The sequence below is a fragment of the Aphelocoma coerulescens genome, unplaced genomic scaffold (genome assembly GCF_041296385.1).
Source record: "Aphelocoma coerulescens isolate FSJ_1873_10779 unplaced genomic scaffold, UR_Acoe_1.0 HiC_scaffold_80, whole genome shotgun sequence".
NCBI classification, from domain to species: Eukaryota; Metazoa; Chordata; class Aves; order Passeriformes; family Corvidae; genus Aphelocoma; species Aphelocoma coerulescens.
The window spans coordinates 584,344-654,625 of record NW_027184065.1 but is presented as its reverse complement, the minus strand read 5'-3'; the positions used below and the strand labels follow the sequence as shown (position 1 = coordinate 654,625).

At 50.7% G+C, this 70,282-nt stretch overlaps 2 protein-coding genes across 2 annotated transcripts; one reads left to right on the top strand and one right to left on the bottom strand.

The window, feature by feature from the left end:
* Window positions 1-30,583: 30,583 nt before the first annotated feature.
* On the bottom strand, window positions 30,584-32,295 carry LOC138102531 (serine/threonine-protein kinase pim-1-like). The gene is made up of 4 exons (XM_069000244.1): window positions 32,259-32,295; window positions 31,577-31,943; window positions 31,012-31,188; window positions 30,584-30,687 (listed from the first exon to the last, which is right to left on the bottom strand). Exons 2-4 carry the CDS (start codon window positions 31,920-31,922, stop codon window positions 30,584-30,586), a joined length of 627 nt encoding a protein of 208 aa, XP_068856345.1. The 5' UTR covers window positions 31,923-31,943; window positions 32,259-32,295.
* Window positions 32,296-42,944: 10,649 nt separating this feature from the next.
* LOC138102530 (serine/threonine-protein kinase pim-1-like) lies at window positions 42,945-44,656 on the top strand. Its single transcript, XM_069000243.1, has 4 exons — window positions 42,945-42,981; window positions 43,297-43,663; window positions 44,052-44,228; window positions 44,553-44,656. The coding sequence occupies exons 2-4, from the start codon at window positions 43,318-43,320 to the stop codon at window positions 44,654-44,656; spliced, it is 627 nt and encodes a 208-aa protein (XP_068856344.1). The 5' UTR covers window positions 42,945-42,981; window positions 43,297-43,317.
* The last annotated feature ends 25,626 nt before the right edge of the window (window positions 44,657-70,282 follow it).

The following is a 70,282-nucleotide window of genomic DNA, read 5'->3' as shown; positions in this document are numbered from 1 at the left end:
TCCTGTCCAAAGGCCTTCCTCTGACTCCACTCCTGCAGCTCCCACGGAGGCACTGGGAGCCTTGGACACTCTTGCCACAAGTAGCCCAAGCGTCGAGATCTTCCTCATCCTGCTCCTCCACTGCTGACATCAGGGAATTCCCTGGTGCTCCCAACATCTGCCTTTCCTGCTCGAGGATCGTGTCTGGCAGCTCTCTGAGCCTCTTCGCCTTTGGCAGCGCCACAGCATCCTGAGAGTCATATACTGGAAACTGGCAGCTACAGGACACTTGCTGCTCCTAGGATGCTTTTCTCTGGGAAAATCTTCTTGGACACGACATTGCTCCAGTTTTTACTTCTAGGCCTTTCGTGGCCATCTGCATCCGCAGCCACAAGCAGCTTCTGATGATCGACATGGCTCTGGGAGAGCAGGGACTCCTGTCTGTGGACAAAGAAAACAAAGACAACTTGTAAGAAGAAAACCTGGAGCTTCTAGATAGAAGACAAAGGACTATTCAATCAAGGCAGGGCCAAGGGAGGAAACTTTCTAAAATGGAACAAGCAGCAGAAGCACAGCAGTATTGCAGAAGAAATTCCCTTCCCAGCACTTGGCTTAAGGAAAAAACCTCATGTTTCTATGAGAGACTTGAGTTCATGTCTACTACTGGGAACCAGACATCTGAACATTTAGACTATTGGCTTTCCAGGCTCACGCTATTCAAACCGGAAAGTGAAACTACTCTAACAGTAAGGATGATTGCAAGAAATGTTTCTGTTTACACCACGACTGCCGACCATGCATCATTCTTACCTTGCACCTGTCCAAAGGCCTTCCTCCATCTGCGCTCCGGCAACTCTCACCCAGGCAAGGGCAGGGATGGAGGCTCTTGCCACAAGTAGCCCAAGCGTGGACATCTTCCTCATCCTGCTACTCCACTGCTGACGTCAGGGTATTCCCTGGAGCTGCAAACACCTGCCTTTGCGGCTCGAGGATCTTCTCTAGCACCATGCAAAACCCCTTCTCCTAAGGCAGAGCTGCAGCATCCTGCGAGCCACGGACTGGAACTGGCACCTCCAGCAAAGTTGCTCCTGGGAAACATCCCTCAGCCATTCCCTTACTGCAATGAGCTGGACTCCTACTCCTCTGCAATGCTCTTCCTGGACAGGTGCATCCTCAGCAATGAGACAGTTCTGCTGAGAGCCACAGCTCTGAGGAAGCAGCCAGTCCTGCCCAATGGTTGCCCTCTGTCACCAGTCCTGCAGCTCCCACGGAGGCACTGGGAGCCTTGGACACTCTTGCCACAAGTAGCCCAAGCGTGGACATCTTCCTCATCCTGCTCCTCCACTGCTGACGTCAGGGAATTCCCTGGTGCTCCCAACATCTGCCTTTCCTGCTGGAGGATCGTGTCTGGCAGATCTCTGAGCCTCTTTGCCTTTGGCAGCGCCACAGCATCCTAGGAGTCATATACTGGCAACTGGCACCTCCAGGACACTTGCTGCTCCTAGGATGCTTTCCTCTAGGAAAAACTTCTTGCACACGTCCTTGCTCCAGTTTTTACTCCTAGGCCTTTCGTGGCCATCTGCATTCTCAGCCACAAGAAGCTTCTGTTGATCGACATGGCTCTGGGAGAGCAGGGACCCCTGTCTGTGGACAAAGAAAACAAAGACAACTTGTAAGATTAAAACCTGGAGCTTCTAGTTAGAAGAGAAAGGACTATTCAATCAAGGCAGGGCCAAGGGAGGAAACTTTCTAAAATGGAACAAGCAGCAGAAGCACAGTAGTTTTGCAGAAGAAATTCCCCTCCCCGCACTTGGCTTAAGGAAAAAGCATGATGTTTCTATGAGAGACTTGAGTTCATGTCTACTATTGGATAGCAGACATCTGAACATTTAGACTACTGGCTTTCCAGGCTCACGCAATTCAAACCGGAATGTCAAACTATTTCAAAAGCTAGAGATGCTTCGAAGAAATGTTTCTGTATTCACCACAACTGGGGACCATGCATCATTCTTACCTTGCACCTGTCCAAAGGCCTTCCTCCGTCTCCAGTCCTGCCGCTCTCACGGAGGCACTGGGAGCCTTGGACACTCTTGCCACAAGTAGCCCAAGCGTGGACATCTTCCTCATCCTGCTCCTCCACTGCTGACGTCAGGGAATTCCCTGGAGCTCCAAACATCTGCCTTTCCAGCTGGAGGATCATGTCTGGCAGCTCTCTGAGCCTCTTCACCTCTGGTAGCGCCACAGCATCCTAGGAGTCATATACTGGCAACTGGCACCTCCAGGACACTTGCTGCTCCTAGGATGCTTTTCTCTGGGAAAATCTTCTTGCACACGACATTGCTGCCGATTTTACTTCTAGGCCTTTCGTGGCCATCTGCATCCTCAGCCACAAGCAGCTTCTGATGATCAACAGGGCTCTGGGAGAGCAGGGACTCCTGTCTGTGGACAAAGAAAACAAAGACAACTTGTAAGAAGAAAACCTGGAGCTTCTAGATAGAAGAGAAAGGACTATTCAATCAAGGCAGGGCCAAAGCAGGAAACTTTCTAAAATGGAACAAGCAGCAGAAGCAGAGCAGTTTTGCAGAAGAAATTCCCTTCCCAGCACTTGGCTTAAGGAAAAAGCCTCATGTTTCTATGAGAGACTTGAGTTCATGTCTACTATTGGGTACCAGACATCTGAACATTTAGACTATTGGCTTTCCAGGCTCACACTATTCAAACCGGAATGTCAAACTATTTCAAAAGCTAGAGATGCTTCGAAGAAATGTTTCTGTATTCACCACAACTGGGGACCATGCATCATTCTTACCTTGCACCTGTCCAAAGGCCTTCCTCCGTCTCCAGTCCTGCCGCTCTCACGGAGGCACTGGGAGCCTTGGACACTCTTGCCACAAGTAGCCCAAGCGTGGACATCTTCCTCATCCTGCTCCTCCACTGCTGACGTCAGGGAATTCCCTGGAGCTCCCAACATCTGCCTTTCCAGCTGGAGGATCATGTCTGGCAGCTCTCTGAGCCTCTTCACCTTTGGCAGCGCCACAGCATCCTAGGAGTCATATACTGGCAACTGGCACCTCCAGGACACTTGCTGCTCCTAGGATGCTTTTCTCTGGGAAAATCTTCTTGCACACAACCTTGCTGCAGATTTTACTTCTAGGCCTTTTGTGGCCATCTGCATCCGCAGCCACAAGCAGCTTCTGATGATCGACATGGCTCTGGGAGAGCAGGGACTCCTGTCTGTGGACAAAGAAAACAAAGACAACTTGTAAGAAGAAAACCTGGAGCTTCTAGTTAGAAGAGAAAGGACTATTCAATCAAGGCAGAGCCAAGGGAGGAAACTTTCTAAAATGGAACAAGCAGCAGAAGCACAGCAGTATTGCAGAAGAAATTCCCCTCCCAGCACTTGGCTTAAGGAAAACGCCTGATGTTTCTATGAGAGACTTGAGTTCATGTCTACTATTGGGTACCAGACATCTGAATATTTGGACTATTGGCTTTCCAGGCTCACGCTATTCAAACCGGAAAGTGAAACTACTCTAACAGTAGGGATGATTGCAAGAAATGTTTCTGCTCGCACCACGACTGCCGACCATGCATCATTCTTACCTTGCACCTGTCCAAAGGCCTTCCTCCGTCTGCGCTCCGGCAACTCTCACCCAGGCAAGGGCAAGGATGGAGGCCCTTGCCACAAGTAGCCCAAGCGTGGACATCTTCCTCATCCTGCTACTCCACTGCTGACGTCAGGGTATTCCCTGGAGCTGCAAACACCTGCCTTTGCTGCTCGAGGACCTTCTCTAGCACCATGCCAAACCCCTTCTCCTATGGCAGTGCTGCAGCATCCTGCGAGCCATGGACTGGAACTGGCACCTTCAGCATAGTTGCTCCTGGGAAACATCATTCAGCCATTCCCTTACTGCAATGAGCTGGACTCCTACTCCTCTGCAAGGCTCTTCCTGGACAGGTGCATCCTCAGCAATGAGACGGTTCTGCTGAGAGCCGCGGCTCTGAGGGAGCAGCCAGTCCTGCCCAAAGGCCTTCCTCCGTCACCAGTCCTGCAGCTCCCACGGAGGCACTGGGAGCCTTGGACACTCTTGCCACAAGTAGCCCAAGCGTGGACATCGTCCTCATCCTGCTCCTCCACTGCTGACGTCAGGGAATTCCCTGGAGCTCCTAAAATCTGCCTTTCCTGCTGGAGGATCGTGTCTGGCAGCTCTCTGAGACTCTTACACTTTGGAAGCGCAACAGCATCCTAGGAGTCATATACTGGCAACTGGCACCTCCAGGACACTTGCTGCTCCTAGGATGCTTTTCTCTGGGAAAATCTTCTTGCACAGAACCTTGCTGCAGATTTTACTTCTAGGCCGTTCGTGGCCATCTGCATCCGCGGCCACAAGCAGCTTCTGATGATCGACATGGCTCTGGGAGAGCAGGGACTCCTGTCTGTGGACAAAGAAAACAAAGACAACTTGAAAGAAGAAAACCTGGAGCTTCTAGTTAGAAGAGAAAGGACTATTCAATCAAGGCAGGGCCAAGGGAGGAAGCTTTCTAAAATGGAACAAGCAGCAGAAGCAGAGCAGTATTGCAGAAGAAATTCCCCTCCCAGCACTTGGCTTAAGGAAAACACCTGATGTTTCTGTGAGAGACATGAGCTCATGTCTACTATTGGGTAGCAGACATCTGAACATTTAGACTATTGGCTTTCCAGGCTCACGCTATTCAAACCGGAAACTGAAACTATTCTAAAAGCTAGAGATGCTTGGAAGAAATGTTTCCGCACACACTAGACTGGGGACCATGCATCATTCTTACCTTGCATCTGTCTAAAGGCCTTCCTGTGTCTCCAGTCCTGCAGCTCCCACGGAGGCACTGGGAGCCTTGGACACTCTTGCCACAAGTAGCCCAAGCGTGGACATCTTCCTCATCCTGCTCCTCCACTGCTGACGGCAGGGAATTCCCTGGAGCTCCTAAAATCTGCCTTTCCTGCTCGAGGATCGTGTCTGGCAGCTCTCTGAGCCTCTTACACTTTGGAAGCACAACAGCATCCTAGGAGTCATATACTGGCAACTGGCAGCTACAGGACACTTGCTGCTCCTAGGATGCTTTTCTCTGGGAAAATCTTCTTGCACACAACCTTGCTGCAGATTTTACTTCTAGGCCTTTCGTGGCCATCTGCATCCGCAGCCACAAGCAGCTTCTGATGATCGACATGGCTCTGGGAGAGCAGGGACTCCTGTCTGTGGACAAAGAAAACAAAGACAACTTGTAAGAAGAAAACCTGGAGCTTCTAGTTAGAAGAGAAAGGACTATTCAATCAAGGCAGGGCCAAGGGAGGAAACTTTCTAAAATGGAACAAGCAGCAGAAGCACAGTAGTTTTGCAGAAGAAATTCCCCTCCCAGCATTTGGCTTAAGGAAAAAGCCTGATGTTTCTATGAGAGACTTGAGTTCATGTCTACTATTGGGTACCAGACATCTGAACATTTAGACTATTGGCTTTCCAGGCTCACGCTATTCAAACCGGAAAGTGAAACTATTCTAACAGTAGGGATGATTGCAAGAAATGTTTCTGTTTACACCACGACTGCCGACCATCCATCATTCTTACCTTGCACCTGTCCAAAGGCCTTCCTCCGTCTGCGCTCTGGCAACTCTCACCCAAGCTCGGGCAGGGATGGAGGCTCTTGCCACAAGTAGCCCAAGCCTGGAGATATTCCTCATCCTGATCTTCCACTGCTGACATCTAGGAATTCCCTGGAGCTGCAAACACCTGCCTTTGCTGCTCGAGGATCTTCTCTAGCACCATGCCAAATGCCTTCTCCTATGGCAGCGCTGCAGCATCCTGCGAGCCACGGACTGGAACTGGCGCCTTCAGCAAAGTTGCTCCTGGGAAACATCCCTCAGCCATTCCCTTACTGCAATGAGCTGGACTCCTACTCCTCTGCAATGCTCTTCCTGGACAGGTGCATCCTCAGCAATGAGACGGTTCTGCTGAGAGCCACGGCTCTGAGGGAGCAGCCAGTCCTGCCCAAAGGCCTTTCCCTGTCTCCACTCCTGCAGCTCCCACGGAGGCACTGGGAGCCTTGGACACTCTTGCCACAAGTAGCCCAAGAGTGGAGATCTTCCTCATCCTGCTCCTCCACTGCTGACGGCAGGGAATTCCCTGGAGCTCCTAAAATCTGCCTTTCCTGCTCGAGGATCGTGTCTGGCAGCTCTCTGAGCCTCTTACACTTTGGAAGCGTAACAGCATCCTAGGAGTCATATTCTGGAAACTGGCAGCTACAGGACACTTGCTGCTCCTAGGATGCTTTTCTCTGGGAAAATCTTCTTGCACACAACCTTGCTGCAGATTTTACTTCTAGGCCTTTCATGGCCATCTACATCCGCGGCCACAAGCAGCTTCTGATGATTGACATGGCTCTGGGAGAGCAGGGACTCCTGCCTGTGGACAAAGAAAACAAAGACAACTTGTAAGAAGAAAACCTGGAGCTTCTAGTTAGAAGAGAAAGGATTATTCAATCAAGGCAGGGCCAAGGGAGGAAACTTTCTAAAATGGAACAAGCAGCAGAAGCAGAGCAGTATTGCAGAAGAAATTCCCCTCCCAGCACTTGGCTTAAGGAAAAAGCCTGATGTTTCTATGAGAGACTTGAGTTCATGTCTACTATTGGGTACCAGACATCTGAACATTTAGACTATTGGCTTTCCAGGCTCACGCTATTCAAACCGGAATGTGAAACTATTTCAAAAGCTAGAGATGCTTCGAAGAGATGTTTCTGTTTACACCACGACTGGGGACCATGCATCATTCTTACCTTGCATCTGTCCAAAGGCCTTCCTCCGTCTGCGCTCCGGCAACTCTCACCCACGCTCGGGCAGGGATGGAGGCTCTTGCCACAAGTAGCCCAAGCGTGGACGTCTTCCTCATCCTGCTCCTCCACTGCTGACGACCTGGAATTCCCTGGAGCTGCAACCATCTGCCTTTGCTGCTCAAGGACCTTCTCTAGCACCATGCCAAAGGCCTTCTCCTATGGCAGCGCTGCAGCATCCTGCAAGTCACGGACTGGAACTGGCACCTCCAGCAAAGTTGCTCCTGGGAAACATCCCTCAGCCATTCCCTTACTGCAATGAGCTGGACTCCTATTCCTCTGCAAGGCTCTTCCTGGACAGGTGCATCCTCAGCAATGAGACGGTTCTTCTGAGAGCTGCGGCTCTGAGGGAGCAGCGAGTCCTGTCCAAAGGGCTTCCTGCATCTCTAGTCCTGCACCTCTCACAGAGGCACCAGATATGGTCAAGTCTCCTTCCAGGAGTATCTGACGTGTGGAATTCTTCTTCATCCTTCTTCTCCATTGCTGATGGCTCTAAGTGCCCGGCAGATGGGAACAGCTTCCTTTGCTGCTGGAGCAATTTTTCCAGCACCACACCAAAAGTCTTCTCCTATGGTACTGCCACATCCTTCTTGGAACCTTGGTTGGGGGACTGGTGGCTCCAGGACAATCTCTGCTCTGCCTCTGGCTTGTGGGATTGCCTTACTGGAGGCCTTCTCTTTTCTATATCCTGCTTAAACAAGAAAGGCTTCATAACTTGACTGCTCTATGCCAGCTATGAATACATCATATCTTTTGTAACTCTTTTATAGTGGACACAGAGTTTGTTTAAGCTTATTCTCACAACTTTTATCATGACTATGCCTCACAACTCTTACAACTCTTACTAGTTCATAACCTGGCTTACACATCGTCTCTGTCCAGATTAGTATTTTAATATATACAAAACAATTCTCAATATCGTCTAGCTACAAGATGTAACCACACATCTTTGTCCTTTTTTATTTTTGCAGAAACATTGGCAATTGTTTCTCTCTTTAATATTTTTCCCTTCGGAACTCATCTGTTTCCTGTTTTCACTTCCTCTACTCAGAAGACCTCTCCTTTGGTTTATTCTTGTACTTATTCTCCAATCTTTCCAGGCTACTTTATAGAGATGTAGCTGGTGCAACATATACTTATTAGATAGTTTTTGTTGTTTTGATTTATAATACAGGAAGATGATAAAACACGTATTTTACATTACCTCGGATGGCAAAAATTTTTTGCATTTTTAATGGAAAATATATTTTTAAAGTTTGGATAGCATAATTTAAAATAAATAGTTTCATTACCTGTCCAGTAGCCATAACATAGATCTGTATCCATCATCTAAAAGTAAAGCCAGTTTTTGATTTGATACACACATTGAGACTTTATCTTGTAGGAAATAAAGCAGAAAAAAGATGCTATTACAGTTTTATCTTCAACTGCACATCACTTCTAACCTTGAGTGAAGGCTCTGCATTATTGAATAGAACCAATTGAGGCAGTGCAGCTCTCGGTTAACACATGATCAGAACCTCAGACTGCTAAGGAAGAGCAGCAAATAGTTTGGCTGCCACCACGAGGCAACAGCACATTCTCCTGTTGACATTCTCACGGTCAGAGTGAAACTGGAACCGAGCAATCCCATTCCTTTGCAACCACCCTTATGCTGCAGAGATGGAGCCCTGAGCTCAGAAATGCCATTTGTGACAGAGCTTTCCCAGGTGGGAAGGCATCCTCCCTTCCCAGAGGTATTGCAAGTTCCCCTCTCCCCACTCCATTCCATCCATAAATGGAATGCTGACAATCCATAAAGGTTAGACACCACAGCACTGGCATGGATTCTTTTCCTTAGGCAGATCTAAGGCAGTCTGGGAGTTGCTCAGCCTCTTGTGCCCTCCTCAAGGGAGCATTTGTAACTTTTCTTCCTACAATCATCCAACCAAACAACTTGGTTACTGCTCCAAGTAATTACCATAAGCTTTGGCTGTGGTTTCCCATTCGATTTTAGTTAACCCAATATTTTGTAAATATTGACACTTCTATATTTGAAATTCCCAACATATTACAGAGATTTCATAGGTGATCTTCAAACTTGAGAGGTGATATTGACCACAGAGTAGCAATAAATAGGAAATATCAGAACAAAAGTTAATCCAATACACACCCCCAACAATCCTCCAATTTTTTATTATTTTTTTTTTATTCTGGAAGAAACAAATTTAACAGCACTGCCATGCATGCAATAAAGGGACCGAGGCATGAAGATGAGCAAGCTCTTGGTCCCTCACATTCCAGTTTTCAAGGGTGACATTAGTGGGACACTGCTTGGAGCACTGCAATGATATCAAAGTAATCCATTAAACTTGCTGCTAACTGGAAATTTCTTTTGAGATGCATAGATAATATACAGCTCATTACTTACACATACAGGCAAAAGAAAAAAGCAAGTTTCACCACATTCTCATAAACCTCTGGAAATAAAGTCCTATAAACTTAACTGCCTTTCTCAATTTGACAAATTGATACTGCTATAACATTACCTGTACTGCACCTTGTCAATTGGATGCTTTTGCCCAGACTCTTTGCTCTATATATGTCATTTACACCACAGAAAACAAGACAGAATCCTATCCGAGCAAAAATTCAGTGGGAATCGAGAATTACTTACTCGGCAACACCTTACTCGGCACATCTCTCTGTGCAACATGCACTACAGCTTTCTTTTGGTCTGATCAAACACTTCTTATGGTAAAGATCATCATCCTATAATCTGGACTACGGACTGACTTCCTGGCCCGACGTGCCTCATCGCCGCCAACCTGATCCATTCTCTGCACATTGACTGAGCCTGACCGTACCCTCTGCAACCACCACCTCCCTGGGCAACCTGTTCCAACGCCTGACCACCCCAACAGCAAAAAAAAAAAATCTAATATGTAATCCGAATCCCCACTGTCCCATTTGAAGGCCACTCCCTCTAGTAGCCCGTAGGCTTCTTTCAGAAGCGATGTGAGGGGAAGGCGGCTCGCCGCTCCCCTTTACCCACACGGCTGGCTCCCTTCCAGGCCCGATCCCACACACGGTAAGGAAGGAACGCACCCACCCAGACGCCTGGGGCCAATCCTTCACCGGGGCTCTGTCAGTCCCCCGCCGGGGGCCGGTCACTCCCTCACCGGGGGATCACTCCCCCACCAGAACCAGAACAAGAACCAGAACCCGCTCCCGCACCCACCCCGCCGCCGCCGCTCCCGTTCTGTCGCACCAACGGCCCCTCAGCGGCCCCGGCCCCTGCGGGCCCCGCCCCCGCCCCGCGGCCCCGGCCAATCCCCGCCGAGCCCCGCCCGTCCCGCGGCTCCCCATTGGTGGCGCGCGCTGCGCCCGCGGCCCGCGCGGCGCGAGCGGCGCAGGCTCCGCCCCCTGTCCCGCTGCGCGCGGGGAGCGTTCGGTCGTGCCCTGGGGAGCGGCGGCCGCGGGGCCCGCGCGGAGCGGCCGTTTCTCCGTGGCTGCGCCGCCAGCACGGCCGGCAACGCGGGCGCGCAGAAGGCGCTTCGGCCACCGGGCAGGAGGGATCACTACATAAACCCAAACGTTCTGGAAGAGTGGGAATTGGTGTCCAAGGACATCGTTTGCACCTGCGCTTGGCTCACAACATCCCCCTGCAGCGCTACGGGCTGGTTTCTTTAGGCGGCCACAGAGCCCTTAAAGGGAACTGGGCCGCCTTGACTTGTAAGCAAAGCGGCCACAGAGTCCCTAAATCAGACTGGGTTGCCTGGAGTTGTTACTAAACTCCCCACATTGCGCTGACCGTTCTGTGCAATTTCCAATGGCCCCGCAGAAAAAGACCTGGGGGTGCTGGCCAAGAGCTGCTGAACACGAGCCCAGGTGTGCCCACGTGGCCAAGAAGGACATTGGCATCCTGGCCTGGGTCAGCAACAGTGCGGCCAGCAGGACCAGGGCAATGACTGTCCGTCCCCCTGTTTTGGGCACCGCTGAGGCCCCACCTCGAATCGTGGGGTCAGTTTTGGGTCCCTCACTGCAAGAAAAATTTTGAGGTGCTGGAGCGTGTCCAGAGAAGGGAATTGAGCTGGGGCAGGCTCTGGAGCACAAGTCTGAGGAGAAGCGGCTGAGGCAGATGGGGGGGCTCAGCCTGGAGAAAAGGAGGCTCGGGGAGGACTTTCCCTCTCTCTCCAACTCCCTGGAAGGACACCGGCTTGGGTGGGGATTCCTAACCATAAGGTATCTATCCCATGATCTTTTGCACCAAGAAGATTGTCGCTGTAACTTTAGGATTTGGCAGCCGGGAAACCTTGGGGAGGATGGAGGGCTTTGCTTTAGGGCACGTGTTTTTAAAGGCTGCCCAGGCAGTCGCACATCGTGCAAAAGGTGTACGCTCTGCCCGAGACTTACGGGAATCCTGGAATTTAGTGACTGGGGTGTAAAACTGCCTGCTTCCCTTCCGGATCACGGCAGTCGCTTGCGTGGTTGCTGAGGGAGCTTTTGTGCATTCGGCTTCGGGACTTTGCTACGCTGCAATTCGGCAATGTGATCGAATGTGCCTGCTTTCCCTGCCTCCCTGCCGCTCGGGAATGCACAGACGGTGCACGGTGTTCCGCCTGGAGCCGGGCTGTGCCCGCCGTCCCCTGAGTGCCCGGGGAATCGCTCCCTCGGCTCCGTTGTGTCCGAGCCGCCGCTGCCCCCGCCCCGCTGAGGGTCCGAGCGTGCAGCGGAGCGCCCCCTGCCGGCCGCGCGTGCCCCTGGCCCCGCCCCCCGCCGGCCGCAGCGGCCTTAGCCCCGCCCCCCGCCGGCCGCGCGGGATCCCGGCCCCGCCCCGCGCCCGCCGCAGCCGCCAGCGGCCCCTGCCGGGCGTGGCCGGAACTACAGCAAAGGGCAACCACGACCCTCGGCGGGGGAACCTCCCTGGGTTTGTGCTGGGCTTTGTTCCGGGCATGTTCTGTACTAAAGAACTGCTACTCCTTTCCTATATTTTTTAAGCCCCATAATTTTCGAAGTTATAATGATTTGGAGAGAGCAGTCTTCTTGCCATTCCAGGAAGGTTCCCACTTCCTTAGCAGACATTTAACTTTTAAAACAGGACACTTTGTTAAAAAAAAACAAACCCGGGAACATTTCATGATTTCATGTACTACATGATTTCACATCTAAAGAAACCGGGCTGTCTGCCCTTTTCTTCTCAGGCAGTGCGTTCCTCTGTCTTCAAGTACAAAAGCAACAAAGCGATTATAGGTAACAGTGGCAGAATACGCTGTGTTACTGTCACAGGGACTCCCGGCTTACTTCACCAGCTCCTATCTGTTGTTTGTTGCTGCCCAGTGAAGAAGAGTCACATTTTCTTTGTCTGGTTGGCAAACATCATATCCTGCTTCTACCAGTTCTTTGCATCGCTCTGCCATTCCATACCTTAAATGAGACAACACCGATTTACTTACCGTTTGTTAAATATCCTCCAGTTTGGAGACAGTCGCATCCTAAAGAAAAAATACATCTCAATAAGCATCACCCAGCAGTTCCTACTTGAGCAGATTCCACATTGCATTCAATGGAAACCTTGTAAAAAGAGTGGGGCTGTGCCTTGAGGAGTAGAAACTTCTACTTAACAAATCTGTCTGAAATGCTTTTGGTTTATTTACAATAGTAGCTGTAAGTGATGTTTCTTCTTCCACTACAGGGAGAAAATGAAACTGAAGATGTTTCCTCTGTAAAAATGGAAGCTTTGTAACAATGGACCTCCCGCTCCCGGAGGAAACGTGCCACGGCCCTTGGAGAATTGGCAGTCACTGCTCACAGGCCATCGGAAAAGGGATAATTGTCACCCCCAGCTCACCCTCCAGACCAGGGCTGACACATAGGACTCTCGCCATCCCCTCACGGTGGGATCCTGGCTGGAAGCATCACAGCTCGGGTCAGGACTTTGGGTAGAGACTTGGAGAGCCACTCAGGGCACAAGAGGGTTGGCAGCCCTCAGAAAAGAAAAGAAAAATGAAAGAGCAGGCGCATTTATGAAAAAACCCTTTTTTTTACCGACCCCTGTTTCAGTAGGTCAGGGCAGTAGACAGAAGGTAGCACAGATTTGTAGCTGGCACCCGGGCCTATTCCTGTAACTAGACTCGTTACTGCACTTTCCATCTCCATCAGTTGTTTTTACGGTAGAGGAAGATATTTGGGAGGGGCACAATGGGCCCAACACCATGGGAGCAAGTCCAGGATGTCAACAGCTTTCAGTTGTGAATGAGCAGGAAAGCTAAGAGACAAAGTCAGGCTTTTTTCTCATCCTGAAGGGGGAGAAGGGAAAATTCAGAGCTGACAAAAATATACCGTATTGGGGTGCACAAGTGCAGGGAGAACCCTCCCTTGCTGGACAGGAGGTGCTATGAGCATTCAAGGATTCTTTGTTGACATAGCAAAGTCTCCAGAAGGCAGCTGGGGAGAAATACCACTCCTTCCACCCAGTGTTCTAAAGCTCTGGGCTACATGGTACAACAAAGTTATCAAGAGTTGCTCTGTTACATAACACAACTCCCGAATGTGAGACGGGGTTAGAGGCTGGTAACACCAGGGGGGTTCCCTTGGAGTCCCTAGGGATCACTTTCTCTGCCGCTCCTTCCTCGGCAGCGGGGGTCCCCTCCCGCTCTTTCCCTGCCCCAGCTTGGGAGGCTGAGCCTGCTGGAGCGTGTCCATCTGTCCTAGAGTCTCTTTTGGCATCTGCGTACCCCTGCACAGCTCCTTTAGATGCTGCTGTCCCCTAAATCCAGGCAGACCGGGCTGCATTTGCCTGCTGCCAGTGTGAGGGGAAGAAAGAGCAAGAGTTCATTAGGGCTTGACCTGAAATGATGTTTTGGCATTTCTGCTTCTTCTCACAGCTTTGGCAGGTGAGCAGCATCTCTGTCCCTGCCGCCTGCTGGCCCTTGGAATGCACACATGAGCCCAGGTATCACTTCTGGCCAGTTGTTCAGCTGCTTTGTTCTCCGGAGAGAGACCGAGAGTTGAATTTTTCCTTCCCTGGAATTTCGGATTTTCTCCCTTTTCTACTGGACTGCTTGATTGCTTTAACATCAGAGCACATCGGGAGGACTTTCCACCGGGCACAGAGGGCCTGGCCCTGGGCCAAGCCGCAGCTCCGAGGAGACCAAAGGCAGGACTCTAACACTTTCCCAGGTTTTTCCTCCACAGCAAAAGATTTTATTATTTAGCATTATTTTCCTTTCCCGTGTGTTTGTTAAATAAATAGTTTTATCTCCTTCACTTTCCTTCGAGGAAAATTTATTTTTTCCCGACCCTGGTGGGGGAGAGGTGATTGTGCCTTCTCTCAGAGGATATATTTCTAAATTTGGCCAAACCGGAACACCCAGCACACTGCCATGCACAGGCTTCGCTGGCTGCAGCTCCCAAGGAGAAGTGTTGCTTAATGACCTTGTGTTCTGCCCAGCTGGACATGAGAACAGCAGTACTTGGAAAGCAGCCTGTGGTGAAAAGCACCCCTGCTTCCACCCCAGCATGACCCTGGGCCTTTTTCTAAAAGGAACAGGAATGGTATAATTTATTGGCCTGGTTTTTGGTGCTTGAGGTGGAACAAATTTCCCGAGGGCCTCTTCTCCTTTTTCCTGCAAGAGGTGGAGTTGTGCTGGGTTGTGAGCACCCTGCAGCATTGGTTTGGGGAGCAGCTTGCCGAGAGTCAGGGTCTGGTTCTGTTAATGAGGGCACTTGCCAGTGGGGAAGTGGCTCACAGCGAGGGTGGTTGAGGGCAAGATCTTATGAAGGGAAAACAGCCCTTAATGTGGCAGGTCAGCTCTAGTTTTTCTCCTTCCCTCTGCTTCCCATTTTGAGCTTTACTGTTCTCAGGCTTAACCCAGAAGTTGTTCTTGCTGCAGCCAAATTCCATCCTGCTATGCTGCTGTGGACATCAGTTTAATGACAAGAGGGATGCAGCTCCCTCTCCCAGGCAGAGCCGTCTGGTCAGTGCCTGGGCAGCAGTTTTGTCAAGCAAGTGCAAATGGGGACAGTCAGTGTAGAGAGCCGTGGGGTGAAGGACCAAGGGAGCTGTAGGAGGTGGGAGAGGGTGATCACCCACTCTGTAGGGACAGGTGGTGGCTTGTGCCCTCCAAGGCTGGGGCAAGCCAGCTGACTTCTCAGGCCAGGGCAACAGCGCCATGGGAGAGAAGGGAGTTCTTTTTACTGAGACACTGTAGTCTTGTGTTCTTTGAGCCTTGGTGAGCACTGGTCCTTGTTGGCAAGGCTCCCCCAGAGCTCATGGATCACTGGGACTGTTACAGGAGTCCTTTCAAGCCTTCTTGGGTAAAGGAGGGGCTGAGGCAGCTGTGGGACAAGTGCTCTGCCTGGGGCACTTGGCAGCCTCTGGGTGCTGCCTTTCAGGGTTTGCCCTTCCTTGACAAGACATGTTTGAGTGGGAAGACTTTGAAGGCAATTTATCACTGTAGGGCTGTTAAATGTTGATTTGACAGAGACAAATGTGTTACGCTCCATTTCACAACCTTCAGGGGTAAACGTTCTCCATTCTCAGTATCTCTGATTCCCTTGGGGTCATCTCTTTCCCCAGATGCATCGTTCCTAAGCTGACAGCGTGCCCCTACATCCTGTGCTACGATGAGTGCCATCTGAAGGAGCCATACGAGAGGAAGTTCCTCATTGTGAATAACAGCCACATTCCTGGCTGCTACGGGCTTATTGCCCAGGTTTGGCATCGCATCCACCTCCTCCTCTCCAATATTATTGAGGAGATTATTGGGGGAAAAAAAGGGTTTGGTTTGCTGGTTTCTATTCAGTCTTAAAGATCTGCTGAGAACAAGATCCTACCTGAATGTAAACTTTAGGGTGCAGTTTAACCTCCTGAGGAAGCAGTTCATGTTCTAGTCTTCGGGATGTGGGAGATCTTAGAGGGTTGTGAAAAGCTGCTGCATTCACAGACACCAACGCCTGTGCTGGCAGCCTCCTTGCAGGACCCCCTGAGAATGCTAAACCTACAATTCTTGCATCTTGTTTGTGCCTTTCACCTTTTTCCTGGGGATTTTTAGAAGTGTGTGTGAGTTGCCATTGTGGTGGATGTTAAGGACTTTAAAGTTTCTTCAGAGGTCCCTCTGAAGTTGCATTTGATTCTGTCCCTTCTAGAAACGCAAGGAAGATACTCCTGTGTTCTACTCCAGCTCCGAGCCCTGTGGGATTGTCCAGCCTTTCAGCATAGCAGAGATTCCAGTTACAATCGAAGCCCAAAAATTGGGCAAGTATGACACCAGTGTCCTTATTGGCGTGTTCGGGGATGAAGGAAACTTGCTGGTGAGTGCAAGGGGAGACGTGTGCCTTTGTGCAACTCATCCTGGCAGGGTGCAAAGCGTACAGGGATTCTTCCAGAGAAAACAGGCACAGGCTGGTATGGAGAAGGACAGAAGGGATTGGTGGCATACACAGCTCATGCCTTATAGGTGGTAATCTCAGTGTCTGACACAGCATATAGTTCATCTAAGCTGGAATCAAGGATAATTTTAGTTAATTAATCTTTAAAATGCCATTAACTTTGGAAACATCTGTTTAAAAATGTCATGTCATCTCTCTGAGCACAAAAGAGAATGTCAGAAGATTTCTGGAAACCTTGAGCTTTCTGTAAAAGAAAGGAAAGCTGGCATTTGGAAAGTAGTTGCAAGGATCCAAACATATTAAGACATACGGAAATGATGATGCCAAATCCCCTGGATGGCACCATCACACTGGGCCAGTATTACAGCTGGTGGTGGGGTCCGTGGCTCTGACCCAGGAAGAGGTGACTGGTCCGGAGAGATGGTCCCGAAAGGGATCGCCGTCCCGAGGCCCAGTGTCTTCCCTCAGCTGCTGGCAGGAGGGCCCTTGCAGGGGCTGTCAGCTCTTTAGTGATTGTCAGCTCGTGACTTCAGCTCAGCTCTGCAGGGCAGCCTCCAGGCCAAACCAAACCAGAGAGAGACGAGAAGGCCCGTGTGGCTGGTTCCGCACAGAGGTAGCTTTATTGTTGGTTCCCTCTGGCGAAGGGGAAAGCCAGGGACGAGCTCTCTCCCCCACAGAGCCAGGGGGCTTCCTTTTATAGGGATACAGGGGATCAGCAGGGGACCAATGGGTTACAGAGGGTCTGGGACAGACCAATGGGTTACAGAAAGATCTGCATAGTGTCTCCCAAAGGATTGTGGGTCCACTTTTCCTCGCCATGACCAAGAAGTGGCTGCCTTTTCAGGGAGTCCTGCTGGGCAATTGCAAAATCTCTTGTCTCAGCAGAGATCCCTCCAGGGCAAGGGCTGGGCATATCCCACAGGCCAGTGTGGCACTGCATGTAAGTCAGTCAACAGGAGGGCCAGGCAGTGCAGGCTGTGGCAGGGAGCCTGAAGTTTGACAAAACAGTTGCTTTTAACTATCACGCTCCTTACCTTAAAGAGGAGGGTTTCTCCCCACTAGAATAACCAGTTGTTTAACTGTCAGCCTGGTCTTAATTACAGATTTCTTGAAAAGCTTTTACCTTTGGGCCAATAATTTGTAGTTTGAAGCTTTCTCTTACCTTAATCCTTTTTAATTTGGAGGTGAATGTATAGGGATTCCTTGTGGAACAGGGGCGTATGATAGCCCAGGAGAGTTGGGGCAACCCAGGACTGCTGCAGAAGCACCCCTGAAGGGGCCTCAGGCTGCAGATAGGCCAGAAAGACACCTGGCAGCAGGCAGCCTTGAACAGCCTTGGGAAAAGTTACATGCTGGTCGGCTCCCCTGCTGCTTAGAGGCTGTCCTGTGGAAATAGTGCGTGAAGCTTTGTAGATATAAGTGAGTGTAAGTAAACAATAAAGGAAGCACGATGCTCAAATAGTATTGGTGTTCGTATCGTGACTTTGGCCGGCTCCCCTGCGCTCGGAACCACCCCCCCCCCCCCCCCGCTAAAGGTGAATGTGTCTTTTTTTTTTCCCCCAAAAGCCCAGTATTTCAGCTGGAGAGTGGTAGTTGTCCCTAAAGAAATAACTTGAGCAGGATTGAGCTGTTTAAGCTTTTTAGCTTTCCCTGTTGTGGTTTGGTTTGGTTTTTTTTTCAAATCTTTCTTGCCTACTTTCTGGAACAGAGACAGGTGTTACGGAGCACTGGAACGCGGGCGGATATCTACCCAAGTCCAAGACTGATAGAATTTGTCATGATCCCAGCGCTACGTTGTAGTACACAAACCTTTCACCTCGTCAATGAGGGTTTTGTTGCTGCAGACTTCAGGATGGCGGTCGTACCCCCCCTACAGGGTCCCCAAGTGCAGGATCTCAAAGATTGAGTAATAGTTTTGGGCGCAGATTAATGCAAAATACAGTAACAGGATGAATCACCCCAGAACAAACATTTTGGAGGAAAACACCAGGTCCTGTCAGCATCTCCTGGAAAATGCTACATTGCCGTTATAAACATATTTTTCTTTGCAATGATGACATCAGAAGGGCAGATTATCAGACACTGTTTCTGGTCCACATTAATGTGATTGATGGAGGCAGACAAAGAGGTTTAATTAAATTAGAGAATTTATTAATTACAGCAAGCAAGGCATAAGCAAAATCAGCGCTGGGCGACAGGGGAGTCCCCGCTCCACCGAATTGCCGCAGGGGTTTGCAAATTTCAGTCCTTCTTTTATGCAGGATCGTTTCCTGTTAACTCTTCTTTAAGGGAGTACTCTGCGCATGTGTGAACTTGTTGCTAGGGGGTCGTTTTCTGCCTTCTGGTGGTCGATGGCTGAAGGCTAGTAGTCTTCTTCAGGTGCCCTCTGGGTGACTTTTTCCATATTTGGTCAGTTAGTATCCCCTGCTTTTCTTCTTGGAGCTTAAACAATAGTACACTTACAGCACTTACAACCTTTACATATAGATTTGTTAAGACATTTCCTGTTATGTACATTGTGGCCTGTGTCAGCTCTTTTCAATGAACAAAATACCCTCATTTATTACAATCCCCCCTTTTTCTCTTGTTCATTTTTGTTCATTGAATCTTTTTAGCTCCTGTTTAGCTAATTCTAACATTTCTTTTTCATGATTTTCTGATATCTGCTGGTATTTAGCCCTAAGGAGCATTAAATGTGCTACTTCTAAGCGCCCTTTTACTATGGAGATTAACTTATTAAGTATACACGGCCTAAATGTGAGTCCTAGGACTAACAGAATTAGAGGCCCTGCGATGGTAGATAACAAAGTGGTTAACCAGGGTGAATGGTTAAACCAGGATTCATACCAGCTCTGTTGTGCCTCTCTTTCTCTTTTCCGTTGTTCTAGCCGTTTTCTTAGTTTAGTCATGGTGTCTATCACTACCCCAGTGTGGTCTGCGTAGACACAGCATTCTTCTTTGAGTGCTACACACAGTCCTCCCTGCTGAAGGAATAATAAGTCTAAACCCCTCCTATTTTGTAGGACTACTTCTGATAGAGATCTTACTGATTTTACTAGGCCATCAATTGCTTGTTCTATTCGGCTTAGATCTTCATCTACTGAGACCCTTAGTGCTCTTAACTCTTTTTGCTGGGTGACTAAGGATGCTATTCCAGTTCCTGCCCCAACTCCTCCTATAGTGAGAAGGGTTGCTATGGTTAATGCAGTAAAAGGTTCTCTTTTTACTAGGTGATGATCTGCTGTGGTGTGTTGTTGGTACATGTATTCACTAGGATGATACGTGATTCGAGGTATGATGGACACTTGAATACAATAATCGTGGGTGTAATTAAATAGTTTGAGCGAAAGGCAGGGTGTGATTCCTATATTGTTACACACCCATTTAGTATTTGCGGCTGGGAGCAACCAATCTGCAGGTTTTTCATCTTCTTTAGGTGATATCTTTACCTCACACAAATGTTCTTTATGTTTTGGAATGTTTCCTATACATCTTCCTTTCCCAGTTACTTGAGACAAAGTCAGTCCTTGAATTGATTCTTTTCTCTGTTTCCAAAGACATTGTGCTGGGTTTGTGCCGTTAATTCTTCTAGCCTTTGCAGTCACACCTATTCCTTCATAAAAAGGCGGCCTGATGTTGTAACATAACCAGCATTCCTTAGTTAGCTCTGGATTGGTCTTATTTATTACACCATAACTAGCTTGCATGATCTTTCATAGAGCACTATATTCTAAATTTGTTTTAACATCAGTTGGATTCTCGCTCTGGGGAGTGATTGTTATACTACCAACCTGCTGAGTTTTGTTTATATTGCTTATTTCCTCTAGTTCCCCTAGACCCTGGTTTGGTCTAACTAGTTCTGGATCAGGGGGTGCGTGTTCTTTCTTAATCATTATTAGGTTTCCTCTATCTTTCCCGGGTTCCCAGTGTCTGATTCCCCAGATTTTCCCCAGTAACCAATCCGGATTAGTGGGTTGCATTATATTTATATATATAAAGGAACAGGTCCCCATATATGTCGTCTCTCTAGAAGGTCCTCTTCGTGGCTTAGTGCACCCTACGGGCCCGAACCCAGCTTTCAGAAATTTGTCTGGTCCCCCTCCCGGGATCCAGTCGGAGGCTATTGTCTCGCACCCCCAATATCCACAGAAATATTCTCCTGGATAATTACAGTATGATTTCCCTCGATTAGCGGTTGGACACATATAAAATCCTGTTAGGTTTAGTTCTTTTCCACAGTGTTCAATAGCTGTTAGATCACATAATCCCGCTCGAAAACTTGGTGCCCCTACAGTGGTATTTGTTTGTAGTATCTTATTATCACTTAACCTAACTAATGACCATTTAAAGGGTTCGTGTGGAAAGTGTGTCTCTTCTAAAGTCTCAACCCCGTTCAATTTAATTAAGCAAAGCATGATTAGTAGAAAAATATTACGCTGGGCTAAATGATGGAGTCGATTTGTGGTAATAGTTATTTGGTTACTATAGTTTGGTGGTGTCTTTCCCCCTTTCACATGTCGCGGGTCACACTGAGGCTTTCTAGTCCCACTCCTGAGGCAGTTCCGCAAGCATTGCTCTAGTATCCCAATACAGGGGTTCTTTCCTCCACAGCTTTTTACTCTTCTGCCTCGCTCGTCGACCCGGTTGCTTCGGGCCACGAGGGGTACCATCTTCTCGGCAGCAGGAGTATTTTTCAGGAGGTCCTTGGGATCGAGCCTGTCGGGTTTCTTGCCTCTTAATGTAGGAGTTCCAATTACGGTTCTTAACTTCTGGAGCGTTACACTGGACTCCCCTCAGGCGTTTGCGACAAATGCTGTCACAGATGTCAGCTACAAAGGGGGCCGGTAAGTTAAAGTTGTAACAATAATAATGGGGATTAATTCCCTTAAATACTATTTCCCACCATTCACTTGACCCCTTTTTTAGAATTCCTCGTGATACTGCATGTGCTAGAGCCCAATTAGTAAATTGACCTTGAAGCTTCTGGCAGGGGATGCAAACTCCTCTGGGGGGAGTTCCCCTTTCACAATGACTCCACTACTTTTCCCTGCATACTATACATATATAACAAACAAAAGGATAACATCTACAATTAGAATTCCCACACCTTATTCTAACATCATTTTTAAAAATTAGTCCTTCATCTGTATACAGAGGATTGGGTAAATACTCGATTTTGTATTTGCTCATTTACAGTCTTTTCTTTGAATTTTCAATTTTAAGTCTCCAGGAGGACTGGTTACTTGCCACTGGGGGGATGGCTTTTTTACAGGTCCTTTAATTCTGCTTGCATGCGTCTATCCTCTTTCAGCTGTTCTTATTGCTGTTTCTGTAGTAAGTAGAACAAGATAAGGTCCCTCCCATTGTGGGGTTAATGAGGTTTCTTTCTATGATTTGATTAATACCCAATCTCCTGGTTGAATTCGATGTAGTTTAAGTTCTAGCGGGGGCCTTTGAGTTATCATGCCCTTTTTCCATAATTCTTCTCTATATCTCATTAAGGTAATAATGTAATGATTCATGTTTTGGTCTCTTAGATTTGGGTGATCTTGAGGTTCCCCCATATTATAAGGCATTCCATACAGCATCTCAAAAGGGGAGATTTCTATGTCAGATCTTGGTTGAGTCCGTATGTTTAACAAAGCTAATGGTAGACATTTCACCCACGACAGCTTGGTTTCAAGCATAAGCTTTGTCAATTGCTTCTTTATTTCTCTATTCATTCTTTCTACTCGTCCTGAACTTTGGGGATGCCAGGGGGTATGATATTCCCACTTTATTCCCATAATTCCCATTACTTCTTTGATGATTTTAGATACAAAGTGGGGTCCTCGGTCGGAGTCAATAGTCTCAATTATTCCATATCTAGGGATAATATTTTCTAATAGAACTTTGACCACTGTCTGTGCTGTTGCCCTTGCTGTGGGAAATGCTTTGACAAAATGCGTTAGATGGTCTACTATAACTAATAAGTATTTACTTCTTCTTACTTTGGGCAATTCGGTGAAATCTAGTTGTATGTTAGCAAAGGGCCTGTGTGCTAGTGGTCTCCCTCCCAATGGGCGTTCTCTTAAATAAGCCTTATTCACTTTAAGGCAAGTTATGCAGCCTTTAACAATTTGTTTTGCCAAATTATATATTCTAATACACATATACTTAGCGGCAAACTGGTCTGCTAGTGCTTGTGTTCCCCAATGAGTTTGGCTATGTATCCTTTGTAAAATTTCCACTGCTATTGATTTAGGTAGTACTACTCTTCCATCTGGGAGTTTCCATTCTCCTTCTGAATTTTCTTTTAGCCCCATTTGTGATAGTTTCTCTTTTTCTTGTTCTGTAAAACTATAAATGCACCTAGTTTTATTGGGGAATTTCTCCTTTGGTTGGTTCTTATCCTGAACTTGTCGTATAACCAAAAGTGCTGCCCTTTTTGCTTCTTGGTCTGCTGCGTTATTACCTCTACTTCTAAAATCTATTCCTTTCTGGTGACCTCTGAGATGTACTACAGCAATTCTTCTAGGCTCCCGTAAGGCCTGGAGTAGCTGTCTTATTAGCTCCTGATGGACTAAGTCTTTCCCTTGAGAGTTTATTAACCCTCGTTCTTCCCATATTTTCCCAAATGTATGTACCACTCCATATGCATATTTGGAGTCTGTATATATTGTCCCTGTTTTATTTTTCAGCAATCTCAGAGCTCGTAAGACTGCATACAATTCACAAGCTTGAGCTGACCAGGATCTACTTAGAGGTCCTGACTCTAAGACTTCTGACCCTTCCTCTTTAATGATTGCATAGCCAGATACTCTCTTTCCCTCTATTACCCGAGATGATCCGTCTACAAACAGCTTCTCCCCTTCTTCTAATTCTTCTTCTTCTAAGTCCGGTCGGATTTTGGTTTGTTCTTCTATAGTTAACATGCAATCATGGGCTAATTTATTCTCATTTGGTTCTCCGTATAAGAACTGGGCCGGATTTTGTAGTGTAGTGACCTCTAGTGTTAGCTTTGGGGAATCTAATAAGATCCCTTCATACTTTAAAAGTCTCGAATCTGTTATCCATTTTTCAGCTTTTTGTTGCAATATTCCCCTAATGTTATGTGGAGATAATACCTTGAGTTTCCCATTAAAAGTTATTTTACGTGCTTCTTCTACTAAGAGAGCACAGGCTACCACTGCCTGTAGGCATGTAGGCCATCCCTTGCTTACTGGATCTAATAGCTTTGACAAATATCCTACCGGTTTCTTTCTCCCAGCCCAATCTTGAGTTAATACTCCATATGCTGTCTCATTTTCAATGTTTACAAATAGATAAAATGGTCTTTTTAAATCAGGTAAACTTAGTACTGGAGCATTAATTAAATCTTGTTGCAGTTGTTTTAAATTCCTCTCATCCTCTCTGCTCCATTTCAATAACCCATCATGACTGAGCTTGTTATACAGAAATTTGACCTTGGTACTATAATTATCAATCCATTGTCTACAGTAGCCTACTAATCCTAGCAATTGCCTTACTTGTCTCTTGCTCCTTGGTGGTGGGAGTGAGAGGATTCCTTTCACTCTTTCGGGGTCTATTTTCTTCTCTCCTTTACTCAAATAATGGCCTAAATATTTTACTTCTTCTTTTACAAACTGTAATTTTGCCTTTGATACTTTTAGTCCCTTCAAGCTTAGAAAGTTTAACAGTTTAATGCTCTCCTCCCGAACTTCTTCTTCTTTTCTTCCTGCAATCAGGAGGTCATCCACATACTGAATCAAAGTAATGTTTTCTCTTGTTTGATATTCTTGGAGGATTTGTTCTAATGCTTGTCTAAATAAATTTGGTGATTCTGTGAACCCTTGTGGCAGCACGGTCCACCGCAACTGTTGTCGCCTATGAGTATCTGGGTCCTCCCATTCAAAGGCAAAATAATCTCTACTATTTTCGTCTAAGGGGCAGGCCCAAAATGCATCTTTTAGATCAATTACACTATACCAGTGATTTTCTGGCCCTAGTCTACTTAATAGGGTGTATGGGTTAGCAACCACCGGGAACCGGGCCACTGTCCTCTTATTAATTTCTCTTAAATCATGCACTAATCGATAGGATCCATCTGGTTTCTTTACTGGTAAAATGGGTGTATTAAAAGGGGACATACAGGGCTCTAGGAGTCCCTTGCTTATTAGTCTGTCTATTTCAGGCTTTAGTCCTCGTTTCCCTTCTGGGGATATGGGATACTGCTTGATCCTTATTGGAATTTCTGGATCTTTTATGGTTACGGAGAAGGGCGGAATGTTCAGTTGGCCCACACTGTCAGGTGTGTACTATACCTCGGGGTTAATCTTCTCTTCATCCTCTACTCTAAGGGGGCATAGTTTGATTTTCAATTCTTTATTAATTACCTCTAGGTTTATCCCCAATTCTACTATGAGATCTCTACCCATGAGGTTATACTCTGCTTCTGGTGCCAACAAAAGGCTTCCTATTCCTAATTTTGATTCGGTTTCTATTAGGACATCTTTAATAACAGGGACTTCAAAAGGTTCACCCTTGGCACCCACTACAAGGGCGGTGTCTCGGGAGACTTTACACCCAGATGGTAAAACTTGGATAGTTGATCTTTCTGCTCCCGTATCTACCAGGAATTCAAATTCCTGGCATTGGGGACCGACTTTTATTTTTATCAAGGGCTCTGGATGTTTCTTGGTCCCCAGTAAGTAGAGCCCCTGACCCCTCTAATCTTCTTTAAACATCTTTTCATCTCTTATCCTCTTTCTGCAATCCCTTCTGATGTGTCTCTTCTCCCCACAATAAAAACATACGACTGCTTCCCTCCTTTCTACCCTCTGATTTCCCTCTGTGTTCCTAGGGGCCTTTCTGGGCATCTGCCCCATTCGGCGGGGAGAGTCTTGTTTTCTGCTTTCCCTTACTGCTGCCACCATCATTCTGACTTGTCTCTTGTGATTCTCTTCATCCCTCCTGACATATACTTTCTGTGCTTCCCTCAACAATTCATCTAATCCTCTCTCCTGCCAATTTTCTAGTTTTTCTAGCTTCCTCCTGATGTCATCCTATGATTTGGCTACAAATTGAGTTTTCAGAAGTGCCTGACCCAACTGTGTATCTGGGTCCAGGCCTGAATACAGCTGTAGATTCTTTCTTACTCTTTCTAGCCAATTTGTTGGAGTTTCCTCCTTTCTCTGCCTCTCATTAAAGGCCTTATTTATGTTTTGTCTTCTTGGTACTGCCTCTCGGACCCCTTGTATAACTATTGTCCTTAAGTCCTGCATATGAGTTCTGTGTGCTGGATCCTGATGATCCCAATTAGGGTTTTGTAAAGGCCATTTGATATCTGCCTGTGGGCCCTGAGCATGTTGGGCATCCCAAATTCGCATTCCCGCTCGCCTAATCATGTTCTTTTCTTCTGCAGTAAAAAGAATATTTAGAATTGACTGCAGCTCATCCCAGGTGTATATATTAGGGCCTAAAAATTGATCTAGCTTCTCTGCAACTCCCAGGGGGTCTTCTAATAGGTTCCCCATTTTCTTCTTAAAGTCCCGCACATCTCCAGAGCTAAGGGGAACTGAAATAAAGCCAATTCCTGGTTGGGGTCCCCCCATAGGCATTTCTCTTAATGGATAAAGGTTATGACGTCTAGCTCTGCTCCTTGTCATTGGTCCCTCCCGTTCAGGTTCAGGATTCCCTTCTTCTTCCTCTAGGGGCTGCTCAGGGAGTGGGAGTGGGGGTGCCTGTGGGGCCTGCGGAGGTATATAGGGGGGTGGAATCATCGGAACTTCCTCTTTCTTTTTATCTTTTCTTCTTACCCCTGAGTCTTCAGATTTTTCCTTTAAAGTAAACAGGAGTGCCCCAGGGGTCTCTATCCATATTTTTGCATATTCACTCTCTTCTTGACTAAAAGGAGTTTTGGTTTCTACCCATAAATTCAAATCCTGTCTCACCCAGTCCTCGTAGGACCCAAATATAGGCCAAAATACGTTTCGTGATATCTGCTTTCCTCCCCAGACCTCTATGCAATAATAAATCATCTTGGCCTTATCTTTATTCTGTGTACTCGAATAATGCCTCTAATTATTCAATAAAAGCCCTAACGGACTATCCTCAGGTACTGGGGGAAACCTTATGGAACTAGAGGGCTTGCTTTTCCCCTGTCCCATCCTCTGGAGTGCCTTCAGGCGTTCTGTGTGTGGAATCACTCGCTTCCCCTGGTTCGTGGCCCACGCCCTCGCGGGCAATGGGAGCCGCACTACTGAGGGTCCACACTCGCTTGGGGAGTCCGGCTGCCGGCCCCCCTCTCACACACCACACTCGCCACACTCCAGGATACCCGACCCCGACCGAACGGATCCCTTTTCCGCAAATACTCACGCTTCCAGCGTCTTCGTCCGGACCTCTGTGCACAAAGTTTATGGGGTCGACCGGTTCCCTTTGCTTAATGCCTTGAGTTTAGGTTCGTCGGTGGGAGCGAGGTAAAGACTGAAGATACCGAGGCCACCAGAGGTGGGGCGCCTCCCCGATATCTCTGTCTTACCGTACCATTCCCATCCGAGTCACGGCACCAAATTGTGATTGATGGAGGCAGACAAAGAGGTTTAATTAAATTAGAGAATTTATTAATTACAGCAAGCAAGGCATAAGCAAAATCAGCGCTGGGCGACAGGGGAGTCCCCGCTCCACCGAATTGCCGCAGGGGTTTGCAAATTTCAGTCCTTCTTTTATGCAGGATCGTTTCCTGTTAACTCTTCTTTAAGGGAGTACTCTGCGCATGTGTGAACTTGTTGCTAGGGGGTCGTTTTCTGCCTTCTGGTGGTCGATGGCTGAAGGCTAGTAGTCTTCTTCAGGTGCCCTCTGGGTGACCTTTTCCATATTTGGTCAGTTAGTATCCCCTGCTTTTCTTCTTGGAGCTTAAACAATAGTACACTTACAGCACTTACAACCTTTACATATAGATTTGTTAAGACATTTCCTGTTATGTACATTGTGGCCTGTGTCAGCTCTTTTCAATGAACAAAATACCCTCATTTATTACATTAAGACCTGGAAATGAAGACAGTCTCCAAGCTATTAACACCTCAAATTGTTCATTGGGAGCAATCTGATGACCAGGGAAATATAGCTACTCCCATACTGTTTTCCATCTTGTCTTCTCTTCTAGCCTCATTCCCTGCTTTTGTTGGTTCAAATTCACAAACGGGGGCTACCGTTTCCATTGGCTCTACTGGACCATGGAATGTTACAGACCACCTGAGGAGGAGGGCCAGAGCCTCACATCTGTCAGTAGCTCCAAGGACGAAGAGGATTCCCAGAGCCCCTGTTTCAGCTGCAGCCACGGTCAATGGAGCTGCAGCCAGACGAGTCAGCTCACATGGTGGTGCAAGGCTTCTCCAGCGTTCGGCAGGTGAGGTCCCCACCAAGGGCTGAGCCTGGGGAACCATCAGATCCCCTCCCCTGGGCTTGTTCCACAGTCCCTTGACATTTGCCTGAGGGAATGAGCAGGGGCCTTCAAGAAACTGGCTTAAGGCCACACGTTTCCATGGCAGCACCAGTTGCTTTCCTTGCTGGCCACCATCAGGCCAGCTACGGCTTTATCGTGATTTCACATCTACCAAAACCCAGTGCTGATCCCAAAATAGGGGTGGAAGGAAATACTGCTCTTTTGGGCAAACAGTGTTGCATGCTGAGTCAGCAAGGAAAGACAGAGAAATAAGTTACACTTAGACTAGGAGCCCAAGAAGAAAGTGAATTAAACAAGTGCCAAGTGGTTTATCTGGGGTATGCACAGAGTAAGACAAAAGCTGTGTGAGAAGGGAGGGAGGGTCTCCCAAGTGCCTTTTGTGGCTGTTGGGGTGCAGTGTTAGAGACAATTGAGTGCAGAATAAATAAGCTGGAAGAAAAGGGGGCAGTGACCATAACTCTGGGGCAGGAATAGGGCCCGTGGTGGGTGGTGAGCCAATTTGCTGGATGCCAGCAGCCACTGGTGACAAGTGTCTCTTGCAGGCAGGAGGTGCAGGATTACGTGCTGTGTGAAGCCACCATTGGGGAAAGCACAACCGCAGAGCCAATAACAGAAACAGTCCTTACTTGTGAGTTTATTGATCTCTCTATAGAAGTATCAGCCAAAGAATTCCCTTTCTGAGTGGAGAAGGTAAGTCTCTGGACTGCAACCTGGCATTTAACAGCACAGCTGAGGAGGGTGTGTGCTTGTGTTAAAGCCCCTCTTTTTACCCTTCCTGAGGCACTTTGTAAAGTGAGTGAGGATGCTTTTAGAGATGAGACTGGTGTTTAACTTCCCCAAAGTAAAATTGCAGTAACAGCTGCACTGCCAAGGGGGATCGTGGCCACTTACAGAGAAATACCAGTTTCTCTGCTCACTATAAAGGGAGATTTTTGAAGATCCTCTAAGGCAGGGTGATGTCTAAACACTGATACTGTAGGGAAGCTGGGGAAAATGGGAATTCCTGTGAATTCCTCAGGCTTACAAGGAAAAACCCATCATCTCCTGTGTCTCTTTGCTTTCTCTGCTGTTGGCATGAATGCTTTATGGTATAGCTATATGGTATAGCTCTGTGCCCCCAATCCTCACCTGCCTCAAAGGACCCCCAGACATCCTGCAGCTGCAGTGATGATAACACTGGGGCAGAGCAGGTGCCCTTTAGTCTCTGGATCCCAACTCCTGCATCATCTTTCCCTCTCCTGCAAGTTGTCTGAAAAAGAGATGTTTCATTATTTGGTTTCTGTAGTTTCAGGCCTCTCCTCTGGTTCCCAGGCTTCCACTGAATCACAGAATCCCTTGAACAGGCAGTTCAGATGTAATTAGAAGCTTTTCAGCTCTCCCTGATTCTGCCTGGCTTCTGCTCAATGCCACACACATTGATTTATCACATACTATAGCACAGCACCTGTTTGGTATCAGTACATCCAGAACTAGTTTCCCAAACTCTCTGGTTTCTTTAAACCATGCAGGAAGCCCAGCACAATGCATAGACAGGAAAGAAGAGCCTAGGCTGATCAGAGCTTTGAAGCCACAGACACCTTGTCCCTGTAGCAAGGGCAGCAGGACACATGTTGCAGATGAACTGCTTTTATGAGGCTGCTAGAGCCAATAAGGTTGTAAGAAATGACTGTACGTGAGTGAAGATCATCTAGTGCTGTTCTGCTCAATAGAGAGACAAAACTAGAGACAAATGCTCTGGATTCCCTTTCTGCTTTAGATCTTGTTCAAGCAGCTGCCTCCTCTCAGGGGCCTATTCCCTCATCTGTATGTGGGAGTGTTTCCCTGTCCCCCAGAGGATGCTGTGGTTTCTAAACATGAAAAGCATCTGCTATAAAGAAAAATCTCCTGGAAGGGTAGAAGCAAATAGAAAGGGTAATAGAGATGGATGAACTTCTGGGGCTGAAAAATGTGAAATGCAGCAGAAGCAGGAGGAGGTCTGTGGCCACTTGAGGTTGTTTTTCCTTGTCTCCCTCCCTTGCTGGACAGGAGGTGCTATGAGCATTCAGGGATTCTTTGTTGGCATAGCAAAGTCTCCAGAAGGCAGCTGGGGAGAAATACCACTCCTTCCACCCAGTGTTCTAAAGCTCTGGGCTACATGGTACAACAAAGTTATCAAGAGTTGCTCTGTTACATAACACAACTCCCGAATGTGAGATAGGGTTAGAGGCTGGTAACACCAGGGGGGTTCCCTTGGAGTCCCTAGGGATCACTTTCTCTGCCGCTCCTTCCTCGGCAGCGGGGGTCTCCTCATGCTCTTTCCCTGCCCCAGTGTGGGAGGCTGAGCCTGCTGGAGCGTGTCTATCTGCCGTAGAGTCTCTTTCAGCATCTGTGCATCCCTGCGCAGCTCCTTTAGATGCTGCTGTCCCCTAAATCCAGGCAGACCGGGCTGCATTTGCCTGCTGCCAGTGTGAGGGGAAGAAAGAGCAAGAGTTCATTAGGGCTTGACCTGAAATGATGTTTTGGCGTTTCTGCTTCTTCTCACAGCTTTGGCAGGTGAGCAGCATCTCTGTCCCTGCCGCCTGCTGGCCCTTGGAATGCACACATGAGCCCAGGTATCACTTCTGGTGAACCCAAGTGGCCGCGTCAGTTTGAAAGGGCGGCTGTTGTTTCACTGTTACCTTTCTAGGCTGGTTACAGCTCCTCCTGCCTGTACTACAGCCTGTGCTTGAAGACACAGAACTACCGTCCTGGAGAAAAGGCATCAAAAGCTTGACAAAGGCTGAAGAGAACACTCTGATTACCCCTTTTCCCAAGAGGGTTCTTTAGCTGAAGTTGCTAAACAGGACCAGACTTGACACCCCGGCATGGGTTTGTGGTTGTTTTATTTCTCGAGCCCTCAGTCCTGCATGGGACTCGGTAATCGGGTGCTGCAGAGGCTCTGGCAAGGCATCAAAGACGCCTGCCCCGCACCCAAGGGTGGCGCAAGATCTCCTCCAGCGCTGGCCTGTCCGCAGGGTGCTTGGACAAACACCAGCGGATCAGATGTTGGCACTCTGGGGAGAGAAACCAGAAAGCGCCGGTCACTTGCAGAAGGCTCCTGCCCAGCTGCTCCCGGCGCCTCCAGGGCCCGGGCTATGCTGCGTGTGCTCAGAGCTGTGCCAGCCTCCCGGCTGACTCTGCCCTTTGCGGGACAGTGGCACGGCAGGACACGCGCCACCTCCTTCAGCCAAGCAGGCCACACCGACCACGTCGTCACGGGCTGCCTCCTGCGGCCAGCTCTTGAGGGCAGATGGGCCTCCCGCGCAGCTGCGTGAGGGCCACGCTGGGCTGCGCGGTGCCATCTGCCAAAGCCTGCCTTCTTGAGGCCAGACACCAACCTGGAGAGACCTGCTGCCAGAAGAAGAGCTGCCCCGACACGATGTCACGGTCCTCCTGGAAGGGCATGTTCCCGCAGACCATGACGTACAGCAGCACACCCAGGGACCAGATGGTTGCCGAATGGCCGTGGTAGCAGCCAAGGCAGATCCACTCGGGTGGGCTGTACATGTGTGTTCCTAGGGGAGACAGGTGGCGCTGTCCAGGTGCAGGCTGCTGGCTTCCAGAGCCTGGTGCCAGCCTCCTGGCGGAAGCAGGGGCTGCACCGGTGGCCACAACTTCCCCCCGAGGCCACCGGGCGTTCCCCAGCCAATTGGCCAAAGCCAAGAAACCGTTCTGCAAGGCAAACAAGGCCAGCGGAGCAGCCCAAGCCCTTGCGGGCCTGCCAAGCCGAGCGGCCGGGGCCTGGCTTTGTGGGCAGGGCTGGCAGCTGGCTCCTGGGGCACAGCATCTGCCCCGTGCCAAAGGGCAGGCGGCAGCCGGCTGAATGCCGCAGCCCACAGCCCAGGAGGGAATGGGGCCGTGCAGTGCCTGGCACTGGGAGCAGGGCCTGGCCTGTGGGCTCACCGGCAAATCGCGTGAAGGCCTGCTCCTGGAGGAAGGTGCCGCAACCGAAGTCGATGAGCTTCAGGTCGCCGCTCTCCGGGTCCACGAGGAGATTCTCTGGCTTGATGTCCCGGTGCAGGACGCCGCAGGCGGTGCAGTGCCGCACGGCCTCCAGCACCTGGCAGAAAAGCCAGCGCGCCATCTCCTCGCACAGGAACCCCTGCTCCAGCAGGAAGGCCAGGAGATCCTGCGATGGCTCCGGACGCTCCATCACCAGCAGGAAGCTGTCAGGCAGCTCAAACCAGTCGAGGAGCTGGATGATGTTGTGGCAGCCAGAGCCCACCTTCTCCATGAGCACGATCTCCATGGGAACACGGGTGCCGTCGGGCTGTGAGGAGGAGACAGTGCCTCCAGCAGGCCTGATACTGCCCTGTGGCTCCGCTGCCTCGTGCCTGGGATGCCCCAGTGCCCCCTTGGGCAGCCTCCCTGGTGCTTGGGCTTCCTCCCGCCCAGGGGATGCTTCGGGGGTGCCCCCCTGCCCGGCCCCATCACCAGTGTTTGGCATCCCCGGGCCCGCGATGCTCCGGCTCGCACGCTGAGCCCACGCCCGCTCCCCCCGCCCTGCGCCGCCTCCCGCCCTGGGGCCCCGGCCTTATCCCTGCCCGCCACGCCCCGCTCTGTCGCGGTGGCCCCGCTCACTCACCAGCTCGTACCACCGCAGGACGCTCTCCCGGGCCACGCGTTTGATGGCCACCTGCAAGCCCACGAGAGACGGGGCTGAGCTCAAGCCCTGCCCCGCCCCGCCCCTGGCCCTCCTCCCGCGCCCCGCCGTCTCGGCCACTTTACCGGACTCCCGTCTGAGAGGCGGATGCCCGAGAAAACGGTGCCGAAGCCACCGCTGCCCAGCTGAGGGCCCAGCTGGTACAGCTCCTGCAGCTTCTTCTTTTGCCCTGCGACCGAGACCGAGCCATCAGCCTTGCGCCCAGGGCCCCCCCGGCCAAGTGCCCGCGAGTAAAGCGAGCCGAGCCACCGCGGGCCACGTTGCTCTGACCTGCTTCCTGCTGCGCGCCGGGCAGCGGCCACCGCCTTGCAGCCGTCGGGCAGGGGAGCGGCAGAGCTGGGGCAGGGGAGCGCGCAGAGGCGGCTGCAGGAGCCGGAGGGCAGCGGGGCAGGGCGTCACCGTCGCTGTCCCCGGCGTCGTGGGCTGGACTCTGCTGTTGAGGACTGCCGGGGCTACAGCCCGAGGACTCGCACAGGGGGGTGTCAGGAGCAGCTGCAAACCAGGGAGGGGTTTTTTGAAGCCGTGGCATCAGAAGCACTGGAAACAGCCAGAGACTCTGCTGCTCTCAAGGGCCCTGGCCTGGCCTGTGGATGCCCCTCAAGAGCCCCGAGGGAGCCTCAGACAGCTCCTCAGAAGATCTCACCTGCTACCAGAAAGGCCTTCCTGGTAGTCGGTGGCCGTCTTGGAGCAGCTTCCTGGAGATGGAGGAACCTCCTGGGTCTCTTGAGGGTCATCTCTGCCACCAGGCACGGGCTGTTGCCAGCTGGCACAGCCGGCACAGCGTCCTGGGAGCTGTGGGCCGGCAACTGCTGGCTCCAGCTCACTTGCTGCTCCGCCACCTGCTCCTGAGAAGGCTCCCCTGGATCGGGCTGGGCTCCCACTTGGACTTCTGGGCTTTCCCTGGCCACGTCAGTTGTCAGGGTTGCGCCCGTATTGTTGAAGTCCGTGAGTCCAAGGGAGCTGGGAGACCTGTCCACAGGCTCTGCACCTTCTGCAGGCTGACAGGTCTCACTGAGCGTCTGCGGGGGATAGAAGCTGTCAGAGATAGCGGAGGCTCGTGGCAGGATGGAGGATCTCTGACAGCCTGAGCTTCTTGCCTGGATGGTGGGTCCCTCATGGTGTGCCGTCCTTGCAAGGGTTGAGGCTCTCCCAGGGATGGATAATCTTGCTGGGAGCGGCCTCTTGAAGGGATGGAGGCTCCTGGAGGAGCTGGACGAGCCACAGCAGGGCAGGTGGCCTCGCTTCACCAGCTCCTCCAGTTCTTTCCACAATGCCTGCCACATCCCAGAGCAGAGCGGCACCCATGTCCCATTGCGAGCCCAGAGCAGCAGCATCAGTTCCTGCAGCTCCTGGGCCACTGCCACGCAGGGGCCGCAGCTGCAGGGGCTGTCCAGAGGGCTCGCGGGAGCACGTGGCCGCTTGCGAGGGGTCACCCGAGGCCTGGAGGACCTGGGAGCCACAGGGGCTCCTCGCTTCCTCCGTGAGCCTCTGGGCTGCACCCCCGGGCGCTTGCGCCTCTTCGATGTCCGTGCCTGCCGCCTCCGTGGTTGCCAGTGGCCAACGGCCCACCAGACAGCCACAGTGGCCAGCAGCAGGACAAGCACAATCACCAGGACGCCACCGTCACACATGGCTCCGGCGCGTCCCATCGCGACTGCACTGGCAGCTGCAGGTGCTGGCAGTGTTACATAGCGACTGCGCGGTGATGTCACAGTGCTGTGGGCCAGGACAGCTGGGTGACATCCCAGCCCTGCCTCTCGCCAGCGCTCAGCCCCTTTGTGCCGTCACAGCCCTGTGCCCACCTCAGGGATCAGCAGAACCAGCGCATCTCTAAAGATGCACATGGCCAGAAAAAGCCTGGCAGTAAGAACAGCTCAGCCTGCTGCAGTGAGTCATTCCCTGCAGCAAGTGGCACATCAGGAAGAATGCTGCTGCCACCAGTGTCAAGCCCATGGCTCCCAGGACACTGCAGCAGTACCAACTGGAAACACTCTCTGTGCCTGAGAAATCTTCCAGAGACAAAGGGAGTTGAAGTTCCTGTGTCTCTGGGGAGCTCTCCTGAACTGGCTGTCGAGGGCAGGAAGAGTTTTCTGTAACAGCTCACCGACTTCTGCGTTGCCTCTGTTCTAAATAAGTCAGGATTTCCCAAGGAGTGCTCATAGTGCTCCCACTGCTCTGGTTTTGACGGGCATAGGGCTCCTTTTTTCCCAATTGCTGGCACACGCTGGGTTCAGATTCATGATGGGAATGCTGTGGATCAAACATGAGTGGTTTGGTTTCTGCTGAGCAGGGCTTGCCCTCTTCAAGGATTTTGCAGTGTCCCTTGGTACAGTGCATGTTTTCCACTGGGAAGGGAGGGAGGAGTGTTGAAGACAGAGGCAAAGAATGCATTAAACACCTGTGCTGTGTCCCTGTCCCTGTTTGTGAGGTGACCATCCACATCCTGGAAGGGGACAATGTTATTTCTACAATGTTTTTTTCCATTAATATATTTAAAAACACTCTTTATTGTGCCCCACACTTCTGGCCACCTTCCTCTCCAGCTGAGCTTTCACTGCACCAAAGTTCTCCCTACAGTGGCAAGAGACATCTCTGTGGAAGGAATGAGGAGGAGGTGTCTTTACAAACTATCTGTGGGCATGATGGTAGATAAAGCCAGATACTGATAGGTGAAAGAAGCAAAGGGAGGAACCATAAATTCCATAGTAATTCCACTAATTGACACAGACTGTTACTCACTCAAGACTCTGCTAATCCCTGGATTTAGAGAAAAAGAACAGAGACACAAGGAAAAGAATGAGGGTGGGGGGTGCACATTAGAAAGGGGGTTTGTATTAAGCCATTCGGGAAGTCTGTACCTCTCAAGTACCTCAGCCAGTGGGGAAGGAGAGAGGAAAATGCAGCCGGGAAATCAGGAGAAAAAGGAAGCTGCGTCCTCTAACAATTTGAGAGATCCCATGGGAAATGCCCATGGCCTCTCCCTTTATTCGAATAAAGTAACAGGATTGCTCTGTCTCTTGTTTGGACATAAACCTGTGGTGTTTGTGGATTAATTTTCCTGACATCTGTATTCTTCTGCTGACCTTGCTTCCACTGGGCACACAGCTTTCTTTTCCATCCTCTTTCCCAGAGAAGATGCCTTCTGCCTCGTCTGCTTGGATTCCGACATTTGGGACTCTCCTACTCCTGTGCCCTTAGGAGGTGATGTTTCAAAATTGACCAGCACTGATGGACCCCAGCACCTGCAAAAGCATTGTCCCTGGAGACCCTGCTTACCAGTTCCCTGAGCAGTCTGAAGTCTGCTCTCCTCATGCCCCGAACTGAGGTTTTGCTGGCCCTTTTCCTCTTGTCAGAGGTTGGAAAGTCGATTTATCTGTGGTCACTGTGGCCAAGACGGCCACCAGTCCCCACTTGGCTCAGGGCACGTGGGACTCAGACGGCGGCCTGGCTCCAGGGGGGCTGAGCTGGAGAGTCCTGGGCTGTGGGGGGCTCCCCCCTTACCTGGGAGGAGGCTCCCTGGGGAGGAAGAAGGGTCTGGCATGAGCCACAAGGCCCCTGGCCAAAGGACAGTAGCAGGGGACATGTCCGTAGCAGATGCTGTCTGGGAGGAGCTGTGGCAAGGAGTGGGTGTGGGGCTGGGGCTGTCACAGAGCTCAGAGAGGGTGTTCCCCCAGCCCAGCAGGCAGAAAGCCGCTGGCTCACAGCAGGAGCCAAGTTCCAGGTCACCAGAAACAGCCCCCTCCCTCACCAGTGCTCCCAGCCTCCCAGAAAGGTTGGTTATGCTCATGGGTGCCCAAGGTTCCCCATGAGAACAGGGCTGGACACCCTAAAAAGGGGGGTGAGCACCCCAGGGGCAAAGTCAGGGCAGGGGGGAATGAGTGGGATGAGTGTGAGAGGACCACCTCTACCCCTCCCATCCTGCGCCAGGGAGCAGGGACCTTCCTGGGACAGCTCCAAGAGGATATTCAGTACCATCCTTGCCTGGGACAGGGGTGCCAAGGAGATCCAGGAGGGATCAGTGTCCAGCTCTGTGTCCTGGGACACCCTGCACCCTGTTCCCCACAGCCCTGATTTTCAGGAAGGAGCCACAGGAGTCTCCTGGCCATTGATGGATTTTTCTTTCAGGAATTCACTGTGGAGCTCGTTTCTCTTTTTTTTTCCTCTTTCTGAGCTCCTGTAAACACGGCATACAGCTGGAAGGGGCGGGGCGGAGAAGACCCAGCTGGGGAAGTCTTGAGGGGTTCTGTGTCTCTGGCACCCTGCTTTCCTCCTCTCCCTTTCGTGGAGGTGTGGGCTGGCAACGGAGCATCTTCCCCGGGTGGCCGCGGTGCCCCGAATCCCTGCCCTGAGTGGAGGGACAACACTGGGCGTCTCTGGTCTGCCCCACGCAGCCAGGGTGTCCCACAGAGCTCCTCCAAACCCCTGCTCTTGGCCGCCAGGGGCCTAATTAGTGACGTATTAACGAGGGACGAACTAAGGGCGCTAATTAGGGAAGGGAGGGCGGGGAGCCGGTCCCACCAGGACGGTGGGCGTGGCCAAGGCCTCAGCGGCGCCGAGGGGGCGTGGTCTGAGCGGGGGCGGGGCCAGCGCTGAGGGGAAAAAGGGCGGGGAAAAGGCTCGGTGCTGCTGAGGGGAAGCGTCGGGAAGGAGGGGATGGAGGGATATTGTTGGGAAAAAGGGAGACACAAGAGCTCTTGGGGGCCTGAAACCACTAACAGTGGTGGAGGGGAGCCCAACACACTCCTCCTATGTATCCCTATCCTTTACACAGGGGAAGCCGTGGCTGAAATCCAGGAAAAACAGCGCTGTGGATCCAAGGAATCAGAAGCAGGATCTGTGTGGAGGGTGTCCCTCACGGGAGGCACATGAATCGAATTGAGCGAGGCTGAGGCAGGAGGGTCACGCCGAGCAGAGAAGGGCGTCCATGCCAAGGCCCAGGGCAGCCCTGTCCCGGGAAGTGCGCAGGGAGCGGATCCTTGAGCTGCTGCACGTTCGCGCTGCCCTCGCTCAGCCGGGAGCCCCCTCGTTGCCCAGGGGGAGCTGGTGGCAGTGGGGAGTGGGAGAGGGAAAGATCTGTCCTACACCTCCATGGACTCTGATGCCGCATTCCTGGACTGCGCCAAATGGCTGCCCTGTTGGGAACAGAACCAGAGACTTCCCATCAACATCCTGATTTACTGCTCCAGAAAAAGAAAAATCCCAAACATTAATTCCAAGGGGGATAATTTAATATCTCCTCGGCATCTGGAGATCTATTACCTGAATCCAGTCATGAGTTTCCTTCAGGTCTCCTCCCTCGGGACCAGTTAAACAGGAGGTGGGGTTAAACCCTTCCCCCCTACTTAATTCTAAATCCTCCTGTTCCATGAGAGGCTCTTTTGGTCAACAAAGCCTTAACTTGATGTGAAGCTTAAGGGTTAGAGAGCCTCCTGCCGTCCTCAGTTACCATGAAAACCGTGGCTGCACAATTTTGCAAACGATGGGGCCACCCCTCGCCGAGGGGTCTAACATTTCAGAAGAACGGGCCATCGGTCTTCAAGTACCGCCCCGTGGTGTTCTTGCACTAGAACTCCTCTGGCGTGGTCCTGTTCAACATCCACATAAAATGCAAATACTTCTTCCCTGTTTGGAAGGGCTAGGGCAGGAGCCTCAGTTCATCTGCTTTTTAACACTTTAAAATTCTGCCAGGTTCTCACCTTGAAGGATAGCAGTGTTATAGGGAAACATCCGTGGCTCCAAAAGACCTGCCTTTAACAGGGACTCAGTAAAAGGCTGTAACCCCTTCCTTCCCTCCTGAAAGAGGGTATTGCTTTTTAAACACCACTTGTCCTGGTGGCTTCAAAGTGATTTGGAGAGGTTCCATATCTAATTTTCCACATTTCCCTGGGTCTACTTCAGCATAGGTCTTCTCAGGCATTTGACAGACAGTTACAGCAGTGGTAGCTTCCTTATCACCTTTCACAATAGTAATTTACATTCCCAGTTTAGCCATCAAATCCCTTCCCAGTAAATTACAATCACAATCAGGAAGAAACAGAAATTCATGCCTTTCAAACCTATCCCCCGCATTTACCAATAGTGGTTGAATAAAATGCAGCTGCTTCTCTATCCCACTTGGTCCCTGAATAATCAAAGAACTTCTTGACACTTTCCCCCCTTAGGCCTAAAGTTGCAAGTGGATCGAGAGGTCCCGTGTGTCCCAGGGAACTGACTTGCTCTCTGTCTGCACCAACCCTGCCTGTTAGCAAGGGCCCCAGTGTGGTGAGTCCCTGGTACGATGGGAGCCCCTGACACCCCTACCAATCCATTTCCATCAAACGGTGGCTCTGCGGTCACTCCCGCGTCCAGTGTCCTTCTGCCCTGCAGATGGCACTGATCCCTTCCCCATCGCGGTTTCGATCGGCTCTGCTCTGTGCTGCCCACCCCGTCCCCTGGATCCTGGGGGTCCCCTTGATCCCTGAGGTTTATAACCCAAATCCTCCACCCTGGCCCCACAAGCCAATCTGGTGCAGGGTCATCTGCTGGATCCCTGCCACCTGTGTCCTAGGGGCTCTTGGTGTCTTGTACTGGCTTCCCCCTCCAGTTAGGCCAGGGTGGGACTGTAGGAACAATACCTCCTTGTTTTCCCTGCCCTGGAAGCTGGGGATACAAGGGACCTCCTACTTTGTGGCACTGTCTGCCACTCCCAGGGTCACACAGAGATACCCAGGGACATGCTGGAATGACACTTCCTTGCTCCATGGCGGCTCCCAGTGTCTTTCAGTGGCATCAGTAGGAGCTGAAGATGGCCTGGATACGCTCCCCAGCTGGTGGCCACCCTGGGCCACCCATCTTCATCGAGGGTGTCCCCAGCACTGTGGCACTGCCAGTATGTCCTGTCATCCATGCTGGAAGCCAGCTCGTGGATGGAGACCACAACCATGGGGCCCCAGGACGTTTGGAAGTAGCCAGGAAGATGGAGTGGGCTCCAGGCTGGGTGGTGGGATGCCCAACCCCACTGCCACAGCCCCTCTGGCTCTCACCTAAAGGTTTCAGGGTTCTCCTCTGCCACCACCTCCAGCACCCTGAGCAGCATGGAGCCACCTGGGACCCTTACTGAGGTGGAGTAGTGGAAGTATTTTCCCTGAACTGTGTTGGCAGAAGAGGAGGACAAGGATGTGCAGAGCCATCTGTCCCAAGGTCATGGCTGTGAGGACAAGAGAACAGCCGGGGAACATGGTGGGATGGCACCTGGCACCACCTTGCCCATCCAGGGCACCCTGAGAGCCAGCAGTGCCGAGCCTGCAGTGCCTGGTCCTCTGAGACCAAGTGCGTGGTCCTCCCTTTCCCTTCCCAGCCCCTCATCTCCTCCCCTCCCTGCCTTGCTGGGCTCTCCTCACTGCCTCCTCTTTGACCTCCTGGAGCAGCTGCTTATGGATGGACTCTCAGTGGAGACCCCCAGACAGGTCCATGGCAGGACGCTGGGGTTTGGCACCTTGTCGGGATTGAGGGGTCCCTCCAGGCACTGAAGCAACTGGAAGACCAGTTGTTACGGGGCCACTGGAAGGACAGGTGTGGCCACCATGTTTGCACTGGGGGCGGGAGGTCACTGGGATCCCACGTCCTGTCCGCAGTCTTTCTCCCAGCTTTTCGTGGGTGGCGGACACTCAGCTCAGCCCTCCACGGCTGTGCAGCCCACCAGGGCCAGCAGGACTGCAATGCCCAAAGCCATGGCAAGCATCTTCTCAGGACAGGCTGACCCCCTCAAGATGGCAGAATCCTGTGGGAATTGGGCTCTCTGGGCATCCTCTCTGCTTTTAGCTGTTGCCAGTGTCCTTGTCCCACAGACCCTGGCTCTGCCAAGTACCACCAGCTTCTCTGGGTGCTGAAGGGTGTCCAATGGAGGAGGCAGAGTGGTGCGAGGGACAGTGATCTTCCATTTGGGATTGCTGGGGACAGCTTGGACCAGAACAATATCCATGAGGCTGTGGCATTGGATGGGATTCATCCCAGTATGTCCCAGAAGGAACCCCCTAAATCATCTACCCAAGCTCCTGAAAGCCCAAGGAGGTCCATGCTGGCTCAATGCTCTCCAGCTGTATGCGACTTGACAGCAAGTGCTTGGACTTTCCAGGAAACTCCAGCCCTCTTAATCTAATCTTGATAGCAGGAAAAATGGTGGAGAAGGTCATGCTTGGCACTACTGGGAAGTGATGGGAAGGACAGTGCCAGTGTCAGCCGTGGGCAGCGTGAGATAACAGAGGGAAATTCTGGTCTAACTGATTGATTATCCTGCTGCCATAAGGTCACCTGTCTCATGGGTGATGGGAAGGCATTGCAGGTTGTATTTCAGGATTTTAAGAGGAGTTTTGATCCTGTCCCTCACAGAATCCTTCTGGAGCAGGTGTCCAGATGTGAGATGAGCAGGGACAGGGTGTGCTGGGTGAAGAACTGGCTGATGTACTGGTTTTCAATGGGATAGGATCCATTTTCTTCCCAGGAAGTGGGACAGAGTTGGATTTGGATTCAGGATGGGAATGCGGTGGATAGCATGTGGGTGGTTTGGATGTTGCTGAGCAGGGCTTGCTCTCCCCAAGGACTTTACAGTGTCCCATTGGGCAATCCATGTCCCATGCTCTGCAAGCAAGGAGGTGACACCACCATTGTTCCCTCCTCATCCCTATGTCCTACTTATACAAGAATCTTCCACCCACTCTGCTCCAGAGGGCCCTCAAGTGCCCACAGGGAGTCCCTTTCTTCCTCCTGTGGCACTGGAGAGCGCTGAGGTGGGCACAGGGCTGTGACGGCACAAAGGGGCTGAGCGCTGGCGAGAGGCAGGGCTGGGATGTCACCTGGCTGTCCTGGCCCACAGCACTGTGACATCACCGCGCAGTCGCTATGTAACACTGCCAGCACCTGCAGCTGCCAGTGCAGTCGCGATGGGATGCGCCGGAGCCATGTGTGACGGTGGCGTCCTGGTGATTGTGCTTGTCCTGCTGCTGGCCACTGTGGCTGTCTGGTGGGCCGTTGGCCACTGGCAACCACGGAGGCGGCAGGCACGGACATCGAAGAGGCGCAAGCGCCCGGGGGTGCAGCCCAGAGGCTCACGGAGGAAGCGAGGAGCCCCTGTGGCTCCCAGGTCCTCCAGGCCTCGGGTGACCCCTCGCAAGCGGCCACGTGCTCCCGCGAGCCCTCTGGACAGCCCCTGCAGCTGCGGCCCCTGCGTGGCAGTGGCCCAGGAGCTGCAGGAACTGATGCTGCTGCTCTGGGCTCGCAATGGGACATGGGTGCCGCTCTGCTCTGGGATGTGGCAGGCATTGTGGAAAGAACTGGAGGAGCTGGTGAAGCGAGGCCACCTGCCCTGCTGTGGCTCGTCCAGCTCCTCCAGGAGCCTCCATCCCTTCAAGAGGCCGCTCCCAGCAAGATTATCCATCCCTGGGAGAGCCTCAACCCTTGCAAGGACGGCACACCATGAGGGACCCACCATCCAGGCAAGAAGCTCAGGCTGTCAGAGATCCTCCATCCTGCCACGAGCCTCCGCTATCTCTGACAGCTTCTATCCCCCGCAGACGCTCAGTGAGACCTGTCAGCCTGCAGAAGGTGCAGAGCCTGTGGACAGGTCTCCCAGCTCCCTTGGACTCACGGACTTCAACAATACGGGCGCAACCCTGACAACTGACGTGGCCAGGGAAAGCCCAGAAGTCCAAGTGGGAGCCCAGCCCGATCCAGGGGAGCCTTCTCAGGAGCAGGTGGCGGAGCAGCAAGTGAGCTGGAGCCAGCAGTTGCCGGCCCACAGCTCCCAGGACGCTGTGCCGGCTGTGCCAGCTGGCAACAGCCCGTGCCTGGTGGCAGAGATGACCCTCAAGAGACCCAGGAGGTTCCTCCATCTCCAGGAAGCTGCTCCAAGACGGCCACCGACTACCAGGAAGGCCTTTCTGGTAGCAGGTGAGATCTTCTGAGGAGCTGTCTGAGGCTCCCTCGGGGCTCTTGAGGGGCATCCACAGGCCAGGCCAGGGCCCTTGAGAGCAGCAGAGTCTCTGGCTGTTTCCAGTGCTTCTGATGCCACGGCTTCAAAAAACCCCTCCCTGGTTTGCAGCTGCTCCTGACACCCCCCTGTGCGAGTCCTCGGGCTGTAGCCCCGGCAGTCCTCAACAGCAGAGTCCAGCCCACGACGCCGGGGACAGCGACGGTGACGCCCTGCCCCGCTGCCCTCCGGCTCCTGCAGCCGCCTCTGCGCGCTCCCCTGCCCCAGCTCTGCCGCTCCCCTGCCCGACGGCTGCAAGGCGGTGGCCGCTGCCCGGCGCGCAGCAGGAAGCAGGTCAGAGCAACGTGGCCCGCGGTGGCTCGGCTCGCTTTACTCGCGGGCACTTGGCCGGGGGGGCCCTGGGCGCAAGGCTGATGGCTCGGTCTCGGTCGCAGGGCAAAAGAAGAAGCTGCAGGAGCTGTACCAGCTGGGCCCTCAGCTGGGCAGCGGTGGCTTCGGCACCGTTTTCTCGGGCATCCGCCTCTCAGACGGGAGTCCGGTAAAGTGGCCGAGACGGCGGGGCGCGGGAGGAGGGCCAGGGGCGGGGCGGGGCAGGGCTTGAGCTCAGCCCCGTCTCTCGTGGGCTTGCAGGTGGCCATCAAACGCGTGGCCCGGGAGAGCGTCCTGCGGTGGTACGAGCTGGTGAGTGAGCGGGGCCACCGCGACAGAGCGGGGCGTGGCGGGCAGGGATAAGGCCGGGGCCCCAGGGCGGGAGGCGGCGCAGGGCGGGGGGAGCGGGCGTGGGCTCAGCGTGCGAGCCGGAGCATCGCGGGCCCGGGGATGCCAAACACTGGTGATGGGGCCGGGCAGGGGGGCACCCCCGAAGCATCCCCTGGGCGGGAGGAAGCCCAAGCACCAGGGAGGCTGCCCAAGGGGGCACTGGGGCATCCCAGGCACGAGGCAGCGGAGCCACAGGGCAGTATCAGGCCTGCTGGAGGCACTGTCTCCTCCTCACAGCCCGACGGCACCCGTGTTCCCATGGAGATCGTGCTCATGGAGAAGGTGGGCTCTGGCTGCCACAACATCATCCAGCTCCTCGACTGGTTTGAGCTGCCTGACAGCTTCCTGCTGGTGATGGAGCGTCCGGAGCCATCGCAGGATCTCCTGGCCTTCCTGCTGGAGCAGGGGTTCCTGTGCGAGGAGATGGCGCGCTGGCTTTTCTGCCAGGTGCTGGAGGCCGTGCGGCACTGCACCGCCTGCGGCGTCCTGCACCGGGACATCAAGCCAGAGAATCTCCTCGTGGACCCGGAGAGCGGCGACCTGAAGCTCATCGACTTCGGTTGCGGCACCTTCCTCCAGGAGCAGGCCTTCACGCGATTTGCCGGTGAGCCCACAGGCCAGGCCCTGCTCCCAGTGCCAGGCACTGCACGGCCCCATTCCCTCCTGGGCTGTGGGCTGCGGCATTCAGCCGGCTGCCGCCTGCCCTTTGGCACGGGGCAGATGCTGTGCCCCAGGAGCCAGCTGCCAGCCCTGCCCACAAAGCCAGGCCCCGGCCGCTCGGCTTGGCAGGCCCGCAAGGGCTTGGGCTGCTCCGCTGGCCTTGTTTGCCTTGCAGAACGGTTTCTTGGCTTTGGCCAATTGGCTGGGGAACGCCCGGTGGCCTCGGGGGGAAGTTGTGGCCACCGGTGCAGCCCCTGCTTCCGCCAGGAGGCTGGCACCAGGCTCTGGAAGCCAGCAGCCTGCACCTGGACAGCGCCACCTGTCTCCCCTAGGAACACACATGTACAGCCCACCCGAGTGGATCTGCCTTGGCTGCTACCACGGCCATTCGGCAACCATCTGGTCCCTGGGTGTGCTGCTGTACGTCATGGTCTGCGGGAACATGCCCTTCCAGGAGGACCGTGACATCGTGTCGGGGCAGCTCTTCTTCTGGCAGCAGGTCTCTCCAGGTTGGTGTCTGGCCTCAAGAAGGCAGGCTTTGGCAGATGGCACCGCGCAGCCCAGCGTGGCCCTCACGCAGCTGCGCGGGAGGCCCATCTGCCCTCAAGAGCTGGCCGCAGGAGGCAGCCCGTGACGACGTGGTCGGTGTGGCCTGCTTGGCTGAAGGAGGTGGCGCGTGTCCTGCCGTGCCACTGTCCCGCAAAGGGCAGAGTCAGCCGGGAGGCTGGCACAGCTCTGAGCACACGCAGCATAGCCCGGGCCCTGGAGGCGCCGGGAGCAGCTGGGCAGGAGCCTTCTGCAAGTGACCGGCGCTTTCTGGTTTCTCTCCCCAGAGTGCCAACATCTGATCCGCTGGTGTTTGTCCAAGCACCCTGCGGACAGGCCAGCGCTGGAGGAGATCTTGCGCCACCCTTGGGTGCGGGGCAGGCGTCTTTGATGCCTTGCCAGAGCCTCTGCAGCACCCGATTACCGAGTCCCATGCAGGACTGAGGGCTCGAGAAATAAAACAACCACAAACCCATGCCGGGGTGTCAAGTCTGGTCCTGTTTAGCAACTTCAGCTAAAGAACCCTCTTGGGAAAAGGGGTAATCAGAGTGTTCTCTTCAGCCTTTGTCAAGCTTTTGATGCCTTTTCTCCAGGACGGTAGTTCTGTGTCTTCAAGCACAGGCTGTAGTACAGGCAGGAGGAGCTGTAACCAGCCTAGAAAGGTAACAGTGAAACAACAGCCGCCCTTTCAAACTGACGCGGCCACTTGGGTTCACCAGAAGTGATACCTGGGCTCATGTGTGCATTCCAAGGGCCAGCAGGCGGCAGGGACAGAGATGCTGCTCACCTGCCAAAGCTGTGAGAAGAAGCAGAAACGCCAAAACATCATTTCAGGTCAAGCCCTAATGAACTCTTGCTCTTTCTTCCCCTCACACTGGCAGCAGGCAAATGCAGCCCGGTCTGCCTGGATTTAGGGGACAGCAGCATCTAAAGGAGCTGCGCAGGGATGCACAGATGCTGAAAGAGACTCTACGGCAGATAGACACGCTCCAGCAGGCTCAGCCTCCCACACTGGGGCAGGGAAAGAGCATGAGGAGACCCCCGCTGCCGAGGAAGGAGCGGCAGAGAAAGTGATCCCTAGGGACTCCAAGGGAACCCCCCTGGTGTTACCAGCCTCTAACCCTATCTCACATTCGGGAGTTGTGTTATGTAACAGAGCAACTCTTGATAACTTTGTTGTACCATGTAGCCCAGAGCTTTAGAACACTGGGTGGAAGGAGTGGTATTTCTCCCCAGCTGCCTTCTGGAGACTTTGCTATGCCAACAAAGAATCCCTGAATGCTCATAGCACCTCCTGTCCAGCAAGGGAGGGAGACAAGGAAAAACAACCTCAAGTGGCCACAGACCTCCTCCTGCTTCTGCTGCATTTCACATTTTTCAGCCCCAGAAGTTCATCCATCTCTATTACCCTTTCTATTTGCTTCTACCCTTCCAGGAGATTTTTCTTTATAGCAGATGCTTTTCATGTTTAGAAACCACAGCATCCTCTGGGGGACAGGGAAACACTCCCACATACAGATGAGGGAATAGGCCCCTGAGAGGAGGCAGCTGCTTGAACAAGATCTAAAGCAGAAAGGGAATCCAGAGCATTTGTCTCTAGTTTTGTCTCTCTATTGAGCAGAACAGCACTAGATGATCTTCACTCACGTACAGTCATTTCTTACAACCTTATTGGCTCTAGCAGCCTCATAAAAGCAGTTCATCTGCAACATGTGTCCTGCTGCCCTTGCTACAGGGACAAGGTGTCTGTGGCTTCAAAGCTCTGATCAGCCTAGGCTCTTCTTTCCTGTCTATGCATTGTGCTGGGCTTCCTGCATGGTTTAAAGAAACCAGAGAGTTTGGGAAACTAGTTCTGGATGTACTGATACCAAACAGGTGCTGTGCTATAGTATGTGATAAATCAATGTGTGTGGCATTGAGCAGAAGCCAGGCAGAATCAGGGAGAGCTGAAAAGCTTCTAATTACATCTGAACTGCCTGTTCAAGGGATTCTGTGATTCAGTGGAAGCCTGGGAACCAGAGGAGAGGCCTGAAACTACAGAAACCAAATAATGAAACATCTCTTTTTCAGACAACTTGCAGGAGAGGGAAAGATGATGCAGGAGTTGGGATCCAGAGACTAAAGGGCACCTGCTCTGCCCCAGTGTTATCATCACTGCAGCTGCAGGATGTCTGGGGGTCCTTTGAGGCAGGTGAGGCTTGGGGGCACAGAGCTATACCATATAGCTATACCATAAAGCATTCATGCCAACAGCAGAGAAAGCAAAGAGACACAGGAGATGATGGGTTTTTCCTTGTAAGCCTGAGGAATTCACAGGAATTCCCATTTTCCCCAGCTTCCCTACAGTATCAGTGTTTAGACATCACCCTGCCTTAGAGGATCTTCAAAAATCTCCCTTTATAGTGAGCAGAGAAACTGGTATTTCTCTGTAAGTGGCCACGATCCCCCTTGGCAGTGCAGCTGTTACTGCAATTTTACTTTGGGGAAGTTAAACACCAGTCTCATCTCTAAAAGCATCCTCACTCACTTTACAAAGTGCCTCAGGAAGGGTAAAAAGAGGGGCTTTAACACAAGCACACACCCTCCTCAGCTGTGCTGTTAAATGCCAGGTTGCAGTCCAGAGACTTACCTTCTCCACTCAGAAAGGGAATTCTTTGGCTGATACTTCTATAGAGAGATCAATAAACTCACAAGTAAGGACTGTTTCTGTTATTGGCTCTGCGGTTGTGCTTTCCCCAATGGTGGCTTCACACAGCACGTAATCCTGCACCTCCTGCCTGCAAGAGACACTTGTCACCAGTGGCTGCTGGCATCCAGCAAATTGGCTCACCACCCACCACGGGCCCTATTCCTGCCCCAGAGTTATGGTCACTGCCCCCTTTTCTTCCAGCTTATTTATTCTGCACTCAATTGTCTCTAACACTGCACCCCAACAGCCACAAAAGGCACTTGGGAGACCCTCCCTCCCTTCTCACACAGCTTTTGTCTTACTCTGTGCATACCCCAGATAAACCACTTGGCACTTGTTTAATTCACTTTCTTCTTGGGCTCCTAGTCTAAGTGTAACTTATTTCTCTGTCTTTCCTTGCTGACTCAGCATGCAACACTGTTTGCCCAAAAGAGCAGTATTTCCTTCCACCCCTATTTTGGGATCAGCACTGGGTTTTGGTAGATGTGAAATCACGATAAAGCCGTAGCTGGCCTGATGGTGGCCAGCAAGGAAAGCAACTGGTGCTGCCATGGAAACGTGTGGCCTTAAGCCAGTTTCTTGAAGGCCCCTGCTCATTCCCTCAGGCAAATGTCAAGGGACTGTGGAACAAGCCCAGGGGAGGGGATCTGATGGTTCCCCAGGCTCAGCCCTTGGTGGGGACCTCACCTGCCGAACGCTGGAGAAGCCTTGCACCACCATGTGAGCTGACTCGTCTGGCTGCAGCTCCATTGACCGTGGCTGCAGCTGAAACAGGGGCTCTGGGAATCCTCTTCGTCCTTGGAGCTACTGACAGATGTGAGGCTCTGGCCCTCCTCCTCAGGTGGTCTGTAACATTCCATGGTCCAGTAGAGCCAATGGAAACGGTAGCCCCCGTTTGTGAATTTGAACCAACAAAAGCAGGGAATGAGGCTAGAAGAGAAGACAAGATGGAAAACAGTATGGGAGTAGCTATATTTCCCTGGTCATCAGATTGCTCCCAATGAACAATTTGAGGTGTTAATAGCTTGGAGACTGTCTTCATTTCCAGGTCTTAATGTGGACCAGAAACAGTGTCTGATAATCTGCCCTTCTGATGTCATCATTGCAAAGAAAAATATGTTTATAACGGCAATGTAGCATTTTCCAGGAGATGCTGACAGGACCTGGTGTTTTCCTCCAAAATGTTTGTTCTGGGGTGATTCATCCTGTTACTGTATTTTGCATTAATCTGCGCCTAAAACTATTACTCAATCTTTGAGATCCTGCACTTGGGGACCCTGTAGGGGGGGTACGACCGCCATCCTGAAGTCTGCAGCAACAAAACCCTCATTGACGAGGTGAAAGGTTTGTGTACTACAACGTAGCGCTGGGATCATGACAAATTCTATCAGTCTTGGACTTGGGTAGATATCCGCCCGCGTTCCAGTGCTCCGTAACACCTGTCTCTGTTCCAGAAAGTAGGCAAGAAAGATTTGAAAAAAAAACCAAACCAAACCACAACAGGGAAAGCTAAAAAGCTTAAACAGCTCAATCCTGCTCAAGTTATTTCTTTAGGGACAACTACCACTCTCCAGCTGAAATACTGGGCTTTTGGGGGAAAAAAAAAAGACACATTCACCTTTAGCGGGGGGGGGGGGGTGGTTCCGAGCGCAGGGGAGCCGGCCAAAGTCACGATACGAACACCAATACTATTTGAGCATCGTGCTTCCTTTATTGTTTACTTACACTCACTTATATCTACAAAGCTTCACGCACTATTTCCACAGGACAGCCTCTAAGCAGCAGGGGAGCCGACCAGCATGTAACTTTTCCCAAGGCTGTTCAAGGCTGCCTGCTGCCAGGTGTCTTTCTGGCCTATCTGCAGCCTGAGGCCCCTTCAGGGGTGCTTCTGCAGCAGTCCTGGGTTGCCCCAACTCTCCTGGGCTATCATACGCCCCTGTTCCACAAGGAATCCCTATACATTCACCTCCAAATTAAAAAGGATTAAGGTAAGAGAAAGCTTCAAACTACAAATTATTGGCCCAAAGGTAAAAGCTTTTCAAGAAATCTGTAATTAAGACCAGGCTGACAGTTAAACAACTGGTTATTCTAGTGGGGAGAAACCCTCCTCTTTAAGGTAAGGAGCGTGATAGTTAAAAGCAACTGTTTTGTCAAACTTCAGGCTCCCTGCCACAGCCTGCACTGCCTGGCCCTCCTGTTGACTGACTTACATGCAGTGCCACACTGGCCTGTGGGATATGCCCAGCCCTTGCCCTGGAGGGATCTCTGCTGAGACAAGAGATTTTGCAATTGCCCAGCAGGACTCCCTGAAAAGGCAGCCACTTCTTGGTCATGGCGAGGAAAAGTGGACCCACAATCCTTTGGGAGACACTATGCAGATCTTTCTGTAACCCATTGGTCTGTCCCAGACCCTCTGTAACCCATTGGTCCCCTGCTGATCCCCTGTATCCCTATAAAAGGAAGCCCCCTGGCTCTGTGGGGGAGAGAGCTCGTCCCTGGCTTTCCCCTTCGCCAGAGGGAACCAACAATAAAGCTACCTCTGTGCGGAACCAGCCACACGGGCCTTCTCGTCTCTCTCTGGTTTGGTTTGGCCTGGAGGCTGCCCTGCAGAGCTGAGCTGAAGTCACGAGCTGACAATCACTAAAGAGCTGACAGCCCCTGCAAGGGCCCTCCTGCCAGCAGCTGAGGGAAGACACTGGGCCTCGGGACGGCGATCCCTTTCGGGACCATCTCTCCGGACCAGTCACCTCTTCCTGGGTCAGAGCCACGGACCCCACCACCAGCTGTAATACTGGCCCAGTGTGATGGTGCCATCCAGGGGATTTGGCATCATCATTTCCGTATGTCTTAATATGTTTGGATCCTTGCAACTACTTTCCAAATGCCAGCTTTCCTTTCTTTTACAGAAAGCTCAAGGTTTCCAGAAATCTTCTGACATTCTCTTTTGTGCTCAGAGAGATGACATGACATTTTTAAACAGATGTTTCCAAAGTTAATGGCATTTTAAAGATTAATTAACTAAAATTATCCTTGATTCCAGCTTAGATGAACTATATGCTGTGTCAGACACTGAGATTACCACCTATAAGGCATGAGCTGTGTATGCCACCAATCCCTTCTGTCCTTCTCCATACCAGCCTGTGCCTGTTTTCTCTGGAAGAATCCCTGTACGCTTTGCACCCTGCCAGGATGAGTTGCACAAAGGCACACGTCTCCCCTTGCACTCACCAGCAAGTTTCCTTCATCCCCGAACACGCCAATAAGGACACTGGTGTCATACTTGCCCAATTTTTGGGCTTCGATTGTAACTGGAATCTCTGCTATGCTGAAAGGCTGGACAATCCCACAGGGCTCGGAGCTGGAGTAGAACACAGGAGTATCTTCCTTGCGTTTCTAGAAGGGACAGAATCAAATGCAACTTCAGAGGGACCTCTGAAGAAACTTTAAAGTCCTTAACATCCACCACAATGGCAACTCACACACACTTCTAAAAATCCCCAGGAAAAAGGTGAAAGGCACAAACAAGATGCAAGAATTGTAGGTTTAGCATTCTCAGGGGGTCCTGCAAGGAGGCTGCCAGCACAGGCGTTGGTGTCTGTGAATGCAGCAGCTTTTCACAACCCTCTAAGATCTCCCACATCCCGAAGACTAGAACATGAACTGCTTCCTCAGGAGGTTAAACTGCACCCTAAAGTTTACATTCAGGTAGGATCTTGTTCTCAGCAGATCTTTAAGACTGAATAGAAACCAGCAAACCAAACCCTTTTTTTCCCCCAATAATCTCCTCAATAATATTGGAGAGGAGGAGGTGGATGCGATGCCAAACCTGGGCAATAAGCCCGTAGCAGCCAGGAATGTGGCTGTTATTCACAATGAGGAACTTCCTCTCGTATGGCTCCTTCAGATGGCACTCATCGTAGCACAGGATGTAGGGGCACGCTGTCAGCTTAGGAACGATGCATCTGGGGAAAGAGATGACCCCAAGGGAATCAGAGATACTGAGAATGGAGAACGTTTACCCCTGAAGGTTGTGAAATGGAGCGTAACACATTTGTCTCTGTCAAATCAACATTTAACAGCCCTACAGTGATAAATTGCCTTCAAAGTCTTCCCACTCAAACATGTCTTGTCAAGGAAGGGCAAACCCTGAAAGGCAGCACCCAGAGGCTGCCAAGTGCCCCAGGCAGAGCACTTGTCCCACAGCTGCCTCAGCCCCTCCTTTACCCAAGAAGGCTTGAAAGGACTCCTGTAACAGTCCCAGTGATCCATGAGCTCTGGGGGAGCCTTGCCAACAAGGACCAGTGCTCACCAAGGCTCAAAGAACACAAGACTACAGTGTCTCAGTAAAAAGAACTCCCTTCTCTCCCATGGCGCTGTTGCCCTGGCCTGAGAAGTCAGCTGGCTTGCCCCAGCCTTGGAGGGCACAAGCCACCACCTGCCCTACAGAGTGGGTGATCACCCTCTCCCACCTCCTACAGCTCCCTTGGTCCTTCACCCCACGGCTCTCTACACTGACTGTCCCCATTTGCACTTGCTTGACAAAACTGCTGCCCAGGCACTGACCAGACGGCTCTGCCTGGGAGAGGGAGCTGCATCCCTCTTGTCATTAAACTGATGTCCACAGCAGCATAGCAGGATGGAATTTGGCTGCAGCAAGAACAACTTCTGGGTTAAGCCTGAGAACAGTAAAGCTCAAAATGGGAAGCAGAGGGAAGGAGAAAAACTAGAGCTGACCTGCCACATTAAGGGCTGTTTTCCCTTCATAAGATCTTGCCCTCAACCACCCTCGCTGTGAGCCACTTCCCCACTGGCAAGTGCCCTCATTAACAGAACCAGACCCTGACTCTCGGCAAGCTGCTCCCCAAACCAATGCTGCAGGGTGCTCACAACCCAGCACAACTCCACCTCTTGCAGGAAAAAGGAGAAGAGGCCCTCGGGAAATTTGTTCCACCTCAAGCACCAAAAACCAGGCCAATAAATTATACCATTCCTGTTCCTTTTAGAAAAAGGCCCAGGGTCATGCTGGGGTGGAAGCAGGGGTGCTTTTCACCACAGGCTGCTTTCCAAGTACTGCTGTTCTCATGTCCAGCTGGACAGAACACAAGGTCATTAAGCAACACTTCTCCTTGGGAGCTGCAGCCAGCGAAGCCTGTGCATGGCAGTGTGCTGGGTGTTCCGGTTTGGCCAAATTTAGAAATATATCCTCTGAGAGAAGGCACAATCACCCCTCCCCCACCAGGGTCGGGAAAAAATAAATTTTCCTCGAAGGAAAGTGAAGGAGATAAAACTATTTATTTAACAAACACACGGGAAAGGAAAATAATGCTAAATAATAAAATCTTTTGCTGTGGAGGAAAAACCTGGGAAAGTGTTAGAGTCCTGCCTTTGGTCTCCTCGGAGCTGCGGCTTGGCCCAGGGCCAGGCCCTCTGTGCCCGGTGGAAAGTCCTCCCGATGTGCTCTGATGTTAAAGCAATCAAGCAGTCCAGTAGAAAAGGGAGAAAATCCGAAATTCCAGGGAAGGAAAAATTCAACTTCGGTCTCTCTCCGGAGAACAAAGCAGCTGAACAACTCGCCAAAAAAAAACTGCCTTGGGCGCAGCAAGCCGGGTGCTTCCTCCCTTCCCTGCTGCAGCTGGGAAACAAATTGCTATCTGTGTGTGACCTTGAACAAGCTGCAAACTGCTTTGAAAAAGTTTTGCTCAGTTTTTTTCCTTCCCTCTCTCAGGCTCAGTTTAGAGGCATAGAAAGGCACAGGAATTTATTTCGGGGCATAGGCAGCGATATGGGATACACATCATAAGGTCACCCCAAGGCACTGGGGGAGACCAGGGAAATGCTGATACCTGCCCATGACGTTCAGTGCCAACACTCCCTCACCAACACCCTCCATGACCACCAGGATACACTGGTAGTATTCCATCACAGTGTTGGAACACAGGGTCACCTGGTGGAAGAGAAGAGCAGTAAATTCCTCCTTGCAAAAGCTCATTGCCCATGTGTGGTGTCCTCCAGTTCTTGTTTCATGGCATGGAAGGGGAGGATTTTGCCTTAATTCTTCTGCTGGTCCATGTGTAGAGCACAGTCTCTGGGAGTAACACAAGCCTTCTGGCAATACCGGATTTGTTAAACACACCCTTCTATCAGGGCATAGGTCAGCTAAATTGAAACATTAGAGTAAAGCTCTGTGCACCACTGTATTCAAATTAAGGGGCCAATTTTTCATCTGACTGCAATGACATAAACGCAGAGGAAGTCTGCTGACTTGAACAGAATTAGTCCAGCTTTACAGCAAGAAATTGAAGGCAAAGTGTGGCCCAGCAGGTGCTGGGCAGTTCATGGCTGCAGTTTTTTCTGTCTCCCCTGGAGATCCTTGCAGTGAACACAACTCATCTGCTCATCTGCTCCAGGAGAGGAGAAATGAGACCAGGAAGAAAAGCAAACTGCTTTATACAGTAACATCTCTCTAATAGCCACCTCCTGTCCTCATCCTTCCTCTACCCACTTTCAATCAAAGAAATCTCTCTCAAAAGTACAAGAACGGCTTCTGTACTGATCATCTGGTACACGGTTTCAGCTTGTGATTTTGGAGACAAAACAGCTCCTTCAGGAGCATCCCCAGTAACCCAGCTAACAGAGGCCTCACATCGGTGCAGGTCTATTAATGCCGTAAAATATTACTGTGTCCTGCAGCCGTAGGGAGGAGGAGAGAAAATCCAGCAGGCAGGAATTGTGCAGCAAGATTGATTTCTTTAATTATTTTACAAACCCTTTTATAGACTTTTTTCTTCATAGTCTAATTGGACAAGAGATCAGCCACCCCTTGGTGGAGGATGATTGGCTAGAATCCTAAAACATCCATTGTCAAAATATTTTTCTACTATAGTATAAACAAGGCTTCTCAAAGTTGCAGGTGTTTCATTGTTTATAGAACTCTGCTACTATCTTCTGTGAGAGAGAAAAGTCTCTCACAGACTTAGAAAATAGCAAGAAAATTCTTGCTAGCAGCATTTTTGTATCCACACAGGTCTCTCACGCACACGATGCTCAAAGCTGGCAGAGCTAAAGCACTCCCACACTCCAGTGAAGTTTCAGCCCCACCAGCTGGACTCTTCCCATACCTCAGTATCCTGGTGTCCCTGGGGGAGGATGGTCCCTTGGCTGGGAGTCATTGTAAACTCCTTTGGCTCCACATAAAAATGAATTCCCTTCCTCCAGGATGGGTCAGTATTGTTGTGCATTTGGTCATAGCAGGTAACAACAGGCCCTGAACCATCGTCCGGAATGCAGAGCTTGAATGTCAGGGACGCCGAAGAGGTGTTAGTGAGGCAAAAGTTTTTGGTGTAGGGAAGGCCTACGAAAAGGACACAAATATCCATTCAGGCACCAATTACATCGTGACTCCTGGTGTGAATATCTTGGTAGGATGAAAGTGTGCTTGGAGTTTTGTAGAGAAATGGCTGAGTGAACAGGGACATGTATACGTGCACAATCCAAGCTATATTAGTGAACTGTTCTTGACTAGGGAAAAAAGAGAGGGGCAATGCTGATGTGGCAAGCCAACAGGATGTTGGGGAGGGCGATGCTGACCATAGAAAGACTTACGTTAGTTAGTCGCGTGCATATTAATCTCTAACCAATCACTTGCTATTAAAGGCCGCGTGAACAGTAGCTGTAATCCAATAGTATGGAGCTTGCTTATGCGTGCTTGGAGAATTAGGGTATAACTATGGGACTGACAATAGAATAAACGGAGTTCCATCATATCTCTATGAGAAGCGTGGTTCATCCTGGCAGATCTCTGGCTATTTCTGGCGTCCGACCAGGGACCGTTCCTCAGAGGAAGATATGCTCGCTGATCACTGAAAGAAGGGTGACGATGACGAGCGACAGAGACGCTGCAGGCAGAGAGTGTCAACCGCGAATCAAAGGACGTCGGTCAGGCCAGTAAGAAGGGTCGCTACCTTCCCTCCATGATACCCTGCTAGCATGGATTTAGAGTTTGCAGCAGCACAGGAATTACTCCTCAGTATCCTCACTAAGCGAGGGGAGGAGGTCAAGGAAAAGGATCTAAATAAGCTCGTTTTATGGGCGCGGGAGTATTACCGCCGGCCTGGTTCCTACGGTATATCACCGTGTCCTGCAGCCATAGGGAGGAGGAGAAGATCCAGCAGGCAGGAATTGTGCAGCAGGATTGATTTCTTTAATTATTTTACAAACTCTTTTATAGACTTTTTTCTTCATAGTCTAATTGGACAAGAGACCAGCCACCCCTTGGGGGTGATTGGCTAAAATCCTAAAACATCCATTGTCAAAATATTTTTCTACTGTACCATAAACAAGACTTTTCAAGGTTGCAGGTGGCTTGGTTGTTTACATTCCCTGCTACCTCTTCTGTGAGAGAGAAAAGTCTCTCATGGACTTAGAAAATAGAAAGAAAATCCTCGCTAACAGCATTTTTGTACCTACACGGGAGCATGGACATTTGCGAGTCCCCCCCTCCTCTTCGATGCAGCCAAGTGGAGGGAAGTAGGGGATCACCTGTGAGACTGTACAATCCAGGGAAAAGGGAAAGAAATGACAAACTTAGGGCCCACCTGGAGAACTGTTATAAATGCCTTGAAAAATATGCAAGCCGAGTCAAAAGTAGCTGCAGCTGCGGTGGAGGCAATTGCAACACCGGCTGGGGTTGTCACTCCTGCCCGAGCTATGCAGCGCAGGGGGCTGAGTGGACTGTTTAAAAGCCCAAGCGCGATAAAAGGGCAGAAAGCAGAGAAGCACTTTGAGACTGTCAGTGAGCTCCTGCGGGAGCAGGAGAAAGAGCTCTTGCAATCAGAGCCAAAAGAGGAAGTTACCGCCACCGCGCCTCAGAGCAAACTGAAGGCAAACGCGGAAGTTACAGTCAACCAGTCAATGGGCAGAGCAACGGGCGGTCCTTCTTGTCAAGCGCGCCTCTACCCTGCTTGCCCACCCCCTCCACCTCCGCTGCCAGCAGAGATTCATCCCGGACCACAGACTGCTTCTCTGCCACAGACTGTTTTTCGGCCAGAGCCACAGACTGTTCCTCTGCCAGATGATGACATACCAATGACAGAGGCGACAAATGAGCTACCTGCTCATCCCCCAGGATCTTGTGAGAACCCACAAGCATTGGAAAGATGGGCTCATCAAGTAGAAGAGGCAATGCATCAAATGAAACCACACTTTGATTGTGCTCTGTCTTCTATGGAAGAAAAGCTCCATCGGAAGCACGAGCCACAACAGGGTCCCACTGTGTCCCGAAAGGGTGTGGCCCAGACAGCCCTGCAACTACAGGAATGGGCTCAAGTAGAGCCCTCCACTCCACCTCCCGACTTTGATAACACACCACCTCCACCCTGTGTCACAGGCGCTTCCACTACTTCTCAATTGGGACAGAGGTGGTCTGGAATTATAAAAGGTGCTATCCTGGAGGGAGACTGGGAAGCGGCAGAGCAAATTGCCTGCCCCATCATATTCCAGAATGGTGAATGACGATATGAGCAGCATTGCTGGAAAATTTTACAACAAGCCAAGAAGTCTGTAACAGATCATGGAATAAAATCTGAGGCCACCCGCATGGCCTTGGATTGGATTTTTACAGCAGATACCAACTCTCCTATAGACAGCACTAACCTGGCAAGGTTTCTGTTGACACCTTCCCAGTTCCTTCACTGGGAGCGAGAGTGGAAAAGACTAGCACAGATGGAGGCCAATCGTCCGCAACAGCAGAATGAACCTCTATACGGTATTAACCCAGACATGTTGACCGGGTCTGGAGTATATGGACATTTACAAGTGCCGCTTCAATACCCGTTGCTCGTACATCATCTGTCAGCATAGCTTGCCCGCCAAGCCTTCAACGCAGTACCTGATTCCCGGCCTCAACCCAGCTTCGCCACCATCCAACAAGGCCATTCTGAAGGATACTCGCATTTCATCGATAGGCTTTGGCAAGCTCTGGCCAGCCAATCAGACATGACAGAGGACGCAAAGCAGAGTATGTTTAAGTTGTTGGTCTTTGAAGGAGCAAATCCAAATACGAAACGTGTCCTCACCACCCTTCCAAGGGGTGCGGAAGTAAGTGATATGCTCAAGCTAGCCAGTCGAGCAGTGCAACAACAACAAGGACAAGTTATGGCCAGTATGGTAGCAGAGGCCATAAAACCTGCTACGAAGCTCCTGGCCACTGCAGTTACAAAGATGGGCATTAAATCACAAGGAGAAGAGTCAGGAATTTGCTTTCACTGTGGCCAAAAAGGACATTTTCATCACATTTGCAAGGTGGCTGTATGGTGTGACCAATGCCAAAAGGATACCCATTCTACAACCGTATGCAAGAGGTCAAAAAACAGGAAATCCAGTGTGAGGCCTTACCACACTCCGACACAAGTAGTCGGTCAGGCATCAGTGTTCAAGACCTTCCCCCCCCCACCACCAGGGGAAGCCTGGGAGTCGATTTGGCAGCAGCAGTGAATATCACCTTAAAGGACAGCACTGTCCACAAAATTCCCACAGGTGTTTTTGGCCCTGTGGTAGAAGTGGACAGTTCATTTGGAGCATTGCTATCAGGGAGATCATCAACAGGACTTGCTGTACTAATAGTCTTACCAGGAGTCATTGATGCTGATTACACTGGAGAAATTATGATTTGCGCTTATACCTTGTTTCCCCCTCTTACCGTTAAAGCGGGACAACGGATTGTTGTCCGTTAAAGCGGACAACAAGCTCATGTTTATAGACAAGCCCGCAGGAGAAGAAATTCATACTCGTCCTTATCGCAAAGACCGTGGCTTTGGGTCCACCGGGGAAACAGTCATCAATTTTGTACAGCAAATGAAACTTTGGACCATGGTCACTATTACCATGTTAAATGACACCAAGGCACATCAAATTACTGCAATGATGGATACAGGCACTGATGTTACAAACATCAGCAGAGACAAGTGGTCTCGATGGTGGTCTCTGTGCCCTGCAATTGATGCAGTACAAGGTGTAGGGGGAGAAACCACCCCCATGCACAGTTTGCAAGCAATAAAATAAAGTTGCCAGAAGGGCAAGAAATTACTCTTTGCCCATATGTCATGACCCTTCCAGGGGGCTTGGGAGGTCTCATTGGACGAGACATCCTCAGCCAGATAGGGGCCACATTAAATGTGCCAACACCTTTTTAGGTGCAGCCACTGCAGAACAGCCATCTACCCCAAGAATTCCATGGAAAACTGATAAATTTGTATGGGTAGAGCAGTGGCCGTTAAATGAAGAGTGGCTCCAGATTGCTAAGCACCTGATACATGAACAATTGCAAGCAGGCCACATAAAGCCCTCCATCAGTCCATGGAATACACCCATCTTTGTAATTCCCAAAAAATCCGGAAGGTGGCGCCTTTTGCATGATCTACGAGCAGTAAATGAACAAATGTGGCCTATGGGCGCCCTCCAGCCTGGCATGCCATCTCCTACTATGTTGCCTCGAGACTGGGAAATTTTGGTTTTTGATCTTAAGGACTGGTTTTTCACTATTTCCTTACGATCCGAAGATACTGTGCACTTTGCTTTCACAGTGCCCTCTGTCAATAAAAGCGCCCCAACGGAAAGATATGAATGGATTGTCCTGCCTCAAGGCATGAAAAACTCTCCCACTATGTGTCAGTTATACGTGCATTGGGCATTGGAACCAGTTTGAGAGCACTTTTCTGCCACCATCATCTACCATTATATGGACGATATTCTGTTTTGTCGGCAACAACCCTTTACTGATGAAGATGTTTCTTACATCACTCAGTTGCTACAGAACAGAGATCTTATAGTGGCACCAGAAAAAGTGAAACAATCAAGCCCCTGGAAGTATTTTGGATGGGTGCTTACCTCTAGCTCTGTACACCCTCAAAAAGTTACTCTTGCCACTGATGTCACCAGCCTACACGATGCTCAGACCGTAACTGGTGACTTACAATGGGTCTGCAACATAACAGGGCTCCGGAATGATGAAATAGCTCCACTAATGCCCCTATTACACGGTACCTCTCCTCAATGCCCTGTCCAGCTTAGCGACGACCAGCGCTGCTGTTTGCAGCATCTTGGGAACAAGATAACAGGTGCCTTTGCTGATCACTGCTTCCCAGATGAACCCATAGGGGTGCTTGTATTTAACCAAGAGGCTTCCCCTTTTGCAATGCTCTGTCAGTGGCCGGCCTGGCAAAAGGAAAAGGGGGGAAATGACCCTGTTGATAACACAATCTGTAGTGCCAGGCTGCAGCGACAACAGCAACAAACACAAGCACCCGACAAAGCAACAACAAAGCGACTGAAAACTCCAGATGACAAATTTGCCCTATTGGAATGGGTGTTTACGTCGCACACACCTCCAATGAGCATTTGGGCCAGAACAGCGGCAATTGCCCACTTGATTTGCAAAGCCAGGACTAGGACTCTTAAAATTGGTGCTATGGAACCTGCATTCATAGCTTTACCTCTGAAAGCAGAGTCGAAAGAATGGATGTTACAACACTCTGAACCGCTACAAGTGGCGTTACTGGCCTACCCCGGAGATGTTATTGATCGGTACCCAAAGGATGCACGACTCCAAATGTTAGGAAAACAACTATGGCTTGAGACTGCAAAGGTGTCCAAGCGTCCTGTAGAGGGACGTACGGTATTTACTGATGCAGGCAAACAAAGTAGAAAAGCTGCCTGCATGTGGCTAGAGGGGACCACATGGAAGCATCACCTGGTGTATGGAACTGATCAGGACTCTTTACAGACACTTGAATTAGCTGCAGTAGCGTGGGCACTAATACAGTGGAGAACAGAACCATTGAATGTGGTATCCAATTCATTATACGTGGTGGATGTAGTGATGAGAATCAAGGATGCTTTGATTAAACCACCCAGCAACCCACAACTTGGACAGTTGTTCTTTGAAGTGTGGCAAGTATGATCGGACTGAGCCATGCAGTATACTGCACATCAGAAGTCACCTCTCTGACTGAGGATTAGGCGAAGGCAATACCTGAGCCAATGCCTTGGTTAGCCCACTATTGAAGGCACCTCAGGACTCTTTTGCAGCAGCCCATAACAGTCATGCTATGTTCCACCAATCCACAAAGGCCTTGCAAAGACAGTTCCGCGTTACCAACACTGATGCACACAGGATTGTGAGGGCCTGCCCACAGTGCAGCCAGCACGGCTCAAGTTTAGGCCTCGGAGTGAACCCAAGAGGGCTGCAGGCGTGCGAACTGTGGCAGATGGATGTCAAACGTGCCTGAATTCGGGCGTTTAAAATACATGCATGTCACTGTAGATCCCTTTTCTAAAATGATAATGGGCTACTGCACAGGCAGGAGAGAAGGCAATCCATGTGATTCGCCACCTAACTGCATGTTTTGCCATCATGGGTATACCAGACTCCTTAAAAACTGATCATGGGCCTGCTTACGTGGGGGATCGAGTGCGAAAGTTTTTACAGCTATGGGGTGTTAAAGCATAGTACCGGCATTCCTCATGTGTCTACAGGACAGGCTATTGAAGAACGGGCCCATCGGACAATCAAGGAGTATTTAGCTAAACAGAAGGGTACCGAGCAAACGGATCCTGTAATTAGGCTGCAACAGGTACTGTTCACTCTAAATTTTTTGAGTTTGGCAGGAGATGCCGAACAGCCCCCCCGTAGTCGCACGTATTAGGTTACAAGCCACCCCAGGGGTACAAATTTGTTATAAAGACCCATGGATGGGACAATGGGGGGGGGCAGCTCCATTGTTATTTAACGATCGAGGTTATAGCTGTGTTTCTACAGATACCGGACCAATATGGGTTCCTAGCAGATGGACCAAGCCTGCTCCCAGTCCCGCTGTCGACAAAAGCGGCTCCAGCGAGTGCATGAGCAACTGAGCCAGGACGTGGCATGTACAGCAGATGTTCCCAACCTTTGGGAAGTGAACCTTTGCTTGGTGGCCGACGACCTCACATTTGTACGACCACTCGGAGTCTGGGAACAGTCAGCAAGTGTGCATGCTAATCGCTGCAAAAATTGTTTATGCTGTTATAATAGCTTGTGCTTGCGCTTGTGCTGTGGGGGCTGTGGGGAAGAGCTTACTAGGGGAACTTGGAATGTAGATGAGCGAGGTAGTTTATGCGGAGAATGTTATCAAGTGCCTGAGACAAGAAGTTTTAGGCAGTGTGCATCTATTGTGTTTGGAATTCCACCACAACAGATAAGAGTTAGCTCATTCAGGGATCCACATGAGTTTGTATGAAGCTTGGAAGTGTGGGCAGGGAAGGAAGCCATCAGACGTCTGTAAGTGAGTAAAAAGACCACTGTAACCCAGGCATGGTGCCCTACATGGCTCCTCCTCTCAAGTACTTTCACCCTGAGTAAAGCTGTGATAACTTCAGTGTCAGAAAGAGAAAATGTGTGGGTAACATGGGCTCACCAGGCGAACCAGACAGACTTCTGTCTGGCCGTGGCATCGGCAGCAGATCCATTTCGCACGTCTAATTGGCATGCCATGGATCTCACTCGAGGACACATTTCAAAAATGGGTGACAGATATAGGGAAAATCAATGAAGAAGTGGAGCAACAAATGCAAAACAAAAGAAACTGGGGTGAGTGCTTAGGCTGTTGGTCTAGTTATTGGCACTCCTTGCAGCAAACCCGTATTATTGCCAATTTAACAAAAAATGCAAACTTGCCTCTTCAAGAGCTACAGCTTTATGGGTCCCTTCTTCCCAGTACTCTTGTTAACGTAACACCATGGACCAACTGTTCCAATGTGGTGCCTCCAATGCAATATGCCAATGGGTCTGGGGTTTTCTCCTATGGAGATCCTTGGGAGGACTGTGGGAGACAGACGAGTAGAAACTCCTGCAATTAAAGGAGGCTTTGATTTACAACCCTGGAAGAGACTAGGTCTGGCTTAATTGACAGAGATTTGTGGACTTTAAGCAAAAGGATTACAAACTTGTGTTCCTCTCATTATAAGTAAAATTGTACACTGGGTGTTTTGGGGAAGGGTTTTAAAATATAATAGTGTGATTTTATATAGCTTAAGTTAAGAATGTAGATGGTACAAGAGAGACAACTGTGTGTACGTGACATGAGAAGTTATTGGTCAAGACATAGCTGCAATGCAGTGAGGAGTGCCACAGGTGATAGGTCATTAATCTAAAACAAAATGTCGTTTTAAGTATCTATTGGATTAGAAAGTTATAAATTACGATGTAACCCTAAATCTTGTGACTAGTCGCCATTACTCGGAGGTGTTGTAAAATCTCACGCCTCGACTGATGCGTTTGTTATTTTAAACAATAAATTCGTGCAGTTGCATAGTCCCATCCCTTAAAGTTATTTTCCTCCGACAAGTGAAAGCGCGAGAAACGGACAGAGGACTACCAGGCACGACAGGGCATAGGCTCCTTTCCATGGAAACAGAATGTATCAGGACACTCCATCCAGGCTGGAACGTGCCGGCCACATTGGGAGGAGCTGAGTCTATTGACACAACTGGAGGAAAGATTTTACCTCCTGGAGTGTTTTTGATATGCAGAGATAGAGCATGGAATGGGATTCCACATAGTCTGATTGGGGGTCCTTCCTACCTGGGAAAGCTAACTATGTTTGCCCCTTCTATACGAGCACGGAAAAACATTACGGCATCGAAAAGTTGGAAAAGTAGGATGTGGAATAGATACCAGCGTAGTGTTTCCACATTTGATAAAGATTGTAATGATAAGGTAAACATTATGAGTTTGAGTGCGTTTATACCATTGGCTATTTTTAACCCAGGGGGTGCTGTAGCTCATGGCTATAACAATCTGAAAAAGTTGGCCTGTTGGTCAGAAAAGGAATTTAATAGGACTTCCCATATATTAAATGAGCTTTCAACTGATGTAGATAGCATTAGGCATGCTGTACTACAAAATCAAGCTGTGATTGATTTTTTATTGCTAGCTCGCGGCCATGGTTGCAAAGAGTTTGAAGGTATGTGTTGTATGAACCTATCAGACCATTCCCAGAGTATCCATCGACAGCTCTCAGAACTGCAAGATGCTTTTCAGAAGATACAGATCCATACAGACAGCTTCTCTGAGTGGCTGTCCTCACTCAGTCTGACAGGATGGTTAGGAAATCTGGTTCAAGAAGGATTACGTCTGCTAGCTACACTAGTAATTGTGGCAATAATAATTTGCTGTGTTTTGGGGTGCATATGGAAAGCTTTAGAGAAAGTTGTTCATCGAGCTTGGCTTGTGCAAGAAGAAAAAGGGGGAATTGTAGAGAAATGGCTGAGTGAACAGGGACATGTATACGTGCACAATCCAAGCTATATTAGTGAACTGTCCTTGACTAAGGAAAAAAGAGAGGAGCAATGCTGATGTGGCAAGCCAACAGGATGTTGGGGAGGGCGATGCTGACCACAGAGAGAGGAAGACTTATGTTAGTTAGTCGCGTGCATATTAATCTCTAACCAATCGCTTGCTATTAAAGGCCATGTGAACAGTAGCTGTAATCCAATAGTATGGAGCTTGCTTATGCGTGCTTGGGGAATTAGAGTATAACTATGGGACTGACAATAGAATAAAAGGAGTTCCATCATATCTCTATGAGAAGCGTGGTTCATCCTGGCAGATCTCTGGCTATTGAGTTCAGCTTTTTGTTATCTGAACTACAGCTCACCGAGCAGCTGCATGAGGAATTAATCGTCACTTAGTTCCCTTTGACACTGATCCCAGACTGCTGCCTTGAAAATGCCCACTCTTAGCCCTGCTGAACACCACAAGTTTCTCTCTTTCACATGGGGAGAAGCTCCCTCACCTGCTCCAAACCAGCACCAGTTATTTCTCACTGATGAGTGTGCACCCAGACTGAGCACTTACCTCTGAAAATTCAAGCTGTAAAATTCCCTGCTAAGTCTGCCAACACTGCCACTGTTATCAAGATGTATCAGCAATGAGCTGTCATTGAGAAGAAGCTACAGCAAAAGAAAGTGAGGATGGAATCAGGAAACAGAACGTGTTGCAAAGCACCCTAATGCAGTTTCTCTCTGCAGGATCCTTAAGGCATCTCTTGGTTTGGGCCTGAGCACGTGACAGCTCAGGCCCACTCCACTGGAGACAAACCTGAGCCTTTCTTCAAGATTCGCAGTTAGGAACCATATCGCACCTTACCCAACAAATGGGGACATCACACCCATGCTGCTCACTGTGATTGCTGCCTGCAAGGGTTTACCCCACTTCAGCTCTGAGATTTGCTTTCCATACTGGAAAGCCAGAGATACAGCCATGCATGGTGGGGGTGGCCCCCCAGAGCGCAAACACCAGCCACAACCTGCTCTGCAGTGGACATCTGGCTTGGCTGGCCAGCTCTGTGGAGAGGAGACTTCTCCCCGGGCTTCTCACCAAGAGTCATTTGAACACAGGTGGGGGGGAAAAACCAACAGCAGGCACAGCCCAGAGCTCCTCCGTGCCCATCAACAGTGACCATTGCCGGCTCCAGCAGTGACTCCAGCACACAGGCAGAGGGGCACAAAAAGGACAAACACAGATGTCACAACCTCAAACGAGGCTGAGGTCACCACATGCAGACAACAGTTGAAAAGAAGCAAAGACACAACAGCTGCCTTCAGCTGAAGGGACCTTAGGAATGAAATTGGATCAAGCAGGATGAATCTCCTATTACAGAAACATGTTTCTACCTGCTGCCTTTCTTGTTTCATTTATTCAAAAGGCAGCTTAACAAGTGCCTCAGTGCTGATGCAGGGAGGGGAAGAAGCAGCTCAGGAAGGCAATGAATTTTCTTTAAAAAGTTCATGAACTTCATTGTTATGAGTTCAGGCTTCGTAGCAAATTTTTCCCTTGGTCTGGGAAGGGGGATAGAGGTTTTGGAGGATTTTGGCTGTGGGGGTGGGCTTTTGCGTTCGGGGTTTTTCAGGAATTGTGGTGTGATGCCACGAGCGGTTGTGAACTCGGACCTGAGATTTCGCAGGGAGCGGACCTTTCGTTCCTTCCTCTCAGGGATCGGGAAGGTCGGCCACGTGGTGCTGCAGGAGCTTGTGTGCTCGGCCCCGGGACTCCGCTACGCTGCAACTCGGCACTACGATCGAACCTGCCTGCCTTCCCCCCTCCTGCCTGCTGCTGTTCAGCAGTGCCGAGATCGCCTGCTGCCCCTGAGTTTGCAAAAGGAGTGATTTCCCCGCTTCCTTCCCTGCCGATGCCAGCTGGGAGAGGATCACTGCCCTACCAGAATCAACAGCTCCTCCTGCCTGGGATCATAATCACACCCAAAGGAAAACACAGTACTCGGTGGGTTGGAATCTTCTGTTATTGTGTTGTTGTTTGTGCTGTCCTGATCTATTCTAGTAAAGACCTGTTATTCCTTTTCCCAGATGTTTGCCTGGAAGCCCTGTAATTTCAAAGGTACAATAATTTGGAGGGAGGGGGTCATCTTTCCATTCCATGAAGATTCCTGCCTTTCTTGGCAGACATCTGTCTTTTAAACCAGGACAGAGACACACCAGAACATACCGACATTCTATTCCTTGGTTCTATTTGATCTGACGATGGCAAAATGCTACCTGAGGCACCAGCAGCCCTGCAGTTCACACCCTGAAGAGGCAGAACGTGAGTGATGGATGCTCTTACGTGCTCAATTTTGGAATGCACAGACCCCTCACACTGCATCCAAGCCCAGGGAACACTCACCAAAGGCAATGTCACCAAAGTCGATCTCTTTGACGTCCAAGTGTAAATTCGGTCCATCAATGCACCCCCTGCAATAACAAGGACAGAGGAGGCAATGGCTTGGTTAAAGGGAATTGCAAAGCATCCGCCTGTCGTGGCTCAGGGGCAGAAAACCTGGTGTCAGGGGCACCATGGGTTTCAAACCAACACACCACCATTTGCTCAGCACAGTGTCCATGTGGACAGGAGGCAGCCAAAGCCAAGTGGTCAGCAGCCAACAGCCCCTGATGGGGCTTTGGGCACAGGGCAGGCAGGAAGTGCCCTGGAGTTGCTGCTGGTCCCACGAAGGACCCTGAACACACACCCAGACATGGCTCTGTGCCAGTTTCCCCATCTGAAATGTGATGGACTTCTGTAACCAGCCTTTCCAGCCACAGCTTCCCTGATTTGCCACTTCTTAGCTGTAACTGGTGTTTCCATGGAGCTTTCTCAGGACCCACACAGTAATTACAGACAGAGTTTTGAGACATGAAGCCAGAGGAGCCCCAAACATCTTCTGAAAAGAGCAGCAGCAATCCTACACAGTGAACAGATGAATCTTAAGAGGAAAGGACCAGCTTGTCCCCAGTGCATCAGCTGACACAGCCAAGAGCAATGGTTTAAACAACCAAACATGGGTGTCCTCAATCTACCACACCACCTCACCTGCCCTTGAACTCAGCAGACACAGGCTCCAAAAGTCACCAACACCCATTGAAATCAGCACTTGAAGCAACACTCACAAGTTTATTTCATGGTTGATGCCAATCAATGCCCACTCTAGCTTCTGGTTAAAAATCAAGCACCAGTGAACTGTGCCTTCTATTGTATTCACAGGACTGCCATTGGCTCTGCTCTACACATGTCAACAAGAGACGCCTTGCTCAAGGAGAAAGCTGCTTATGCAATAACAGCCCATGACCTGTTTGGGGGAGGGACAGAGGAGAATCAATTATTTGATGTTAAAAGGTTCCCTCTTGATTTCCAAAATAAAAACCCAGCACTTTTCCTCCAAAAACAAAGCCAGCAGAATTGTTTCTCTACTATGGGCAGACCTACTTACCACTTGTCTCTCGCTTAGTAATAACCTTCTTGTTCTCTTTCATCCATTTTCCCTTATCGATACAAGGTACAATCAACTGCAGATTGCTTTCATTTCTTTACTGCCTTAACCCAGTGCCCCCCAACAGCAGCAGCCTAGCTCCAAAGCTCCAGAGCAGCCAGCATCAGCTTTCCTGCTTACACTACATTATCCCACCCGCACATGGCTCAGGCTAGCAGGGACAAGCCCTCACACTGCTGTGGTTCTGAGACGTGAGCTCTGCCTCCCCTATTATCACCCCTTCTCCCTTTTGCTAGGCAAGGATTATCTCTTGCAATGGCACCAGCCCATGGAATGAAGGCCAAGTTCTTGTGACAGTCCCTGCTGCAGAGTTCCCTGTCCCACACCAGCCCTTTCCTGGCTGTGGAAAGGAGGTACCAGAGCACTCTCTGCACACGAGTTGGGAGCTCAGCCTGTCTCCATGCATGAGCATGAGAGCTGAGGTGAGGCTGCTGCTGCCCCATTAGGACCAATTATTATCAGAGGATTTTAAAATGCTGCTTCTGGCGCACAATCACCCAGGCTGGCCCATCTCCAAAGCCCTGGAGGCCTTGCTGGCTGTTATTCAGGTGGGACATGCCGGAGCAGCTACTGCCCAAAGCTGATCCATCCCACTGCCTGCCATGGTTCAAGGCAGAGGGAGATCCCTGCAGGGAGGAGTCACTCCAGCTCCTGGGTACCCACACAGGGCAGCAGGCATCCTCACACTAAGGCAATGTCAGGATCAGAGCAGAGATTATGACCTCAGGAAACACCTTTTTTCTCTGCTCCACCCCAAAATGAGGTAAGTGGGGGATGTCCCAGAGTCAGCTACAGATGTGCCCACCAAGCTCCCAGACTCCTTACTTGATTCTCAGTGCTGCAGGCATAGGAGATCCAGCCACACTGAACTCGAATTCTTCATCAAACATCCCCAACAGGGTGGCTTTTAAGGAGATCTGAATAGTCTGTCTCTCGTCTGGTGCAATGATGTCCTTCCTGGGCGCAAGCTCGAAGCAGTAGGCCACGTGTGCAGTTGGAGGCATGAAGGTGAAGTGAGCATCAGTAGGGCCCTTGTTAATCAGATCCACCTGCAGCAGCAAGAAAGCAAAATGGAACTACATGTGGAATCTTCCCTTCTTGGGAGTTATTTTCTAATGAAGCAACTGACACCTGGAAAGGGCAGAAGATGCTTTCTGCTGCTGAACGACAGAAGACAAAAAAATACAACAGGACAAGTTCTGCCTTTGGGTTTTCATGCAAAGCAATGGTAACTTCACATAACCAGAGTCACCCTGGGGTTATCCCAGAGCAGTCCGCCTCTGGTCAGCATCACCAAGCTCATTCAGACCTGGCCCTGGGAGCAACGTGAGGTGATTGCAGCTGCGTAGTGAATCACCACAGAGCTGCTGCTGCTGCCCCGGTTAGCACAGCTCCAACAGTACCATCTACTCATTCGCCTTTTCTCAGATCACGGAAACAATTCGTTGATAAACAATGAGGCACCAGCATGAAACTGTATAGACCATCACCACCTTTTCCTTCCACAGCCAAGCTTTTGAAAGTGTCTGGCATGATGTAGTACCTCATTTCCTACCTATTTCAGTTGCTCTCTTTGGTTTTTTTGTTTTTTTGTTTTGCAAACTTGACAATATTGGGGTGGAGGCAAATAGGTAGAAAATTCCTTTACTTTATTTCCAGGAACACTTTTTCTAAAGCCAGAGATGCACCAAGGCTGAAGTGTGGTGAGGGACTGTTCAGCAAGAGAAAGCACTCCCAAGCCCCCTTGACCAGTGCTGAGCCAGGAGAGTGGATGGCTTTCCTCCGACTGCCAGGAATAGGCAGGAGGCACTGGACTGTTTTCAATGGACTCGAACTCAAATGCAGCCAGTTTGTTCCAGCTGCTTTTGGACAGCCTGAGCACAAAGCTGATTTGTGTCTGGGACTGGAACAAAAGCCTCTGCACATGCAGCTTTTTGACCCAGTGTTGCTTTCATGGGGCAAGGCTTTCCCCAGCTGATGGCCAAGGAAGGCTGCCAAAAAGCAGGGTTTGGGGCTTCATGAACAGCAGACATGCCTTCCTGACCCCTCCAGATTTGAGCAGTACATCAAATATTCCCTGCTCACAACTGCCCAAGTTGCCAGGAATTCCACAGGTCCACCAGGCTCGCTGCTGCCTCAGGAGGCATCAGGATCCACCCCAACCCTGCTACTCACCTCTATGAGCGTGGGGTGTGTTGACATATATGTTCCCAAGGTTCAGTGTATGATAGCTGACTTCAACCCAGGGTCCTTTGCCTTCCCATCTGAGCTTCAAGGGCAGCCTGGTCTCACAGCCTGTGGAAGGATGTCCATTTCAGTACAATAATTCTCTCTGTTATCCTGTATTTTCCAGGCTGCCTCAATGGTAGTCCCTGACTCTGAGCTGGATGCAACCAGCTCCTGATGCTCCAAGAGAAGATATGGACCCTTTTCTTCCCTCAGGAGATATCCCTTAGGGCTGACTTCCAATTTCTAACCCATTCCTTGGGCTGGTTTCTAATTTAGCCACCAGTTTGCTGAGTTTAAAACATCTCTGATGTCCTGTAGTGACAGGACAAGGAGTAATGGGTACAGACTGAAAAAAAGGAAATTTAGGTTAGATACTAGGAAGAAATTTTTACTGTGAGGGTGGTGAGACACTAGAACAGGCTGCCCAGGGACTTTGTGGAGGTTCCAGCCCCAAAAGTGTTCAAAGCCAGGCTGGATGGGGCTTGGAGCTACCTGGTCTAGTGGCAGATAGCCCTGCCCATGGCAGGAGGCTTGGGACTAGGGGATCTTTAAAGTCCATTCCATCCTTAACATACTTAACGTGATTCTATGGGTTCCTTCCCATGCACTTAGAGGAGCTTTGAAATCCATCCAGTGAAGGCACAAAGCTCATAAAGAGTTTGGCAATTGCTACCTGGCACATTGGGTTTTGTAGGTGGCCCAGCAGCACAGGACTCTGTTGCCAAAGCCCTCAACTTCTGACACTCAGCACTGTGTTCTATTTCCACAGACTGAGAGCTGTAAGGTGACAATTCCCACACAGGAGAGAAGCAGGTGCTGGCCAAGGGTGGTCCTTCCACAAACACCCGAGGCTCTGCGGGCCTCAGCCACCTCTGGTCTGGTGATGTCTGGGCAGTGGGAGGTGATCCAGGGTCAGGGAGCACATTTCTAACTCAGCTCCCACTGCCTGATGATGGATCCATGTAAAATGGACCCATCCTGGAGGTCAGTGGTCTAGAAGGACTTAGTGCTCATTCACTAAAGCTCTTCTGCTCTGTAGCTCTTTGGCCTTTGAGGAAATGCTGGCAAAGCCATGGCATGAAAGCTTCTCCCTGCACTGCCTGGGTTGTTCTGGGATCAGTAATCCAGACACAGGTGCTCTGAGCCCTGGCCTTGCACAGGAGACTCCCTGGAAGCTGCAGGGACAGTGGGGATGTGCCAGCACTGCCCCGCTGACCACGGACTCTTCCCAGCAGTTACGTGG

What these genes read in the sequence shown, in the direction of transcription:
- LOC138102531 (XM_069000244.1), bottom strand. Translation starts at nt 31,922, where the DNA reads ATGGAGATCGTGCTCATGGAGAAGGTGGGCTCTGGCTGCCACAACATC. An exon ending in GGCCTTCACGCGATTTGCCG is followed by an intron (nt 31,189 to 31,576) that starts GTGAGCCCACAG and finishes TGTCTCCCCTAG; the next exon opens with GAACACACATGTACAGCCCA. An exon ending in CTGGCAGCAGGTCTCTCCAG is followed by an intron (nt 30,688 to 31,011) that starts GTTGGTGTCTGG and finishes TTCTCTCCCCAG; the next exon opens with AGTGCCAACATCTGATCCGC.
- LOC138102530 (XM_069000243.1), top strand. Translation starts at nt 43,318, where the DNA reads ATGGAGATCGTGCTCATGGAGAAGGTGGGCTCTGGCTGCCACAACATC. An exon ending in GGCCTTCACGCGATTTGCCG is followed by an intron (nt 43,664 to 44,051) that starts GTGAGCCCACAG and finishes TGTCTCCCCTAG; the next exon opens with GAACACACATGTACAGCCCA. An exon ending in CTGGCAGCAGGTCTCTCCAG is followed by an intron (nt 44,229 to 44,552) that starts GTTGGTGTCTGG and finishes TTCTCTCCCCAG; the next exon opens with AGTGCCAACATCTGATCCGC.